The sequence below is a fragment of the Bidens hawaiensis genome, unplaced genomic scaffold (assembly GCF_021521415.1).
Source record: "Bidens hawaiensis isolate Kalapana, Puna unplaced genomic scaffold, B.hawaiensis_p1.1 tig00031215_1, whole genome shotgun sequence".
NCBI classification, from domain to species: Eukaryota; Viridiplantae; Streptophyta; class Magnoliopsida; order Asterales; family Asteraceae; genus Bidens; species Bidens hawaiensis.
The window spans coordinates 105611-177699 of NW_027495264.1; the positions used below are offsets into that span (position 1 = coordinate 105611).

The 72089-nt window shown below is 38.4% G+C and overlaps 2 protein-coding genes and 1 long non-coding RNA gene across 7 annotated transcripts; all 3 read left to right on the forward strand.

The window, feature by feature from the left end:
• The first annotated feature begins 5074 nt into the window (after nucleotides 1-5074).
• Nucleotides 5075-6127, forward strand: LOC143581892 (uncharacterized). The gene has a single exon (XM_077064574.1). The coding sequence runs from the start codon at nucleotides 5075-5077 to the stop codon at nucleotides 6125-6127; it is 1053 nt and encodes a 350-aa protein (XP_076920689.1).
• A 2584-nt stretch (nucleotides 6128-8711) lies between these two features.
• LOC143581878 (uncharacterized) lies at nucleotides 8712-59663 on the forward strand. 5 transcript variants are annotated; one of them, XM_077064565.1, is made up of 9 exons: nucleotides 8712-9085; nucleotides 11551-11602; nucleotides 11774-11847; nucleotides 58549-58650; nucleotides 58724-58864; nucleotides 58948-59002; nucleotides 59101-59174; nucleotides 59297-59386; nucleotides 59485-59663. In XM_077064565.1, exons 1-9 carry the CDS (start codon nucleotides 8964-8966, stop codon nucleotides 59531-59533), a joined length of 759 nt encoding a protein of 252 aa, XP_076920680.1. In that variant the 5' UTR covers nucleotides 8712-8963; the 3' UTR covers nucleotides 59534-59663. The 5 variants fall into 5 exon arrangements, with proteins under 5 accessions (XP_076920680.1, XP_076920679.1, XP_076920678.1 ...); XM_077064564.1 differs by lacking the exons at nucleotides 58549-58650; nucleotides 58724-58864; nucleotides 58948-59002; nucleotides 59101-59174; nucleotides 59297-59386 and adding exons at nucleotides 12277-12378; nucleotides 12454-12594; nucleotides 12680-12734; nucleotides 21416-21489; nucleotides 21633-21722 and having other exon boundaries at nucleotides 8716-9085; XM_077064563.1 differs by lacking the exons at nucleotides 58549-58650; nucleotides 58724-58864; nucleotides 58948-59002; ... (1 more) ...; nucleotides 59297-59386; nucleotides 59485-59663 and adding exons at nucleotides 12277-12378; nucleotides 12454-12594; nucleotides 12680-12734; ... (1 more) ...; nucleotides 21633-21722; nucleotides 21821-22065 and having other exon boundaries at nucleotides 8716-9085.
• On the forward strand, nucleotides 16641-21264 carry LOC143581880 (uncharacterized). The gene is made up of 4 exons (XR_013143891.1): nucleotides 16641-16777; nucleotides 20255-20529; nucleotides 20879-20980; nucleotides 21055-21264. It is a non-coding gene; the product is annotated as an uncharacterized LOC143581880 (long non-coding RNA).
• Nucleotides 59664-72089: the final 12426 nt, after the last annotated feature.

The window sequence follows — 72089 nt, forward strand, 5'->3', positions numbered from 1 at the left end:
TAAACTTTTAGCTTATAAGATTCTTTTTCTTTCAATATTTAACCACCCAATGTTTAATTGTTTATAACCACCGATTTATAAAAAAAAAACTTATTTATCACGTGTATATATTTCTTTATCAAGTCAGTCGTGTTTACCACTCGTAGACACCTTAAGCAAATAACATAATAAGTGCATATAATTTTGCCTCGTATAAGTGTTCGAACACATGATTCCAAAAAACTAGCTCATGTGGCAAGACGAGATACATTCATGAGCACAAGTTAAGATAATATTATATGTATATATATGCATGATATATACAAATAATATTATCCATGCTCAGGATTGATACATATATTGTTTTGTTAAATTATAACTGTGCAGCCCTTTTTTTCTGTAGAGATTTGCACTCCAGTGATCCACCGTTGATGGCTCATTCCAATATTTAACTGCAAGATGTTGTGGTGTTGGAGTACCGGTAGACTTAAATGCTGTAACATGTTGTTTTCGTTTTATTACTTGTGATGTTTGGACTCATGGACCCATCTAGACATCAAGTATAATGCTTGTATGATAAAGAAAAGAGTAGTGAATGTTCAATAATTTACTTTCTTCTGTGCATGTATACTGGTGTGGATGTTAATTTATTTCTTCTCTACATGTAATTTAAATGTCTTATGTATCAATATTTTCTTTGTTTCGTTTACAAAGGGGACTCGCATTATATAGGGAGATAGTTTACAATCACACCTTACAATTATGTAACGTTACATAAACGTAGTTTGAGGGGTTGTGGAGCGAACGGTCAAACTGGTCCTGTCGTCCTGAAGTCTTAGAAAAGCTGCCAAGGAAGGCTCTTGATGGATATATCCGCGTACTAGAAAACAAGGAGCATGGAGAACATGACCAATCCGATGAACTTTTTGTTTTTCGAACAAAGTGAGTGTATTTTTAAGTGTCTGCAGCTGGTATGCTGATGTTTATCAAGTTTCTCTCAGTGATAAACAACGAAAACATTATCACAGTAGACAGTGACAAATCCAAGATTTCTTCTTTTTTTCCCAATGGATTCACTATTTTTAGATGTTTCATTTTCATAAGAAACGGCATAAACATTTTTGGGTTGGTTCAAAGGTTCGGGCCGGGCAATGTTGCAAAATTATCTTACTAAAACAAAATTATTTTTGGCAAAATCAAGATGAATAATCCACCTGTGTCAAGGGAATGTGATTTGGTGCCAAATTAACACAGACACAATTTGAATACAAATATAAGAATATGCAATTTTATCAAGTTAACCAATCAAATGTCCACTAAAAATGGTAAAAATGGAAATAAAAACTTTGTTTACTTGTTATTCAGCTATACATTGTGTTTCTTTTTTTTTTAGTTCTCAAAGTTCTCACAATTTTTAGTGATTTTAAAAAGAACTTTATACTAAATTATAAGTCAGTTTGGTGAAAGATGTGAGTTACAAACAAGTAGAAGTCCAAGTAAAGGGTAATTAAGATTAGTTGCAAAACATAAATTGAGGGGTTGCCGTCTATTATAGTAAAACATCCGAAGAATACGATAATTGAGGGGTTGCCGTCTATTATAGTAAAACATCCGAAGAATACGATAAGTTTTTTCTCGACTTTGTGTAAGGTTTATATTTTATTTATTAAGTAAAACTTTAATCTTTTATTTCGTTGTAGGGTGTTGAGTAAGAATGTGAGCCAAGGAGTAATGAGTGTTTTATAAGGCACTTCAAAAGGGGGCCTCAAGAGGTCTCGATTGTATTAAAGTACGTTTATCCAAGGGCATGTCACGTGATGGTAAGTTTTTTACTAATCCAAATACAAGAACTCATTATTTTTGTTACCGTGTTGTCATTCTTTATCGAACCTTAGGATTTCTACTCCTTTACACAATCCGATATTTATCGGTAGTTTGTTAACACAATTGGATTTATGCTAGTTATGTCTACTAGTTGGCATCTTGGTGTGTTAACTTTGACTAGCTAGTTCGTTAATTAGTTACTGATAGCTATGTGCCAATGTTGCCTATCATTAACTTTTGTTGCACGTTGAATGTTATTCTACCCCTACTAACTCCTATATTGCACTCAGTACTAGAAAAATAGCTTTTAATGACTAACAATTTATGATTTGCGGCTATTTATGACTCGCAAATGCGTGTGTCATAATAAAAAAGTCATGTTTTCTAAAGATTAGAACATTTATGACTCACTTTTTTGCAAGTCATTAACCAGCAGTCATAAAATGAAAAAAAACGAAGATTTATGACTCTCTTTTTTGCGAGTCATTAAACATTGGTCATAAGGTGCACGAAGTTTAAAGTTGGTAGTTGAAACTTGAAACAGAAAGAAATCCCTTTTTTTTCTTTCTTGTCTACAGCTCCACCCCTAAAACAATTACCAAAACCCTAGAACTCAGTCCAATCTCATTTATGCAATGAAATCATGAGTGATCCAGTAAAGGATTACAGTCCCCAAGATCAGCAGCACTACGGTACGTTCCAAGGCGTACGCACCTAAACAACGGCGCCTCTGTAGCCGGTTCTACCCCTGACGGGTCCGGTATTCCGTCATTCGTCGTTCAGGTATCATATAATTACCGTTGATTACGTGAGATTACGATGTTAATTTGTATTATTACTTGATTAGAGTGTTAAATTGAACCGGTGGACAGGTGGATTTTTATATTGTCTCATCTAGGGTTTATTATGTTGGATTTTATCTTCATATAGGTGTATACTGTTATGAGATCTATGCATCTTTCCTTTTCTTGATATAAATCATTGATGTCCCTTGAATTGGAAAATTAGGTTTTTTGAATTGGGGGTGAACATCCTTAGGCAATTACTGGTTGTGGTTTTAAGTTAAGAGCTTTAGTATACTAACTACATAGTAGTTAGATTGATCATTAAGAACAAAAAATAGTTTCTTTTTTCCATTTTTTTTAATTCAGTGTCGTTTTTAATTGTAACCGATCATTGAGACCGACCTGTAACAACACGGGCCAAACTCGGTTACCGAGGCCATTCGGAACTTATGTAACCAATCCTGACCTGAACCACCTCAAAGCCCTACTAAACAACGACCAAACCCGAACCACCAAAACAGTTTAATGATGGCAATTTTGAGAGACAATCCATATAATACAACATTATATATATATATATGTATGTATGGGGGATGGTTCAAGAGAGAAATGATATTATTGCAAGAAATGTAAGAAATAAATATGGACCACTAGTTTTGTTTTATGTTTTAAATGCTTATGCTAAATAAACTATTAATTATTCTTTTTCTTCAATTAATATAACTAATAAACCATAATACTTATTTATTTAATTAATATAACTAATTAAATTATTATAATTAGAAAATATTAAGAACTCATTTATTTTTATAACTTACTTTTTGTTTCTTAAATTTTTATCCTACACAAGTATAATTTATTCATACATTAGAATTTCTTTCTATCCACAACTAATTTCTTCCAACTCAATATATTAATATCCATCAACACATACTTACATTATGATGAATAATACCAAAAAACAATTTTACATGTGTTTGCATTAGATATCAACAAAAATATATAACCTACATAAAAGCGTATAATCTACACTTGTACTAAGAATAAGACAACATATAACCTACACACAAAAAACATTTAACCTACACACAAAATTCATCATCAATAAAATAAACACGCACACGAAAACATATAACCTACACACAAAAAACATATAACCTACACACGAAAATTTTATCTTACACAAATACAATTTATTTATACATTAATTTCTTTACAAAACCAATTTCTTCAAATTCAACATATCAATATCCATCAAAAACGTAGTTACATTGTGATGAATAATACAAAATTATCTTACACATGGTTGCATTAAATGTCAATAAAAAATATACAACCTAAACAAAAACATATAACCTACACTTGTTCTAAGAATAAGAAAACATATGGCTTACATACGAAAAACATATGACATACGCATATGTAGGGTATGGGTATCTTTGTGTAGTTTATATAATTGTTGATGTTGAATTACATAGGTAAGTTATATGCTTTTTGTATGTTGTACATTTTTATTGGTCAAAACAAGTGTAGGTTATATAACTTTATGTAAGTTGTATATTTATTGAGCTTGAATACGTTGATATATGCTAATATATTGAGTGAAAATTATTTTTTTAATATAAAAAATAGTATTATATGAATAAATTGTATTTATGTTGAATAAAATGAAGAATGTGTAAATACAAATAAAACTAAAGTAGTGTTTTTATCTTTTTAATTATTATAGTTAAATTAGTTAAATGTATTAATTAGAGATATTTATTATAGTTATATTAGTTGTATTAATTGGAGAGAGAGAGAGTTCATTTATTGTTACATTTACATCTTTTTTATTTATTTTTAAATATTTAAAACCTAAAATAAAATTAGTGGCTCATATTCATTTATCTCATTTCTTGCAATAATTAACTTAAACCCAGTGGCGGACATAAGGTTTGGGCAGGGGTAACCCGGGTTACCCCTCAACTTCCATTCCGTAGTGTAAAAAAAATTTTATTTTCGTCGTTTTATATATCGGGTTACCCCTAAACGAAAACTGGGTTACCCCTCAAAGATTTTGATAAGCCCACACATTGACTAAAAGCCCACACATTAGATAAAAGCCCACACAACTTAAATAAAATAAAACCAAAAAAATAATATAATAAATTTATAAAACACTGTGATCTGCTCCCAGCCTCCCACCATATCCAGCGACGACCAGACCAAACAATTACCAGCCACCACCGCCGTCCGCCGGCCCTTTCTCCAGTCACCACAGCTGTTCGCCACTTCGCCGACCCCTTCTTCAAAGGTATTGTTCTTGTTTGTTTTCTATTTTATTTTAGGGTTTATATAGTTATATTTAAAGAGATGAAATTGGACTTTAGATTAGGGTTTGGTTGTTAGTTTTAGTTATTGTCTTTGTTTATAATTAAGATTTTAACTTTTACTTTCTTATATAATTACTTAATTAGGCCATTAGGGTATTTGGAACTTTGAAGATGAAACCACATCCTAAGCAAGCTCTTATTGGCAAATTTTTTAAAAGAAAATTTGATGACGTTGATGGAAGTCCAAATATTGGTAATGATGTGCAAGAACAAGATGATGATGATAATATTGGTCTAAACATTCCTTCGACTTCAAGTCCTTCAATTCCACATACAATTGATTTGAATGATATTCATTCTGATCCCTTTGATAGGCCACCTATTGCTAGTTATCACCCTAATCAAAGAGATAACATAAGACGACATTATCTTGTTAAAAAGGCTTTTCAACCACGAAATCATAACTTTCCATTCAAAGCCTATAATGGTAAGCCGAGACGTTTTAATGTAGAATGGTTTGATAAATATCCGTGGTTAGAGTATAGCATAAAAGTAGACAAAGCACATTGCTTATGTTGCTACTTGTTTAAAGAAACTTTTGGTAATCAAGGTGGAAGAGATACTTTTTCAACTGAAGGCTTTTGTAATTGGAGTAAACCAGGTGCTTTAAAAGAACATGTTGGGAAGGTTGACAGCTATCATAATAAGGCGATGCAAAAATCTGACAATCATTTGAACCAAAAACAATCCATTAATGAGAAATTCAACAAGCAAAGTAAAGAAGAAAGGATTGGAAATCGGTTTCGATTAATGGGTTCGGTTCGTAGTACCAGATTCTTGTTAGAAAATTCTTTATCATTCCGTGGTCATGATGAATCGGAGGACTCTTTTTCTAAAGGTCTTTTTCTTGCAGTTTTAAAGTTGATTAGTGAAAATAACCCGGATATTGGTAAGTACACATTAGGGAATGCAAAAAAGAATAACAAGTTGACATCTCCATTGATACAAAAAGAGATTATCGAATGCTTTGCAAAAGAAGTATCCAAGATGATTTGTGAAGAAATTAAAGACAATGTTTTTGGGTTGTTAGTAGATGAGTCTAGTGACGTATCTTTAAAGGAACAAATGGCTGTAGTCGTGAGGTATGTTGATAAACTTGGAGTTGTTAAAGAGAGTTTTATTGGAGTTGCTCAATGTGAAATACACATGTTCCTCAACTCTTAAACAAGCCATTGTTTCTTTATTAGCAAGTAACCAATTGAGCATGGATCAAGTAAGTAATAAGTTTCATACTTTAATTACAAAAACTTTAACAAAGATTATTCAAAAAGGTGAAATTAAGACCGGAAAAGGATTAAACCAAGAGGTTTCCCTTGTACGAGCTGGAGATACACGATGGGGTTCTCATCATAGAACAATCATAAGTTTGCTTAGATTATTTCCGGAAGTTGTTGACGTGCTTCGTTATATTCAAAAAGAAGGAGATGCCACTGAACAACGAACCCATGCAAAAGGTATTTTATCATATTTCAAAAAACTTGACTTTGTTTTTTATGCGCACTTGATGGAAGATGTTTTAGGCCACACAAATGTACTTTCAAAACATCTTCAAAAAAAAGTCAAAATTTATTAGAAGCGGCTAAGTTGATAAATGGAACAAAACGAGCATTGAATGATTTAAGGCAAAACGGGTTTGCTTCAATGTTGGAAAAAGTAACATCTTTTTGTGTAAAAAACATCAAGATGTTAGATATGACGGAAACGTATGGTAAGGCTAGAAACCAAAAGAATGTCATTACTAATCGACATAATTTTGAAGTTGACATTTTTAATACGGTTTTGGATATGCAAATCCAAGAATTTGGAAATCGATTCAATGAGGTAACAACTACTTTGCTAGAAAACATGTCGGGTTTAAATCCTTGTGACCGGTTTTCTTAGTTTGACACGTCTAAGATAATTGCATTTTCTGAGATGTATGAGAAAGATTTTACTACAAAAGAAAGAGGGTGTCTTTTGGGTGAGCTTAATGTCTTCTATCACTCTGTAAAAGAAGATGAAAGATTTGCAAAACTGGATGGAATAAGTGATCTTGCTCGTCTAATGGTGGAAACCGGAAAACATCTTTCTTTTCCTTTGGTATATCGGATATTGAAGCTAGCGTTGGTTTTACCGGTTGCAACCGCAACCGTTGAAAGATGTTTTTCTAAATTGAAGCTTATCAAGACGGATTTACGCAATCGAATGGGTGACGATTATTTGAACAATGCTCTAATTTGTGCGGTCGAAAGAGAAACATTTAATAAAGTAACGGAAGACGATGTAATGGTCCGATTTCAAGCTATTAAATGCCGAAGAGGAGAGATCATCTATTAGGTAGGTGTGTTAACTTTATTTGTTATCGTCTTTTTTTACATGAATGTATGATGAAAACAAAAAATTTTAGGTTACCCCTAGAATTTATTTCTAGATCCGTCACTGCTTTTAATAAGCATTGAGTACCAAAGGTTTCATCTAAGGAGCTCTATGATGTGGAGGATTCTAAGTCTTATTGAGATGTATGTGTATAATTTATGGTGTGTATGGGTTTGTTGTTATTGCATAACTAAAGTGCTAACCTTTTTAGAAAAAAAGAGTTCCTGGGCATCAAACATAGAAATCTTCTTAGTTATTATGTCCATGGATATAAGGACCTAAATAAAAGGTTTGTTCTTTATGATGAATTATATGCTTAAAATGTTAGCTCAAAACATTTGTTTGGCTATTAACAAAAACCAAGTTAATTAAGCCTATAAGAAGAACCTAACTCTAACCGAAACCTAGCCAAAATTTTGGTATTGGTTCAATGGTGTGTGTTACCGTATCCGAGGTAGCAGTAGACAAGGTGACATATGTGACGACGGTGAGTGGTTAGAGATTCCTTTACATTTACTTTGGTTGAATTCCTTCGTATTTTGAAACGATTGTTGAATTGCTTTACATGAAAGAAGTTGGAGGAATTATGCTGATGCGGGAACGGAAGCATTCAAATGGCTCATGACACTTTAGTTAATCAAAGACCGATAAACTGAACCATAGGTTCCAAGAACAATGTTCTTTTATATAAACTTAAACAAAAATTATCAAAAACTATTTAAACAATAAACTAATAGCCGTATTTATACTTAATAGATTATAGATAAACTAGGAAACATGATAAACAAAAAATACTAAAAGATAATAAAAATCATAATTAAATTAAGAGATGCTCCTGCATCATATGCTCTCTAGGGATGAGCACCGTACCGGTACCGAAATTACCGATCCTGAAAATCTCAAAATCTTGGTACTGGTGTCCCGGTACCGAGGGTAAAAAATCGGGAAATATCGGTACCGTACCGATTCCAAAACTTAAAACTTTGGTAGCGATTCGGTACCGACGGTACCAAATCGGTACCAATTTCGGTACCGGTACCAATCGGTACCGGTATCGATTTTGCTCATCCCTAATGCTCTCTTTATATGGTATTATGATTAGCTAAGTGTTCTTTCCACTTTGATTTATTAATTTAGCGATACTGTTTTGGGTGCTCACAAATTTATCTTTTGGATTTAGTGTTATTATCGTTGCGAACTTAAATGAAACCGACCAAGTTCGCAGAATTGCACCTTCACCGTAGCGCGCCGGATTTTGTTACCGGTCTATAAATTATTTTTTTAATTTTAGTGTTGGTATCGTAATGAACTTAACCCAATAGCAACCAAACGCACGTTAATGCACCGTTGCATATTTTCTAGAGGATGAGTTGGCATGTGAAGAGGCTAGCTACACAAGTATCGTAAAATCCAAACGACGTACAATCGATAAAAACAAAAATAATAATAACTTAAACGCTACAGAAATTTTAGATTATTTATTTCTGATTCATTAAGATAATATTAATGTTAGCTCCTTAGTTTTGATTTATGAAAATTAATTAAATGGAAGTGTGCTGTAAAAAGGATTAGTTTAATGTAAATATGTCTATAAAAAGGATAAAAATCATCCAGATAACAATCAGTACACACACAGCAAAAAATAATGGCGATGCTAACAGTAGCACTCAAGACTTTGTTCAGCTTATTGGCTTGTGTCATGGCAGTTTCACTTGTTTATGCATTTTCCACCGATTACTTCGTTTCTTGTTTCGACCCGAAAGCAAGGTAAAAGTTTGGATTATATATTTTGCAAAGCATTTGGCACTGAATGTTTTTAAAAAGAATTAGAAACGGAATTGGAATACGAAGGAATTGAAATTTCAGTCAAAAAGTTAAAACGTGTTTGGTTAGTAAATTAGATACAAGATTTGAAACAAGAAGCGAGTTGCATCATATATATCTTCTTTCATCCATTGCCAGTTACTTTCAATCATTTAATTCAGAAAATCTTTGCAAGCTCCTTATTAGTCCAATTTTTTTGGACATAAGACCACTCCTATTAGCAAACCACACATGATTTGTCTTACTATTTGAAACTAAAAAAAAAATAAAAAATCAAAGAAATAGGCCAAAGCGATTCACCACAACAAACTAATTTGCAAACCCACTCACCGCCACATGTTACTATTTTATTGGACTTCTATTTAATTTGTCTTACTATTTGAAATTAAAAAAAAATAAAAAATCAAAGAAATGGGCCAAAGCGATTCACCACAACAAACTAATTTGCAAACCCACTCACCGCCACATGTCACTATTTTATTGGACTTTCATTTAATTTGTTTTTCATTTTCTTTATACACTAATTAGTTTTAACTATAATATTGATTTTTTTATAATAAATTTTAATAATTAAGTTTTTTAAAAAATCTAGAAACACAGTCTTGTTCAGTTTATTTTTGTGAACATACCGGTATAAATTTTATTAAAAACAAAGTTTATAAAAAAATGTATATTTTTTAATACAAAGTAAATATTGACCGGCAACAAGAAGCTAAAGTGAATATGATGAAAAACTTTTCAATATTCTATGCAATGAATTGAAAATTTTCCGGTTATATGACCAATAGAGAAGCTCACATCGCTTTAAAAGACGATTTGGTTGAGCACATATAATTTTTAAGTTTTTTTATAAATATTTTAAATTAAATATATTGTATATTTATTAAGAATTTATTTTTATATTTATAGTCATGTTCAATAAAAAACAGCAATTATAAATTGTATTTATTTAATAAAAAATAATTAAGGTTGAGTTGCTAATGAGTGTGAAAAGTTGGGTTTGGTTTGGTAGGGTATATTGAAGAGAGATAAATTAGTTTTATAATAAAGATTGAGTTGAGTTAGAGGGGGTTTGGAGTAGCTTTTTAAATTGATTTTATGCTTATTTGCTTTTTGAAAAGTAAAAGCAACTTTTGAAAAGTTTCATTTTGAAACCTTTAGATTTGCTTTACCAAACATTTTTTTGTTTTTTAACAAACAAATAACAAATAAGCAGGTTTTAAAAGCTCACCTAAAGACCTCCTTAGTTTGTGAATGAAGATAATCTAAGCTTTGGGTTTGACTTTTTTCTTCTTTCTTTAATTATTTCCTGAATAGAAGCTTTTGAGGTGAATTATGGCTTCTTGTTCAGCATGGAAATCAAATGAAATGTTTTAAAAGATGCCACCTGACGGTTCTTGTGTCGTTATAAGAGTGAGACTCTCTAATGTAACACGTGTTGGGACGAAAACCCGGGTGATCTTAGGATTTGAACTGACAACCTTACACAAGGCCTAAATCTAATCATTTTTTAATCCAACAAAAGTGACACTAGTTAGAGTCAGACTTAGATTTCTACCGGAGAACCTAAACCTCTTACCACTAGACCACATATGATGGATTCTAGTTAAATTTAGTTAGTAGAGCTAATATTAGTATTATTACATTATAATAGAGAGGAGTATTTAAGTATGATTAGTATAGTTTTTAACTTTTTACAGTATGAATAAATGATGTACGGTAATCGGACCTACTTGAAAAATGAGTGGTTGAACTATTTTTGTTATTTATTATAAACTAGAAAAAGTTAAAAGAGTTCTCACAAAATATCACATATGACATGGTTTACATAATATATTAAACTTTTCACGTTGACAGATGAAAATTCCTTCAGCAAAAAGTTGAAATCTTTTCTTTGATGGAATTTAATGGAAAAAATTTCAATTTCAAATCATCCATGACTAGGCAAATGTACTTTTGATTAAAAGTTTAGTAATTTAAAATTTCCTTTCCATCATATTTAGTGAGCGTTTTTAAAAGTAATAGAAAGAAGAAAAATTAAAGAGGTCTTTTCTGGAAAAAGTCATACTTATTGACCTATTGACTTTATTTCAAATAAATAAATTAAATGTTTGATTTTATGATATAATAATAAAAATTCTCATATAAAATGTATCGTTTAAAAAGTCATACTTATATTTCAAAATAAAAAAGTGATGAAAAATTGAGAAAAGTTAAAAAAAAGGGTATACTTTTTTAATGGCAGCTCACAAACACCCTTTTTATTTCTAAGATGCATTTGTTTATCGAGCATGAACCCGTAACCCTTAGAAAACAAACTCATATTCAGTTCTTTGATATTAATAGTTAAAAACCATCAAATAGTAAACATTACTTAAGCATGTTGATGACACTAAAATTTATTGCAGGTGGATGCAAGTGGGATTGCTGGAATTTTGCATAGATGTTTCTCTTATAGTCGTATGAATTTTCATTTTATTTATAACCCAATCTTTTAAAGTTGCTTAGTGTTCTTTGGTTTCACTTTATTTATAAACCAATATTTGTATGTCGTTTAAAAGTCAGGTATATGCTTCTTCTTTTCTTTTTACCAGTTGAACTCATATATGGTTGTTTACTTGTAAATTTTAGGCTTGGTTTTTCTACAAAGAATCAAGATGGATCCTACGAGTTTTTTTTATGTTTATATTATTTTGGCTCGGAAGGTAATTTTGTCTTCTTATTACATATTTATCAGCATTCTAATATGTTTTTAATCGTTCCAGCATTCAATTAAGAACAACCGTTGGTTTTGGGTCGGTGCATGATTTAAAGGTTTTATGCCATTTTTTTAAATAAATCATCACATCATTTTATCCATTGCCGAAATTAAACCCTCACTATTTGGGAGGGAATAATATATGTTAGCAAACACATTGATACCATTGCACTGTAAGACTGTAGACCCGTTGATAGGTTTTATATCAATTACTAAGTTATATGACATATACAACATGAAAATGAGATGTTATTCTTATTTGTTTTTGTTGTCTTTGTAGCACATACTTATAAGTTTCTTAGATTCATGTAAACTATATAAATAATTAATTTGCACCGAATGAGTATGTGTTAAGTCAATTATTTTTCTTATACAGTTTTACTACATGTGGATACATAGTTTTACAGCTCTTCAAGTTATCAACCGAGGAATCTTCAAAAGATCCTATTTATTTTGTGTTGGTGAGACGTCGAAAAAGGTAAGAACAAAGGTCATATATATGCTTATCCTAGGCCATAGTCGTTGTAGTTTTTTATATTTGTAATTTTGTTAGCGATGTCATCGGACACACGTGGCGAGTTTCTGTTGTTACAACAAGAACAATCTTTATTTTTCTTGGCTGCTTGATGCTGGGATCATTAGTTTTTGTCTTTGCCATAGACGGATCTCCATTTCGTGCAGAAGTATTCTCACCGTATGTATATGAATTCCCTTCTTCTATTATCTATTTTGCATTTCATTTCTTTTAAGTAAAATGAAACTTCAAATAATTTTCGCAGGTGCATAGTACCATTGCTAACTGACTTCCTAATCATGCGTGTCGTGATTTTCTCGGTATTTAGTTATATTTATATACTAGTTTAAGGCCCGTGTACTACACGGGTAATATTTAAAAATACAATATTTAATAAATATAAACAGGATACAATAAACTCGTTAAATACTATTAATACAGTCGTTGTACAATAGTCTTTATAACAATTTTAAAATAAAAGATAATTATAAATATCAAATGTTTGAAAATAAATAAGAAGTAAATATTAAATTAACAAATTTTGAACCATAAATTTTAAAAATAGTAACTATTATTTTACTATTATAAATTTGTTAAAAAAAGATGGTGTTTAATGTAAGAGTGACAAGTGACAAAACTTATATTCTTTTATTAGAGAGTATAGATATGTCAAAACTTATTTATACTTACCACTATAACAACAATATTACACATATAATTATTGTTTTCAGGTGTGGGTAGCATATAAGGAATCAAGTTGGATAAATGCTTTTGCATGGATTCTTTTAATCATATGTTTTGGGAGGTACGTAACATGTATAAAAGTACATTGTTTTTATTTTATTTAAGGATTTTTGCATTTGCCTTTGATTTATCGTACCATAATTTGCATATATGCAATAGCATGACAGATTTGCTGATATTTATTGTTTTTTTTATAGTATGGCTTTGTGTGCATATGTAGTGCGAGAGTTGTTCTACCTCTCACCTGAACAACCTGTTTTTCTTATACTATTCAACAAAAGTGGCAGGTAATTAAGTATGACACATAAGTTGAATTTTGGTTAGATTGTTTTAACTTTCATGTTAAATATTGGTAAAATCTTAATACGTTTCTTATAAATTTTGTAGAGAATTAATGTTGACTGATCCTTTACTAATGGAGAATGACAATGTGTAGGTAGGATATGCAACATTTATTTTCAATAAATGATGGGTTAATCTTAATAAGTGTTATTGTTGTTTTGCGTATTGATTATCCATAAACCTTAATATCACAAATGTACTGGTATTGCTACTTTCTTTTTCTCGTACGGGAGAAAGTTATATTTTTGGTCTATTTGGTTTGTCAAATATATGGTTTATCTCATAGCACTTTTTGGCAACATTAGCACTAATAATTAGGGTACTAATAAGAGGCGTGAATTGTTAAGAGACTTTATGCTAGTACTGAGTACACCAATTTGGTGGTGAACCGGTGCTCGGTCGAGAAGGTTGTGTGTGAGTGGGAGACCAATGGTTATCAACACATGTGAAATGACAAAGGTGTAAAATTTATATTCATCATCATTTTGAAACTTAATTGGTAAGAGGTTTATTGACGGGTTCGGAGGTGTAATTCTGATGAACCAAACACATTTAATGATTACTGATTCAAAGGCAGCATATTACTTGAACCATTAAGAAGCTACCAAACATCCGCTAAAACTATTTAGACCTTTTGCATATGTGTAACACCACGATTCAACTAGGTCGAAATGTGGTTGTTGGATATCAACTTAAATAGTTGAAACATTAATAAATTATACAACCTCAATTCTACATCAACATGTGATCACAACGACACGAATTTGGTCGCTATCGTGTAATTTAAGATTTATTAATACTTTTTTTACTAATTTATTTTTCGGGTTTAGTGTCAGTACTATAGAGACCTAGCCAATACCAACCAAATTCGTGTTACAATATGAGGGGAGTAATTACTCACCTTGAGGATTAAGCGAATAAACCGAGAGATGAAATAAACGAGCAAAGTTAATGTGATGAGTGTTCTGATCCAAACAGACCTGAGACTTATTAAAACTAAAATAGAGTCAAAACCAAGAACATAGCCGCTGGAATAAATCTAAACGAATGTATAGAACTCCGGTTATGAGATTTTCAGTAAATAAGCGAGTTGGTACTGACTAGAATCCGAACAGCGAGTCGGGAGTCGGGTTTTGGTCAATAAATTCAAAATCTCAAAATAAACATAAAAGTCTTCTTGCCCCAAAGCTAGTTTTGACCAGAAGATAGAGTAATCGAATAATCAAATATTTTAACTATTATGCCCTAAAACGAACCGGGATCAAACTGACCACCAAGACTCCCTCAATCCTAGAAACTGATTGAGGTACTTTTTTTATTTGAATGAAAATAAATGAAATCATAGAATACATCTTACACGAAAGATGAATGGAACAATGAGAAAACACGAGTCAAAGCGTCTTAAAGCACCAAAGTCAACCGAATATTTAAAATCTTGAAAGAAATCATCTATGGAGGCACCAAGTCACGAAATTGGTGATGGTGATGAGGTTTGAAGATGTATTTAGGGTTTTGGTGAGTAGGGTTTTATAAAAAATAGTTTAAAATTTGTTTATTAATAGTATAATAAGTAAATAGACTCGTTTAGGAAGTAAATCGAGCAATAAATGACTAAATCGAGCCTTTTAACAACCAAAATTCATTTTTAATATTAGAGGTCTGGATATGGATATGGACATGTTATAATATCATATGACTCATCTTGGGGCTTATTTTTCGTTAATTAGGTTGGTTTATGGCGGATTTCGATTTAACAAACGAATAAACGAGTAAAACGAAACGAATCTGCTGCATGTACTCCCCCGCACTACGGGGCCACAAAAAGGAAGGTCTACGCACGTGACGCGGCGTGGATGATTTTCAACATAGTTCAAAATTGATAAGTCTGGTCCCTGAAGTTTATAAAATACCATTTTTAGCCTTTTTAAGCGATTTTAAGAGTTTCTAAGGGTGTTTGACAAGTATGAAATTGAAAATATAAAATAAGTTAATCCAAGTTAAATACTAATAACTACCAAATTTTATTAATACAAAAAAAGTCGGAATATATTTCTGAGTCGGATAAACGAATACAAATTCAGATAAGAAAAAATTTGAGATGTTACGGTTTAATGGCGTGTGTTACCGTATCCGAGGTAGCAGTAAATGATTGTTGAATTGCTTTACATGAAAGAACTTGAAGGAATTATGCTCCGTGTATGATATTATGATTAGCTAAGTGTTCTTTCCACTTTGATTTATCAATTTAGCGATATTGTTTTGGGCACTCAAAAATTTATCTTTTGGATTTAGTGTTATTGTCGTTGCGAACTTAAATGATACCGACCGAATTCGCAGAATTGCACCTTCACCGTAGCGTGGCAGGATTTGTTACATGGCTATTAATTTTTTTTTAATTTTAGTGTCGATATCGTAATAAACTTAACTCATAGCAACCAAACACACGCTAATACATCGCCGCAACGCTTATGGTACAAAACTAGTTTTATATATGGTACAAAACTAGTTTTATAAATCGGATGTGGCTCAAAGGTAGAGCACTCGCTTTACTAGTGAGAGGTAGGGGGTTCGAACCTCACTATCACCATTTTATATGGGAGATATGAGGGATGACTTTGGCTTGCCAGGGTTCGAGTCCTGATCTCACCCGGTTTTACCGGTTCCTCGTTGTCGTGCCGTTTGGCGGGCGTGAGAGTCGGGTTTTATCCGAGGAATCCCTCAATAGATGGACCGCTAGAGGCTCCATCCGTTAGTCCGGACTCGTGGCCAGCTCAAGCTACCTTTAACCAATGGAGGTCACGTACAGAGTATTAGTTTTTCGTTCCAAAAAAAAGCATGTGAAAAGGCTACACAAGTATCGTAAAATTCCATACAGCTTTCGATAAAAACAAATATATATATTAATAACTTAAACGCTACAGAATTTTTAAATTATTTATCTGATTCATTATGATAATTAATATTTATTAACGCTCCTTTGTTTTGATTTCTGGCTGTAACAAGGATTAGTTTAATTTAATGCACGTGGGTTTTGTGAAAAATAGTTTGAATTTGATTTCTGAAAATTAGTTTAATGTAAATATGTCTATAAAAAGGACAAGGCTACATCATCCAGATCGCAATCACTCTATCCTCACACACACAGCAGCAAAATAATGGCGATGTTAACAGTAGCACTCAAGACTTTGTTCATCTTATTGGCTTGTTTCATGACAGTTGCACTTGTTTATGCATTTACGAGCGATTTCTTCGCTTCTTGTTTCGACCCGAAAGCCAGGTAAAAGTTTGGATTATATATTTTTCAAAGCATTTGGCATGGAATGTTATTGAAAAGAAAATATCGAAGTTAGAATGTGTTTGGTTCCTAAATTAGATACAAGATTTGAAATGGAAAAGGAGATCTAAGCAAAGCAATTTCCCCAACATTTGCAATTTACATCATATATTATATCTTCTTTCATATTCCTTTACCATTGACTTCAAATATTCAATCATTTAATTCAGAAAACCATTGCAGTTGCCAAGCTCCTTATCAGTCCAAATTTTTTGGACATAAGCTTTGGGTTTGACTTTTTTTCTTATTTTTCTTATTTATAGCTTCTTGTTCCGTGTGGAAAACTGGAAATCAAATGAAATGTTTTAAAATAAGTTAAATGTAAGGGGGTGTTTGAGTGTTTCATGTTTGGGATTGCTTATTTTCACCAACTTATAACTTATAAATATTTTGAAAAGTAATAAGGTGTTTGGGATTGCTTATATTGTGAGAGGAAAAGTTATATAACTTATACTCTCTGAAGCACCGAAACGCGACGGAAGGACGAGTCCCCGTATCGGGACGACATGGGATGGGAACGCCTTGGAGACAGCCGGAGACGTTCTGGCGGCCGCTTCGTTTGATCGGAGACGTTTGACGCGGTGTTTCAGAGACGTTTGCAATATTAGGGTTTATATTATTTTTTTAAATTCCAAACATAACTTATTATATTATAAACAACTGATGGGCTTGACGGGCTACATAGGCTGACGGCAGCAACATGAAAGTATGAAACCTTTATTAGTTATTATTATGCGACCTTACGAGTTATGACGGCAAAAGTTGATAGTTATTTCGTAATACGACATATTTCCCTCCTGTTATTAGTAAATATCAATCTTCTTCATCAATAATAATTGATTATTGATGGCTTCCCAAAACACAACATAAGGAGCATCATCTACTACTGTTCCCGTAGATGAACCGTGGGTTTTTGGAGGTTGTCGATCTCTCGCTAGATGAACCGGAGTTTGAAAACGATTTGATTATTGATAAATGATAAGTAATACAAACCTATGTTTGAGATAGTTTTTTTTTTTGAGTTTGAACTTTATATTAATATAAATATATTTTGGACTTTGTTTAATATATTTATATATTTTTTATTTTATCGAAATACCCTTCCCGTACCCGTATCTTGAATTTTTGATTTTTGCCGTTTCCCATACCCGTAACGTCCCCGTTTCCTGGTCTCGTACCCGTTCCCGTGCTACATAGCTTATACTTTTATAACTTATTAACTTAATTAAAAGTTATAAGGAAACAAAATAAGGAATCCCGAACACCCCCTAAGTGGGGATCGGACTTAGATCACCACTGAATCACTGGAGAACCCCCAAATCTTCTACTACTAGACCGCATACAATGGATTCTAGTTTACCTCCTACTACTAGACCGCATACAATGGATTCTAGTTTGATTTCCTTGGTAGATCTAATATTAGTATTAGATTATATTTGAGTATGAATAGTATAGTTTTTCTAGTATGAAGAGATGAATATCTAGGGTAATTGCACCGACTAATGAGTGGTTGAATTGTTTTTTTTTATTAAAAAAAAGATTCCTTAGGAGTTTTCAAAAAATATCACATGTTTTCATATAAATTACATCGGCTTGGTTAGTTGGTTAGATCTAGTTTGGTCACTTTGGTGAAGGGAAGAAAGAATTGTGTGGGGTTTTCATTAAATATTAAACTTTTCACGTTGAAAGTTGAAAAATCCTGAAAGAAAAGGTTGAAATCTTCTCTTTAATGGAAGAAAATTTTCAATTCCAAATTCATCCGTGACTAGCTAAACGTATTTTTGATTAAAAGTTAGTAATTCAAAATTCCCTTTCCATTATATTCGGTGAGCGTTTTTAAAAGTATTAAAAAGAAAGAAAAAGTTAAAGAGGTCTTTCCAGGAAAAAAAGTCACACTTACTTTATTTCAAATAACTAAATTAAATGTTTAATTTTATTTTATAATAAAAAAAATTTCGTATAAAATTTATTTACGTTTTAAAAGTGAAGAAAATTTGAGAAAGGTAAAAGAATGTATACTTAGAGCATTCCCATCTCATCACCCATAATTATGTGAGGTGGATTGGTAAATTATAGAGTGGAGTTTTAAATGATTGTGAATGTAAATTATAGGGTGGAGAGAGAAATTTAGTGATTTTTTGTAAACTTAGGAAAATATTTGTATATATAGTTTGCCCCTATATATTTTTTAATATTTGTTGGATTGGTTGTAAGTAGAGGAGAGAGAAAACTGTAATGATAAAAGTATAGTTTAATTAAACAGGAAAGAGAAATGTAGTGTTTTGTAGTGTAATTTTTATAGATGGGGATGGGGGGATGGGATGTGAATGCTCTTATTTAATGGCAACTCACAAACACCCTATCCATTTGTAAAGCCAATTGTAAAATTCATTTATTTATCGAGACATCATGAATTTTACCAAAATAGGGTGGTGTGAAAAAGTATTTACTAAAATAAGGGATTTTAAAACTATTTATCAAAATAAGTTTTTTATTTTTCTTTTAAATTTTTTAACATCTTTTTACCCTTTCTTATCATTACTCAACACCTCACACTCACACCCCACCGGCCACCCAACCCCCTTCACAATCAAGCGGTATTTTTTTAAGTTTTTCGATCAACAACCGCAACTACAATAAACACAAATTTCTTGTCGACTTCGGTTTTGAGTGGAGAGAGAGAGAGAGAGAGAGACTATTTTGGCCTAAAGTTGCAGGTTTGTCCGGCGATGAAGTCGTTTTCCGGCACGGGGAGGGAGGGAGTCAGACACCTTGGGTGCGGCGGTGGTAACCGGCTAGGATGGCAAGGTTGCAAGGTGGTGTTGGGGGGATTAGTTCAAAGGATGATGTTGGTTGCCGGAAAAACGTGGCTTGGGTTTCGACCATAAACGATTGCTGGAATATCTACAAAATCTCGCGAGTGGCTTGTGTGCTAGGTTGTAAAATGATGGAAGAGAAAGATGATGCGGCTGAATGAGTGTTGTCGGATGGATGAGGATGCCGCCCGAAAAAAAAAGTGGGTAACCAACAACAATGGATTGTTTTCATCTTTCCCCAACCTAACAATAATGGCCAACATCATCCTTTATTCAAATAAACCTCTTATTTCTTAATTTTTTTCTCTCCATCATTTTGGTAAAAGATGATGTAAAAAAATTAATGAGAAGAAAAGGTAAAAAGATGTTAAAAAAATTAAAAAGAAAAAAAAAACCTATTTTGGTAAATAGTTTTAAAATCCCCCATTTTAGTAAATGCTTTTCTCCACCACCCTATTTTAGTAAAAAACTCATGAACTCGTAACCCTTAAAAAAACAAACTCATATCCAGTTCTTTGATATCGATGGTTAAAAACCATCTTATAGTAAAAATTACTTAAGCATGTTGATGTTGTCATGTTGATGACACTAAAATTTATTGCAGGTGGATGCAAGTGGGATTGCTGGATTTTTGCATTGATATTTCTTTTATAGCCTTATGAATTTTCATTTGTATTCCTTGTTTTCACTTTATTTATAAACCATTATTTGTATGTTGTTTAAAATTCAGGTATTTGCTTCTTCTTCTTCTTCTTTTTTTTTAACTAGTTGAACTCATATGTGGTTGTTTACTTGTAAATTTTAGGCTTGGTTTTTCTACAAAGAATCACGATGGATCCTGCGAGTTTGTTTTCTATTTATATTATTTTGGCTTGGAAGGTAATTTTTTTTTCTTTTATACATATTAATATGTTTTTAATCATTCTAGTATTCAATTAAGAACAACAGTTGGTTTTGGGTCAATGCACGATTTAAAGGTTTTATGCCATTTTTTAACAAGTTATCACATCATTTTTGTTCATTACCGGATTTAAACCCTCACAATTTAGTAGGGAATAATATACCTAGCTTAACAAACACCTTGATACCAATTACTAAAGTTATATATACAACATGAAAATAAGATTTTATTCTTATTAGTTTTTGTTGTTTTTGCAACAAATATTTATAATTATAAGTTTCTCTATAACCGAATAAGTAGGTGTTAAGTCAATTTTTTTTTGTACAGTTGGACTACATGTGTATACATAATTTTACAGCTCTTCAAGTTAACACCCGAAGAATCTTCCAAAGATCCTATTTATTTTGTGTTGGTGAGACGTCAAAAAAGGTAAAAACAAAGTTCATATATATGCCTCTCCTAGGCCAAGTTCTTTGTAGATTTCATATTTGTAATTTTGTTAGGGATGCTATTGATCGCACGTGGCGAGTTTCTGTTGTTACAACAATAACAATCTATATTTTACTTGGCTGCTTGATGTTGGGATCATTAGTTTTTGTCTTTGCCATTGATGGATCTCCATTTCGTGCAGAAGTATTCTCACCGTATGTATTGCAATTTCCTTCTTTTGTTATCTATTTTGCATTTCAATTTTTTAAGTAAAATGAAATTTTAAAAAATTTACACAGGTGCATAGTACCATTGCTAAATGACTTCCTAATCATGCGTGTCGCGGTTTTCTCGGTATTTATTTGTATTTATGTCTGTACTTATTTATATTTACCGTTATAACAACAATATTACACATGTAATTAATGTTTTAAGGTGTGGGTAGCATATAAGGAATCAAGTTGGATAAATGTTTTTGCTTGGATTCCTTTAAGCATATGTTTCGGGAGGTAACATTATCAAAAGTACATTGTTTTCAATTTATTTCTGGAATTTTTAAATTTGTCTTTGATTTATCGTACCGTAATTTGTGAATTTGCACATACGCAATGGCGTAATAGATATGTTGCTGATATTTATTGTTTTTTTACAGTGTGACTTTGTGTGCATATGTGGCGCGAGAATTGTTCTACCTCTCACCTGAACAATCTGTTTTTCTTATACTTTTCAACAAAAGTGGCAGGTAATTAAGTTCGACAGAGAAGTTGAATTTTTGGTTAGGTTGTTTTCACTTTCATGCTAAATATTGGTAATTTTTTTTATAAACTTTGAATTTTGCAGAGAATTGGTGCTGAGTGATCCTTTACTAATGGAGAATGACAATGCATAAGTTGGGATATGCAACATTTCTGTTCAATAAATGATGAATATCTTAAATAATTGTTATTGTTATTGCCTATCGATTATCCATACACACTAATATTACAAATGTAGCGGTATTGTTGCTTTTTTTTCTCATATGGGAGTAAGTTATATATTTGGTCTACATGGTTTGTAAAATATATGGCACATTAGGGTGTTTGGTAACCAGTATTTTAGAGACTGAATCAATAAGACACGTGAATGGTTAAGAGACTCTATGTCAGTACTGAGTACACCGGTGTGATGGTGATTAGTGGTCAGGTGGTGGTGGTGGGTCGAGAAGGTTGTGCGTGAATGGCGAACTGAGGGTTATGACACATGTGAAAGGACATAGAGGTAAATTTAAAGATGACCGATAAGAGGTTTGTTGACTGGTTCAGAGACGTCATTATGATACACATTTAATGATGACCGATTCAAAGGTAACATGTTAACAGAATTACTAATTAAGAAGCTACCAAACATCCACTAAAACTATTTAGACCTTCTACCAATGTGTAACACCCCGATTCAACTGGGTCAAAACGTGGTTGTTGATATCAACTTAAATAGCTGAAACGCTAATAAATTATACAACCTCAATTCTACATCAACATACGATCACAAAGACACGAATTTGGTCGGTATCGTGTAATTTAAGATTTATTAATACTTTTTTTACTAACTTATTTTTCGGGTTTAGTGTCAGTATTGTAACGTACCTAACTAATACCGACCAAATTCGTGGCGTTGTGATCATATGTTGTACGAGTGTCAATACCAACCAAATTCGCGTGGTCGAGCCGTCGCAATGTGACGGCTTTGTCACCTACTTTTTATCAATATCAATACGTTAAAGCCTCTATGCACACAAGTTGCATAACACCAAACGTAAATTCTATCACTATATATGTTCTCTTAGAAAAAGTTTTTCCTTTTGTTAATTTTGACTATAAATAATAAACCTATTCATTTCAACCAAATTTAAAGCCCTAAACCCCAATCTCAAAACCCTCTAAAAAACACCAACCAAACCATGGTTACTCCAACCAGTTCCATCGACGACGACATTTTGACCGTCCTATGGTCGCCGGAGCAACTCCTGAGAAAGTCCAAGACTTGGCTTCCAAAATCACCCACGACTTCTCTTCGCCGGACTCTTCTGCTCTGATCATCGTCGGCGTTGCCACCGGCGCAAACAACTAGCACGGCCTCGGCTCGTTTAACTTACCCAGAGCTCGAGCTCGGCTTGCTTCCACCTCTATTTTCAAAGCTTGAGTTTGGCTGTGAGTAGTTTTTCAAGCTCGAGCTCGGCTTTTTTGCTATCAACTTAAATGACACCGTCTGAATTCGAAGAATTGCACTCGCGCAGGCTTTGTTACATGGCTATTAATTTTTTTAATTTTATATAGTGTCGGTATTGTAATGAACTTAACCCATAGCAACCAAACACACGCTAATACATAACCAGTTTTATAAATTTTCTAGAGGTGGAGTTTGTTAGCCATAATTTGGTTTGGTCCGTTCCATCGAGCCTATGGTGGATCGGTATCTTGGAGACTAAGTCGAGCACATGATTTGGGCTACAAGTTATTTATTAATTATTATTTAGATTTGTTTTTACCAATTAGTATTTGAATATGATTATGGTATATGTATTCTAGTCTAGTTGGGTTTTGAAATCTAAATTAGTATATATACCCGAGCTTGTGGGTTATACCATTATGCATTGTAATTTTTCGAGCTAATGTAAGTTACAAGGATCGAGCTTATGATCTAAATACATTTTGTGTTTTCGATTCTAGTTACCAAACTTCAATTGGTATCAGAGATTCGGTTTAAACACGAGTTCGTTATATAATCTCAAATTCTTCGACAAGGTTTTGGATTTGTTTTGGTTCGGTGAATGTGGAGGTTTTCATTATTAAAATTCTTTTGTTGATTACTTCCCAGATTGTGTTCACCAACTCCCAACATAAGTCATTCTTACTTTGTCTTCTTGTGACCTTATCCACAAAGAATTTGAGATATTATCTTATATCTCGAAAACCTTTTAAGAGGAAGAGAAGTCCCTGATTTCTTATAATAACAACAATTGTTATGTTCAAGACCAGAGGCTCCAACGAAAATTTTTTTCTTTAATTAATCAATCATAGTAGGTTCTTCTTCTTTTACTTTTAAAAGACCAGCGCAATCTTCAAAGGCTTTTGATCGTTCTTTCTGTTTCACGATCGGTTCAAGATTTTTGAAAACCTACAGTCGGCAAAGAAGAGGAGCTATGGGTGATACTTCAAACCGAACGGGTGGTTCTTCTGTTCCTTTACTCTGTCCGATGCTCACGAAGAACAACTACACCACGTGGGCGCTTCGAATCAAAGCCGTGTTTCGAAGCCATGATTTGTGGGATGTTGTTGAGCCGAGATCGGTAGCTGCAGTAGATGAAAAGAAGAACAGTGTTGCGATTGCATATTTGTTTCAATCCATACCGGAAGAACAAATCCAACAAGTTGGCCAATACGAGTTCGCTTAGGAAATTTGGAATGCAATCAAGATCCGCTATGTTGGCGAAGAGAGGGTTAAGGAGGCTCGTCTAAATACCTTAATTACTGAATTTGAAACCATGAGGATGAAAGACACCGATACTATTGATGATTTTTCCGGGAGACTATCCGGTATAGCCTCAAAGTTCGCCTCGCTTGGTTCGGCACTCGATAAACAAAGGCTAGTAAGAAAGTTTTTTACAAGCATGCCTAAGCGTTTTATAAGCGTTGTTGCCTCATTAGAACAAGTTATTGACTTAAAAACCATAAAGTATGAAGAAGCGGTAGGTAGACTAAAAGCCTACGAGGACCGTGTGAAAAGTGTCGAGGATATGGATGATAATCATGGTAAGCTCTTGTTTAATAAATCTTCCTCTCCGAGCAACTCCAATAGTGGGAAAAAAGGGAAAGGAAAACGACATCAAGAGCAATCCCGAGGCAAAACGAAAGGAAAATACAACCGGAATAAAGAAGGTGATTCGGGTATGAAAAAGGATTATTCGGGCGTTCAATGTTTTCGGTGTGACGAGATGGGTCACTTCGCTTCGGCATGCCCGGAACAAAGAGGAAAACGAGTCGGAGGAAAACGACCCGAATTAAACCTAACCGAAGCAAACGGACAAGCAACTAAGGAAGTTTTGATGAAGATAAGTATTAATGAAGAAGTTTTCTTGAACGAAGAAAACATGCATCTGAAGCGGTACTAGTCGGAACCGAAGGAGGATGGCGTTTGGTACCTCGATAATGGGGCGAGCAATCATATGATGGGTATAAAATCTTACTTTTCTGATTTAGATGAAACGGTTGCTGGGCAGGTTCGTTTCGGTGATAGTTCGTGTGTAGACATAAAGGGAAAAGGGTCGATAACTACTATTTGTGATGATGGTGTTGAGAGGGTAATCACTAACATTTATTTTATTCCAAGTTTAACTAGCAATATTTTAAGCTTGGGACAAGCAACCGAAAACGGGTGCAAGGTGATTATGGAAGATGACCAACTTTTAGTGCTTGATAAATCAAGAAAGGTAATAATGAAGTCGGTTAGATCAAGGAATCGGTTGTATAAGGTGCGACTTCGGGTTGGAACACCGGTATGTTTGTTATCAAACATTGAAGATCCGGGTTGGTTATGGCATGCGCGTTTAGGCCATTTGAATTTCGAGTCAATGAAACTTCTAACAACCAAGGATATGGTACGTGGTGTTTCTTCGTTTATTGCTTATACTAATCCGTGTGATAGTTGTTTAGTAGGTAAGCAAACCCAAAAACCGTTTCCCGATCAAACACGTTTTTGAGCCAAGAAACCACTTGATTTGATTCATGGCGATTTATGTGGTCCGATTTCACCGAGTACACCGTCGAGTAAGAAATTTATTTTTCTTATTGTTGATGATCACACGAGGTTCATGTGGGGATTTTTGTTAAAATCAAAAGACGAAGCTTTTGATTATTTCAAAAAATATAAAAAGTTTGGTTGAAGGAGAAAGTGGGTACAAAATTGGAGTTTTTCGGACCGACAACGGAGGAGAATTCACGTCTTGTGAGTTCTCAAAATTTTGCACAAATGAAGGAATCACACGACATTATTCCGCCCCATACACACCCCAACAAAATGGTGTGGTGGAGCGGAGAAATCGAACCGTGATTGACACAATTAGAAGCATGCTCCATGTCACAAATGTTCCAAAACAGTTTTGGGGAGAAGCGGCGAGACATGCTATTTATATCCTAAACCAAGTACCGACGAAATCACTACCGGAGAAGACTCCCTATGAAGCCTATAAAGGTGTAAAACCAAATCTTGATCATTTGCGGGTTTTCGGGTGTGTCAGTTATGTGAAAACACCTCCAACTACTTCGGTTAAAAAGCTTGACGACCGAAGTACCCCTATGGTTTATCTCGGTACCGAACCCGGGACAAAGGCATACCGGATGTACGATCCGGTTAGATATCAAATTCATGTTTCTCGAGATGTTATTTTTAATGAGAAACAAGGTTGGAATTGGTCTAAAAGTGGTGAAAACACGGCTGAAAATTTGGTAGTTAATCTGGAACAAGTTGGTAACGTTATAAACTTGTTTGACCAAAATACCCCTAGCCAAAACAGCCCGAACAGCACCGATTTCAGCCCAAACAACAGCCAAAACAGCCCAAACAGCACTGATTTCAGCCCAAACAGCACTCAAAACACCCAAAACAGCACCGAAAGCAGCCTGAACAGGACCAGTTCAGCAAACTGTTCAGATCAGCAGCCCGTTTCAGCAGTTTCAGCAACTGCGCGCATCAGCAGCCCGTTTCGACTAATTTACATGCTGACCCAGGTCCATCTACCCCAAGACGGTCGAACCGAACCTCAAATTTACCTAAAAAGTTTAATGATTATGTGTTAAATGTTGAGTTTCTATACGGGGAAGAAAGGGATGAAGGGTTTGATGATGATGAATTATTTTTCACTCAAGATGGTGAACCGACGTGTTATGCCAAGGCATCCGGAGTAAAAGAATGGGATAATGCAATGAACGAGGAGATTGCATCTATTGAACGAAACAAGACGTGGGTACTTGTTGACAAGCCAAACGGGTTCAAAGCGATCGGGTTGAAGTGAGTTTATAAAATTAAAAATGATGCTATGGGTAGAATAGTAAAATACAAAGCACGGCTTGTGGCGAAGGGTTATGTTCAGAAATTTGGTGTGGATTTTAATGAAGTGTTTGCTACTGTTGCTCGAATTGAAACGGTTAGATTATTACTCGCCTTAGCCGCCCGAGAGGGGTGGGAAGTACATCACTTGGATGTGAAGTCGGCGTTCTTACATGGTGAGCTTGACGAGACCGTGTATGTTAGTCAACCGGAAGGTTTCGAGAAGAAAGGAATTGAAAATAAAGTTTATTTATTAAAGAAGGCCCTTTACGAGTTAAAGCAAGCACCGCGAGCTTGGAATGTGAAACTCGACAAAGTGTTGCAATCGCTTGGTTTTTACCAGTGTCAACGAGAAACGGCGGTGTATCAAAAATATATAGAGAATGACGTATTAATAATATGTGTTTATGTTGACGATTTACTTGTCACAGGTTCAAGTACGGATGAAATTCTTAAGTTCAAGAAACAAATGGAGGAACAATTCGAGATGAGCAATTTGGGTTTATTGTCATTCTATCTCGGAATAGAAGTCTCACAATCCGAAACCGGGATCGAGATCAAGCAAGAAGCCTATGCCAAGAAGATCTTGAAAGAAACAAATATGGAGATTTGTAATCCTACCAAGTGTCCACTTGAACCGAGCACAAGGCTTTCAAAAGACGAGAAAGGGAAACCCGTTGATGCTACCGTCTACCGAAGAATAATCGGGTGTTTAAGGTATTTGTTACATACGAGACCGAATTTGAGTTTTTCTGTTGGAATAGCGAGTCAGTATATGCAAGAGCCAAAGGAATCTCACATGGATGCGATTAAGCATATTCTTCGGTATGTTAAAAAGACCGTGTCTTACGGTTTAAAATATTCGAGGGGTGGAAGTCGTCACCTTTACGGGTATTCCGATAGTAGCCACGGAGTTGATGATGACGATGGCAAAAGTACTACCGGATATGTTTTCTACTTTAATGATGCCCCGGTTACTTGGTGTACTCAAAAACAGCCAACGGTAGCTTTACCTTCGTGCGAGGTGGAGTTTATGGCAGCAACCGCGGCTGCGGGTCAAGCCATTTGGCTCCAAGAATTACTTAGTGAAGTAACGGGATGGCCGATGGAAACCGTAGTATTATATGTTGATAATACATCTTCCATTGCACTTATGAAGAACCCGGTGTGGCATGGTCGAAGTAAACATATAAAAACAAAGTATCACTTCATACGAGATTGTATCAAGAACGGGGATTTTAGAGTGGAACATATTCCCTGAAGCGAACAACGAGCTAACACGTTGACAAAGGCTCTAGCTCGTATAAAGTTTGCGGAGATGCAAAAGCTACTTTGATGGATGATCTCTCGAAGGCCAAACCGAAATTAGAGGGGTGATTGTTAGCCATAATTTGGTTTGGTCCGGTCCATCGAGCCTATGGTGGATCGGTATCTTGGAGACCAAGTCGAGCACATGATTTGGGCTACAAGTTATTTATTAATTATTATTTAGATTTGTTTTTACCAATTAGTATTTGAATATGATTATGGTATATGTATTCTAGTCTAGTTGGGTTTTGAAATCTAAATTAGTATATATACCCGAGCTTGTGGGTTATATCATTATGCATTGTAATTTTTCGAGCTAATGAAAGTTACAAGGATCGAGCTTATGATCTAAATGCGTTTTGTGTTTTCGATTCTGGTTACCAAACTTCAGAGTTAGCATGTGAAGAGGCTACACAAGTATCGTATATTCCATACAACTTTCGATAAAAACAAATATATATACTAATAACTTAAACGCTACAGAATTTTTTACTATTTATATTCGATTCATTATGATAATATTTATTAACGCTCCTTGTTTTGATTCTGAAAATTATTTTAATGCGAGTGTGGCTGTAACAAGGATTAGTTTAATGTGAATATGTCTATAAAAAGGATAAGGCTACATCATCCGGATCACAATCGATCAGTCTATCCTCACACACACACACACAGCAAAATAATGGCGATGTTAACAGTAGCACTCAAGACTTTGTTCAGCTTATTGGCTTGTGTCATGGCAGTTTCACTTGTTTATGCATTTACGAGCGATTTCTTTGCTTCTTGTTTCGACCCGAAAGCCAGGTAAAAGTTTGGATTATATATTTTGCAAAGCATTTGGCATGGAATGTTATTGAAAATAAAATATCGAAGTTAAAATGTGTTTGGTTCCTAAATTAGATACAAGATTTGAAATGGAAAAGGAGATCTAAGCAAAGCAATTTTCCCCAACATTTGCAATTTACATCATATAATATATCTTCTTTCATATTCCTTTACCATTGACTTCAAATATTCAATCATTTAATTCAGAAAACGTACCATTGCAAGCCGCCAAGATCCTTTTCAGTCCAACCTTTTTGGACATAAGCTTTGGGTTTGACTTTTTTCTTCTTTATTTCCTTGAATCGAAGCTTTTGAGGTGAATCATGGCTTGAGGTTCAGTGTGGAAATGAAATGAAATGTTTTAAAAGATGTTAAACGTATATAACTGGGGATCAGACTTAGATCTGGACCACTAGAGAACCCCAAACCTCATACTAATAGATCACAAGTCGTGGATTCTAGTTTAATTTGGTTAGTAGAGCTAATATTAGTATTAGATTATAATTGAAAAAAGTATTTGAGTATGATTAGTATAGTTTTTCTAGTATGGATAGATGATGATCTCGTAATTGCACCGACTACTGAGTGGTTGAATTGTTTTTTTTATTTATAAAATAGAAAAGTTTTGTAATGAGTTTTCAGATATATCACATATTTTCATATAAAATACATCGGCTTGGTTAGATCTGGTTTGGTCACTTTGGTGACCGGAAGAAAGCATTGTGTGGGTTTCCCTTTAAATATTAAACTTTCCATGTTGAAAGTTGAAAATTCTTGAAAAAAAAAAATTGAAATCTTTTCTTTGATGATATTTAATGGAAAACTTTTCAATTCCAAATTCATCCGTGACTAGCCAAACGTATTTTTGATTAAAAGTTTTAGTAATTCAGAATTCTCTTCCCATCATATTAAGTGAGAAGCGATTTTGAAAGTATTAGAAAGAATAAAAAAGTTAAAGATAAAATGACAAAAGACGTTCTTTATATTTGCATGGTTATTCAATGGACGTCCTTTGTCAAACTTAATGACATAAAACATCCTTTATATTTGAAAAATATATAACATTTTGTCCTTTGACCCTAACCCAGTTAAGTATTTTCGATAAATTTGGTCATTTGCAATGCACATAAGGGTATATTTGTAAATTTATAAATATAATTTACTTACTAATTAAAACTACAAATAAAAGAAAATTCAAAACTCTCTCTCTCCCTCTCCTGGAAACTTTTTTTCTCTCTCTCTCTCTCTCTCTACACCATATAACCCACCGGACCACCACTACCGCAGTGCCGCACCAGAGATCCAAAACCTGATGCCAGGTTCCGGCACAAGCTAGAGTTCCGGCACCAGAGATCCAAAACCCGGTTAAGATTTTCTGGCGATGCAAGGGTTCCTGCACAAGGGCAGCGCCGCCGGTGAACGAGAAGCACATATCCACCTTAACCTCTACACAGATCCTCCTTATTATCCCTATCAATCGGTTCTCGGCCTTTTAATTTTGGATGCAACTCTGCCATTTTTGCCCTTGTTCCATATCCAATTACCTTCCCGGGTTCAGTTTGGCCGGCTCAACATCAATTTAGTGATTGCCAGACATAAAACGAGAATAATAAAAGGGTTATGGTGAGAAATTGGGTGTATAAATGGGGGCAACATCCAATCCAGTTAATTTAAATGGTGGTGGGGGCGATGGTGGTTAACCGGTGGTGGTTGGACAGTGCTGGTGTCGAAATGGATGATTGAGAGAGAGAGAGAGTTTATTTTACATATATATCAATGTTTTATTTTTAGTTATTTAATATATTTATAAATTTACAAATATACCCTCACATGCACTGCACATGACCAAATTTAACGACAATACTTAGCTGGGTTAGGGTCAAAGGACAAAACATGATAGAGTTTTCAAATATAAATGATATTTTCTGTTATTAAGTTTGTTAAATGACGTTCATTGAAAAATCGTGCAAATATAAAGGACGTTTTTTTGACAATTTGTCTTAAAAGAGGTCTTTTTTTTTTGTAAAAAGTCATATTGACTTTATTTCAAATAGAGTTAAGTGTCATTTTAGTACCTGTGGTTTGGCCGACTACGCAACTTTAGTACATATTCTTTATTTTGTGTAAATGACTACCTCAGTTTAAAAAAACTTGCATTTGTAGTACTTTTCTTAACCCCGTTAATTTTCATCCGTTAAGTCTAGGGTATTTGCGTAATTTCATTATTTAAATTAGGGGTATTTGGGTAATTTCACTATTATATATTTTGTTTTTCTTTCTCTTTTTCTTCCTCGTTTTCTCTCTCCCCGTCTTTAAACCCCTTATTCTTCTTCTCCTTCTTCACAAAACACCATCATTCCTCCATGTTTCAATACTTTAATCACCCGTCTCTTCAACAACGACACCGGCACACCCAGCCTCGGCATCTCACCGTACCAATGGTGGTCGGACTTCCTCCACGGCATCATCGTCAACGGCCCAACGTCACTTTCTCCGGCGGATCCATCTTCGCCACCGCCGGATACCCACAAGATGATGATGAGGGAAGGGTATTTTGGTCAGGGTATTTGCCTTCTCCGGCGAGATGAGGTTGAAGTGGGTGTTGTTCATTACAGAGGAATGAAGATGATGATGATGAAGGAAAGGGTTCCGGAACACCAAGAACACACACACACTGTGTGTAAGAGAATACACCTTAGATCTATGTTATTTTTTAAATTCTAGTACAAAACTTGTATGTATGAAATATGGAGACGAGGAGATGAGGATGAATCTGTAGATGGCTATAATGATTGTTATTTGTCGAAGCATGAAATGAATCTGACCTGATCCATGACGATGTTTCCACGGATTTTGAGATGAACGAACCACGCCTTTATCTTCTTCTCCGGTTGCTTGAGATCTGCAATGGCTTTTTGGGGGTGTGGAGGTGACTGCTAAGAAATCTCAAGAATCTCTTGTTTACAGACACAAAAATATATGATGGCAGCTCTTACTGAGCCTCCATTTAATAAGGAGGTGAAGACCTCCTTATATAGAGAGCCTCATGGCCACCATCATGGTACCCTAATGGGCCTAGCCCAGTTAGGGTTACCTCCACAAAACCCCCTCTGCCCAATAACATTGTATTAGTCCGTATAATAAAATAAGCCAAACATAATAAATTTAGGGTCGTAAAACCGGGTTTAGTACCATACCCCTACAAGCCCCCCAAGTCCAGTGTTGCTCCTGGCGTGCAAGCGTTTAGGTGGAGCGCTGGACTTTATAAGGTGTGTTAGGACGTGAGGCGGTTTTTTCCCTTTTCTTCGGCCTTGTCTTTATTGTCTTTGAGTTTTGGGAGGTTTTCTCCATGATGGTGACATGTTGTGGTCCTTATGATAATGATGGTGCACTAGCATGAATAAGATATAGCACGCATCATAACATTAGTGGCGCGGGGCCGGATAAAAGATAGAGTGCTCGTCTCGATAATAATGTAATGTAACTTGCGCGCGAGGCAGCTTACGAGTTATAAAAATAATTAAGCTTGCGCGTGAGGCGATTTACGAGCTATAAAATAATAAAGCTTGCGCGCGAGGCGACTTACGAGCTATAAGAATAATTAAGCTGGCGCGTGAAGCGACTTACGAGCTATAAAAAAATAAAGCTTGCGCGCGAGGCGACTTACGAGCTATAAGAATAATTAGGCTTGACCGTGAGGCGACTTACGAGCTATAAAATAATAAAGCTTGCGCGCGAGGCGACTTACGAGCTATAAGAATAATTAAGCTGGCGCGTGAGGCGACTTACGAGCTATAAAATAATAAAGCTTGCGCGCGAGGCGACTTACGAGCTATAAGAATAATTAAGCTGGCGCGTGAGGCGACTTACGAGCTATAAGAATAATTAAGCTTGCGCGCGAGGCGACTTACGAGCTATAAGAATAATTAAGCTGGCGCGTGAGGCGACTTACGAGCTATAAAATAATAAAGCTTGCGCGCGAGGCGACTTACGAGCTATAAGAATAATTAAGCTTGCGCGTGAGGCGACTTACGAGCTATAAAATAATAAAGCTTGCGCGCAAGGCGACTTACGAGCTATAAGAATAATTAAGCTGGCGCGCGAGGCGACTTACGAGCTATAAGAATAATTAAGCTGGCGCGTGAGGCGACTTACGAGCTATAAAAATAATTAAGCTGGCGCGTGAGGCGACTTACGAGCTATAAAATAATAAAGCTTGCGCGCGAGGCGACTTACGAGCTATAAGAATAATTAAGCTGGCGCGTGAGGCGACTTACGAGCTATAAAATAATAAAGCTTGCGCGCGAGGCGACTTACGAGCTATAAGAATAATTAAGCCGGCGCGTGAGGCGACTTACGAGCTATAAAATAATAAAGCTTGCGCGCGAGGCGACTTACGAGCTATAAGAATAATTAAGCTGGCGCGTGAGGCGACTTACAAGCTATAAAATAATAAAGCTTGCGCGCGAGGCGACTTACGAGCTATAAGAATAATTAAGCTGGCACGTGAGGCGACTTACAAGCTATAAAATAATAAAGCTTGCGCGCGAGGCGACTTACGAGCTATAAGAATAATTAAGCTGGCGCGTGAGGCGACTTACGAGCTATAAAATAATAAAGCTTGCGCGCGAGGCGACTTACGAGCTATAAGAATAAATAAGCTGGCGCGTGAGACGACTTACGAGCTATAAAATAATAAAGCTTGCGCGCGAGGCGACTTACGAGCTATAAGAATAATTAAGCTGGCGCGGGAGGCGACTTACGAGCTATAAGAATAATTAAGCTTGCGCGCGAGGCGACTTACGAGCTATAAGAATAATTAAGCTGGCGCGTGAGGCGACTTACGAGCTATAAGAATAATTAAGCTGGCGCGTGAGGCGACTTACGAGCTATAAAATAATAAAGCTTGCGCGCGAGGCGACTTACGAGCTATAAGAATAATTAAGCTGGCGCGTGAGGCGACTTACGAGCTATAAAATAATAAAGCTTGCGCGCGAGGCGACTTACGAGCTATAAGAATAATTAAGCTGGCGCGTGAGGCGACTTACGAGCTATAAAATAATAAAGCTTGCGCGCGAGGCGACTTACGAGCTATAAGAATAATTAAGCTGGCGCGTGAGGCGACTTACAAGCTATAAAATAATAAAGCTTGCGCGCGAGGCGACTTACGAGCTATAAGAATAATTAAGCTGGCGCGTGAGGCGACTTACGAGCTATAAAATAATAAAGCTTGCGCGCGAGGCGACTTACGAGCTATAAGAATAAATAAGCTGGCGCGTGAGACGACTTACGAGCTATAAAATAATAAATCTTGCGCGCGAGGCGACTTACGAGCTATAAGAATAATTAAGCTGGCGCGGGAGGCGACTTACGAGCTATAAGAATAATTAAGCTTGCGCGCGTGGCGACTTACGAGCTATAAGAATAATTAAGCTGGCGCGTGAGGCGACTTACGTGCTATAAGAATAATTAAGCTGGCGCGTGAGGCGACTTACGAGCTATAAAATAATAAAGCTTGCGCGCGAGGCGACTTACGAGCTATAAGAATAATTAAGCTTGCGCGTGAGGCGACTTACGAGCTATAAAATAATAAGGCTTGCGCTCAAGGCGACTTACGAGCTATAAGAATAATTAAGCTGGCGCGCGAGGCGACTTACGAGCTATAAGAATAATTAAGCTGGTGATTGTGAGGCGACTTACGAGCTATAAAAATAATTAAGCTGGCGCGTGAGGCGACTTACGAGCTATAAAATAATAAAGCTTGCGCGCGAGGCGACTTACGAGCTATAAGAATAATTAAGCTGGCGCGTGAGGCGACTTACGAGCTATAAAATAATAAAGCTTGCGCGCGAGGCGACTTACGAGCTATAAGAATAATTAAGCTGGCGCGTGAGGCGACTTACGAGCTATAAAATAATAAAGCTTGCGCGCGAGGCGACTTACGAGCTATAAGAATAATTAAGCTGGCGCGTGAGGCGACTTACAAGCTATAAAATAATAAAGCATGCGCGCGAGGCGACTTACGAGCTATAAGAATAATTAAGCTGGCACGTGAGGCGACTTACAAGCTATAAAATAATAAAGCTTGCGCGCGAGGCGACTTACGAGCTATAAGAATAATTAAGCTGGCGCGTGAGGCGACTTACGAGCTATAAAATAATAAAGCTTGCGCGCGAGGCGACTTACGAGCTATAAGAATAATTAAGCTGGCGCGTGAGGCGACTTACGAGCTATAAAATAATAAAGCTTGCGCGCGAGGCGACTTACGAGCTATAAGAATAATTAAGCTGGCGCGTGAGGCGACTTACAAGCTATAAAATAATAAAGCTTGCGCGCGAGGCGACTTACGAGCTATAAGAATAATTAAGCTGGCACGTGAGGCGACTTACAAGCTATAAAATAATAAAGCTTGCGCGCGAGGCGACTTACGAGCTATAAGAATAATTAAGCTGGCGCGTGAGGCGACTTACGAGCTATAAAATAATAAAGCTTGCGCGCGAGGCGACTTACGAGCTATAAGAATAAATAAGCTGGCGCGTGAGACGACTTACGAGTTATAAAATAATAAAGCTTGCGCGCGAGGCGACTTACGAGCTATAAGAATAATTAAGCTGGCGCGGGAGGCGACTTACGAGCTATAAGAATAATTAAGCTTGCGCGCGAGGCGACTTACGAGCTATAAGAATAATTAAGCTGGCGCGTGAGGCAACTTACGAGCTATAAGAATAATTAAGCTGGCGCGTGAGGCGACTTACGAGCTATAAAATAATAAAGCTTGCGCGCGAGGCGACTTACGAGCTATAAGAATAATTAAGCTGGCGCGTGAGGCGACTTACGAGCTATAAAATAATAAAGCTTGCGCGCGAGGCGACTTACGAGCTATAAGAATAATTAAGCTGGCGCGTGAGGCGACTTACGAGCTATAAAATAATAAAGCTTGCGCGCGAGGCGACTTACGAGCTATAAGAATAATTAAGCTGGCGCGTGAGGCGACTTACAAGCTATAAAATAATAAAGCTTGCGCGCGAGGCGACTTACGAGCTATAAGAATAATTAAGCTGGCGCGTGAGGCGACTTACGAGCTATAAAATAATAAAGCTTGCGCGCGAGGCGACTTACGAGCTATAAGAATAAATAAGCTGGCGCGTGAGACGACTTACTAGCTATAAAATAATAAAGCTTGCGCGCGAGGCGACTTACGAGCTATAAGAATAATTAAGCTGGCGCGGGAGGCGACTTACGAGCTATAAGAATAATTAAGCTTGCGCGCGTGGCGACTTACGAGCTATAAGAATAATTAAGCTGGCGCGTGAGGCGACTTACGAGCTATAAGAATAATTAAGCTGGCGCGTGAGGCGACTTACGAGCTATAAAATAATAAAGCTTGCGCGCGAGGCGACTTACGAGCTATAAGAATAATTAAGCTGGCGCATGAGGCGACTTACGAGATATAAAATAATAAAGCTTGCGCGCGAGGCGACTTACGAGCTATAAGAATAATTAAGCTGGCGCGTGAGGCGACTTACAAGCTATAAAATAATAAAGCTTGCGCGCGAGGCGACTTACGAGCTATAAGAATAATTAAGCTGGCGCGTGAGGCGACTTACGAGCTATAAAATAATAAAGCTTGCGCGCGAGGCGACTTACGAGCTATAAGAATAAATAAGCTGGCGCGTGAGACGACTTACGAGCTATAAAATAATAAAGCTTGCGCGCTAGGCGACTTACGAGCTATAAGAATAATTAAGCTGGCGCGGGAGGCGACTTACGAGCTATAAGAGTAATTAAGCTTGCGCGCGAGGCGACTTACGAGCTATAAGAATAATTAAGCTGGCGCGTGAGGCGACTTACGAGCTATAAGAATAATTAAGCTGGCGCGTGAGGCGACTTACGAGCTATAAAATAATAAAGCTTGCGCGCGAGGCGACTTACGAGCTATAAGAATAATTAAGCTGGCGCGTGAGGCGACTTACGAGCTATAAAATAATAAAGCTTGAGCGCGATGCGACTTACGAGCTATAAGAATAATTAAGCTGGCGCGTGAGGCGACTTACGAGAATACCCTCACATGCACTGCACATGACCAAATTTAACGAAAATACTTAGCTGGGTTAGGGTCAAAGGACAAAACATGATAGAGTTTTCAAATATAAATGATATTTTTTGTTATTAAGTTTGTTAAATGACGTTCATTGAAAAATCGTGCAAATATAAAGGACGTTTTTTTGACATTTTGTCTTAAAAGAGGTCTTTTTTTTTTGTAAAAAGTCATATTGACTTTATTTCAAATAGAGTTAAGTGTCATTTTAGTACCTGTGGTTTGGCCGACTACGCAACTTTAGTACCTATTCTTTATTTTGTGCAAATGACTACCTCAGTTTAAAAAAACTTGCATTTGTAGTACTTTTCTTAACCCCGTTAATTTTCATCCGTTAAGTCTAGGGTATTTGCGTAATTTCATTATTTAAATTAGGGGTATTTGGGTAATTTCACTATTATATATTTTGTTTTTCTTTCTCTTTTTCTTCCTCGTTTTCTCTCTCCCCGTCTTTAAACCCCTTATTCTTCTTCTCCTTCTTCACAAAACACCATCATTCCTCCATGTTTCAATACTTTAATCACCCGTCTCTTCAACAACGACACCGGCACACCCAGCCTCGGCATCTCACCGTACCAATGGTGGTCGGACTTCCTCCACGGCATCATCGTCAACGGCCCAACGTCACTTTCTCCGGCGGATCCATCTTCGCCACCGCCGGATACCCACAAGATGATGATGAGGGAAGGGTATTTTGGTCAGGGTATTTGCCTTCTCCGGCGAGATGAGGTTGAAGTGGGTGTTGTTCATTACAGAGGAATGAAGATGATGATGATGAAGGAAAGGGTTCCGGAACACCAAGAACACACACACACTGTGTGTAAGAGAATACACCTTAGATCTATGTTATTTTTTAAATTCTAGTACAAAACTTGTATGTATGAAATATGGAGACGAGGAGATGAGGATGAATCTGTAGATGGCTATAATGATTGTTATTTGTCGAAGCATGAAATGAATCTGACCTGATCCATGACGATGTTTCCACGGATTTTGAGATGAACGAACCACGCCTTTATCTTCTTCTCCGGTTGCTTGAGATCTGCAATGGCTTTTTGGGGGTGTGGAGGTGACTGCTAAGAAATCTCAAGAATCTCTTGTTTACAGACACAAAAATATATGATGGCAGCTCTTACTGAGCCTCCATTTAATAAGGAGGTGAAGACCTCCTTATATAGAGAGCCTCATGGCCACCATCATGGTACCCTAATGGGCCTAGCCCAGTTAGGGTTACCTCCACAAAACCCCCTCTGCCCAATAACATTGTATTAGTCCGTATAATAAAATAAGCCAAACATAATAAATTTAGGGTCGTAAAACCGGGTTTAGTACCATACCCCTACAAGCCCCCCAAGTCCAGTGTTGCTCCTGGCGTGCAAGCGTTTAGGTGGAGCGCTGGACTTTATAAGGTGTGTTAGGACGTGAGGCGGTTTTTTCCCTTTTCTTCGGCCTTGTCTTTATTGTCTTTGAGTTTTGGGAGGTTTTCTCCATGATGGTGACATGTTGTGGTCCTTATGATAATGATGGTGCACTAGCATGAATAAGATATAGCACGCATCATAACATTAGTGGCGCGGGGCCGGATAAAAGATAGAGTGCTCGTCTCGATAATAATGTAATGTAACTTGCGCGCGAGGCAGCTTACGAGTTATAAAAATAATTAAGCTTGCGCGTGAGGCGATTTACGAGCTATAAAATAATAAAGCTTGCGCGCGAGGCGACTTACGAGCTATAAGAATAATTAAGCTGGCGCGTGAAGCGACTTACGAGCTATAAAAAAATAAAGCTTGCGCGCGAGGCGACTTACGAGCTATAAGAATAATTAAGCTTGACCGTGAGGCGACTTACGAGCTATAAAATAATAAAGCTTGCGCGCGAGGCGACTTACGAGCTATAAGAATAATTAAGCTGGCGCGTGAGGCGACTTACGAGCTATAAAATAATAAAGCTTGCGCGCGAGGCGACTTACGAGCTATAAGAATAATTAAGCTGGCGCGTGAGGCGACTTACGAGCTATAAGAATAATTAAGCTTGCGCGCGAGGCGACTTACGAGCTATAAGAATAATTAAGCTGGCGCGTGAGGCGACTTACGAGCTATAAAATAATAAAGCTTGCGCGCGAGGCGACTTACGAGCTATAAGAATAATTAAGCTTGCGCGTGAGGCGACTTACGAGCTATAAAATAATAAAGCTTGCGCGCAAGGCGACTTACGAGCTATAAGAATAATTAAGCTGGCGCGCGAGGCGACTTACGAGCTATAAGAATAATTAAGCTGGCGCGTGAGGCGACTTACGAGCTACAAAAATAATTAAGCTGGCGCGTGAGGCGACTTACGAGCTATAAAATAATAAAGCTTGCGCGCGAGGCGACTTACGAGCTATAAGAATAATTAAGCTGGCGCGTGAGGCGACTTACGAGCTATAAAATAATAAAGCTTGCGCGCGAGGCGACTTACGAGCTATAAGAATAATTAAGCTGGCGCGTGAGGCGACTTACGAGCTATAAAATAATAAAGCTTGCGCGCGAGGCGACTTACGAGCTATAAGAATAATTAAGCTGGCGCGTGAGGCGACTTACAAGCTATAAAATAATAAAGCTTGCGCGCGAGGCGACTTACGAGCTATAAGAATAATTAAGCTGGCACGTGAGGCGACTTACAAGCTATAAAATAATAAAGCTTGCGCGCGAGGCGACTTACGAGCTATAAGAATAATTAAGCTGGCGCGTGAGGCGACTTACGAGCTATAAAATAATAAAGCTTGCGCGCGAGGCGACTTACGAGCTATAAGAATAAATAAGCTGGCGCGTGAGACGACTTACGAGCTATAAAATAATAAAGCTTGCGCGCGAGGCGACTTACGAGCTATAAGAATAATTAAGCTGGCGCGGGAGGCGACTTACGAGCTATAAGAATAATTAAGCTTGCGCGCGAGGCGACTTACGAGCTATAAGAATAATTAAGCTGGCGCGTGAGGCGACTTACGAGCTATAAGAATAATTAAGCTGGCGCGTGAGGCGACTTACGAGCTATAAAATAATAAAGCTTGCGCGCGAGGCGACTTACGAGCTATAAGAATAATTAAGCTGGCGCGTGAGGCGACTTACGAGCTATAAAATAATAAAGCTTGCGCGCGAGGCGACTTACGAGCTATAAGAATAATTAAGCTGGCGCGTGAGGCGACTTACGAGCTATAAAATAATAAAGCTTGCGCGCGAGGCGACTTACGAGCTATAAGAATAATTAAGCTGGCGCGTGAGGCGACTTACAAGCTATAAAATAATAAAGCTTGCGCGCGAGGCGACTTACGAGCTATAAGAATAATTAAGCTGGCGCGTGAGGCGACTTACGAGCTATAAAATAATAAAGCTTGCGCGCGAGGCGACTTACGAGCTATAAGAATAAATAAGCTGGCGCGTGAGACGACTTACGAGCTATAAAATAATAAATCTTGCGCGCGAGGCGACTTACGAGCTATAAGAATAATTAAGCTGGCGCGGGAGGCGACTTACGAGCTATAAGAATAATTAAGCTTGCGCGCGTGGCGACTTACGAGCTATAAGAATAATTAAGCTGGCGCGTGAGGCGACTTACGTGCTATAAGAATAATTAAGCTGGCGCGTGAGGCGACTTACGAGCTATAAAATAATAAAGCTTGCGCGCGAGGCGACTTACGAGCTATAAGAATAATTAAGCTTGCGCGTGAGGCGACTTACGAGCTATAAAATAATAAGGCTTGCGCTCAAGGCGACTTACGAGCTATAAGAATAATTAAGCTGGCGCGCGAGGCGACTTACGAGCTATAAGAATAATTAAGCTGGTGATTGTGAGGCGACTTACGAGCTATAAAAATAATTAAGCTGGCGCGTGAGGCGACTTACGAGCTATAAAATAATAAAGCTTGCGCGCGAGGCGACTTACGAGCTATAAGAATAATTAAGCTGGCGCGTGAGGCGACTTACGAGCTATAAAATAATAAAGCTTGCGCGCGAGGCGACTTACGAGCTATAAGAATAATTAAGCTGGCGCGTGAGGCGACTTACGAGCTATAAAATAATAAAGCTTGCGCGCGAGGCGACTTACGAGCTATAAGAATAATTAAGCTGGCGCGTGAGGCGACTTACAAGCTATAAAATAATAAAGCATGCGCGCGAGGCGACTTACGAGCTATAAGAATAATTAAGCTGGCACGTGAGGCGACTTACAAGCTATAAAATAATAAAGCTTGCGCGCGAGGCGACTTACGAGCTATAAGAATAATTAAGCTGGCGCGTGAGGCGACTTACGAGCTATAAAATAATAAAGCTTGCGCGCGAGGCGACTTACGAGCTATAAGAATAATTAAGCTGGCGCGTGAGGCGACTTACGAGCTATAAAATAATAAAGCTTGCGCGCGAGGCGACTTACGAGCTATAAGAATAATTAAGCTGGCGCGTGAGGCGACTTACAAGCTATAAAATAATAAAGCTTGCGCGCGAGGCGACTTACGAGCTATAAGAATAATTAAGCTGGCACGTGAGGCGACTTACAAGCTATAAAATAATAAAGCTTGCGCGCGAGGCGACTTACGAGCTATAAGAATAATTAAGCTGGCGCGTGAGGCGACTTACGAGCTATAAAATAATAAAGCTTGCGCGCGAGGCGACTTACGAGCTATAAGAATAAATAAGCTGGCGCGTGAGACGACTTACGAGTTATAAAATAATAAAGCTTGCGCGCGAGGCGACTTACGAGCTATAAGAATAATTAAGCTGGCGCGGGAGGCGACTTACGAGCTATAAGAATAATTAAGCTTGCGCGCGAGGCGACTTACGAGCTATAAGAATAATTAAGCTGGCGCGTGAGGCAACTTACGAGCTATAAGAATAATTAAGCTGGCGCGTGAGGCGACTTACGAGCTATAAAATAATAAAGCTTGCGCGCGAGGCGACTTACGAGCTATAAGAATAATTAAGCTGGCGCGTGAGGCGACTTACGAGCTATAAAATAATAAAGCTTGCGCGCGAGGCGACTTACGAGCTATAAGAATAATTAAGCTGGCGCGTGAGGCGACTTACGAGCTATAAAATAATAAAGCTTGCGCGCGAGGCGACTTACGAGCTATAAGAATAATTAAGCTGGCGCGTGAGGCGACTTACAAGCTATAAAATAATAAAGCTTGCGCGCGAGGCGACTTACGAGCTATAAGAATAATTAAGCTGGCGCGTGAGGCGACTTACGAGCTATAAAATAATAAAGCTTGCGCGCGAGGCGACTTACGAGCTATAAGAATAAATAAGCTGGCGCGTGAGACGACTTACTAGCTATAAAATAATAAAGCTTGCGCGCGAGGCGACTTACGAGCTATAAGAATAATTAAGCTGGCGCGGGAGGCGACTTACGAGCTATAAGAATAATTAAGCTTGCGCGCGTGGCGACTTACGAGCTATAAGAATAATTAAGCTGGCGCGTGAGGCGACTTACGAGCTATAAGAATAATTAAGCTGGCGCGTGAGGCGACTTACGAGCTATAAAATAATAAAGCTTGCGCGCGAGGCGACTTACGAGCTATAAGAATAATTAAGCTGGCGCATGAGGCGACTTACGAGATATAAAATAATAAAGCTTGCGCGCGAGGCGACTTACGAGCTATAAGAATAATTAAGCTGGCGCGTGAGGCGACTTACAAGCTATAAAATAATAAAGCTTGCGCGCGAGGCGACTTACGAGCTATAAGAATAATTAAGCTGGCGCGTGAGGCGACTTACGAGCTATAAAATAATAAAGCTTGCGCGCGAGGCGACTTACGAGCTATAAGAATAAATAAGCTGGCGCGTGAGACGACTTACGAGCTATAAAATAATAAAGCTTGCGCGCTAGGCGACTTACGAGCTATAAGAATAATTAAGCTGGCGCGGGAGGCGACTTACGAGCTATAAGAGTAATTAAGCTTGCGCGCGAGGCGACTTACGAGCTATAAGAATAATTAAGCTGGCGCGTGAGGCGACTTACGAGCTATAAGAATAATTAAGCTGGCGCGTGAGGCGACTTACGAGCTATAAAATAATAAAGCTTGCGCGCGAGGCGACTTACGAGCTATAAGAATAATTAAGCTGGCGCGTGAGGCGACTTACGAGCTATAAAATAATAAAGCTTGAGCGCGATGCGACTTACGAGCTATAAGAATAATTAAGCTGGCGCGTGAGGCGACTTACGAGCTATAAAATAATAAAGCTTGCGCGCGAGGCGACTTACGAGCTATAAGAATAATTAAGCTGGCGCGTGAGGCGACTTACAAGCTATAAAATAATAAAGCTTGCGCTTGAGGCGACTTACGAGCTATAAGAATAATTAAGCTGGCGCGTGAGGCGACTTACGAGCTATAAGAATAATTAAGCTGGCGCGTAGCCATGTGGGATATTATTAGGCTCCCGGCCTTTAAGTTTGGCGCGTGGCCATATGGGTTTATAAGGATTCCCAACCTTTGAATATGGCGTGTAGCCGTATGGGTTTGGGGATTCCCAACCTTTTGGTTTGGCGCGCGGCCTATGGGTTTATGAGGATTCCCAACCTTTAAGTTTGGCGCGTGGCCTATGGGTTTATGAGGATTCCAAACCTTTAAGTTTGGCGCGTATGTGATAAGCGCCATGCGCAGATGTTTCACGCGCGGATGTGATATGCGTGAGCATATGTGTGAGCATACGTGATGCGTGAGCATATGCGTGAGCATACGTGATGCGTGAGCATGTGCGTGAGCATACGTGATGCGTGAGCATATGCGTGACCATACGTGATGCGTGAGCATATGCGTGAGCATACGTGTAGGTTTTGGCTTTGTGTCTTCATGACATCCTGATTTTAAGCCTCGTCTATATTTTGTGGGTTGACCCGCCTCGCTCGATGTAGGGCGGGTGCATACCCTCTTCAAGCCCCCCAGTCTAATGTGTCTTGTCTCGCGCGAGCGAGATAAGATAGATATTAGACAAGTTTGCTTTTTCAATAGGGCCTGTTTTTTCTTTTTCTTTTCTTGCACGCGCGTTGCGCGTGATTCCATCCCTCTGGTGAAAACGAATCGTCAATGCACGTGGTTGGTTGGTGTTGGATCGCGGTGGTGCGGTGCTCGGCGCTAGCGCGCATGAGTGACGGCGCGCTGCTGCTTCATGGCGATGTATTGAATCGTGGTGGCGCATGCGTGGTGGCGATGTATTGAATCGCGGCGGCGCATGCGTGATGGCGGTACATCGAACCATGGTGGCGCATGCACGATGGCGCGCGCGTGTGCTTGTTGAATATAAGGTATGCTTACACGTTGAAATTTGAACAAGGTTGTAAGGAATTTATTAAGTACTCCTTAATAGTTGTCATATTTCAGGCTATTTTGCGATATTTTGAATATGCTGACACGTGTCTTGGCATTTCGTTATTCCTCTTTTGCGCGACGTTATCGTGCATTTATTACAGGGAATTATGAATGAGTTCTTTAGCCTTTGCGCGTCTATATTTGGCGCATCCATTATAATCCCATGTGCGGCCCCGACCTGAAACCTCAACAACTGTGTTTTGGCATGTGCTTTGCCTTAGTTGTGCTTAGGTATGTTATGGTCGAGCCGCGCAATACGCGGGATGGATGCTATGAGTAATTTGAGCTAAGGCTCATATTATTGGGCTAAGGCCCTGACGTTTTAGAGTCAAAACTCGTCAACGCGTTTGAGCTTGAAGCTCGCGCATGTATATTTTACTTCGTTTTATTTTTAGTTTGATGTCAATATAATGTTGTCATATTGCTCAAATTAATAAAAGAAAGTGTGAAACATGTATGCAAAGATCAAAATCAGGCTTGCACATGCATGGCGGCGGAGTCGTGACTCGCGGGCGAGCATGCATGGTGGCGAAGCTTGCTCCTTGGCAGTGCGCATGCATGGCGGCGGAGCGGTGACTTGCGGGCGCGCATGTATGGCGGCGAGTCTTTTGCGCAAAACCCACATGGTGGTTTCCGCGGAGTGAGAATTCGCTGGCGCGCGTGCATGGCGGCGGGAGTCTCCGTAATCTAGATTGTAATTTTAAACCTAAAATCCAGGTCTGTAATCCAGATCTAGATCTGTAAATCAGATCTAGATAGATCTGAAGCTCGGAGCGGAGATAATTTAAAACCATCACAGATCTGGAGGTTTGATCATCCGAATCAGGTAGTTTCTTTTTTGGATCTACAAATCCTTTTCAGCTTCATTTTTGCACAGATCTGGAAGCCTCTTTTAGATCTATGGATCTTTTTGAGCTTTAATAGAACAAGTCTTGAAGCCTCTTTCTGTAAACTTCCAGATCTGGGTTTTTCTTGGGAGAGATCTGAGGACCGAGACGAAAATCGAAGGGTAGTTCGTTGCCGTCCCACGGATGGCGCCAATGTCGAAGCATGAAATGAATCTGACCTGATCCATGACGATGTTTCCACGGATTTCGAGATGAACGAACCACGCCTTTATCTTCTTCTCCGGTTGCTTGAGATCTGCAATGGCTTTTTGGGGGTGTGGAGGTGACTGCTAAGAAATCTCAAGAATCTCTTGTTTACAGACACAAAAATATATGATGGCAGCTCTTACTGAGCCTCCATTTAATAAGGAGGTGAAGACCTCCTTATATAGAGAGCCTCATGGCCACCATCATGGTACCCTAATGGGCCTAGCCCAGTTAGGGTTACCTCCACAAAACCCCCTCAGCCCAATAACATTGTATTAGTCCGTATAATAAAATAAGCCAAACATAATAAATTTAGGGTCGTAAAACCGGGTTTAGTACCATACCCCTACATTATTATTTGTGTGGCTATAATCATTTGTGTGGTTGAGTGCTTGAATATGAAGATGAGGATGAATTTGGTTGAGGATGATGATGAAGATCTGTAGATGGCTATAATGATTATTATTCTTCTTATTCTCATAGTTTTCTCAATATAAAAAGGAGAGAAAAAATAAAAGAAAAAAACAAATAATAATGAAATTACATAAATACCCCGGATTTAACGGATGAAAATTGACGGGGTTAAAAAAGGTACTAAAAATCAAGGTTTTTTGAAACTGAGGTAGTCATTTGCACAAAATAAAGAATAGGTACTAAAGTTGCGTAGTTAGCCAAACCACAGATACTAAAACAGCACTTAACTCTTTCAAATAAATAAATTTAATGTTTGATTTTATGCTATTATAAGAAAAATTCTGGTATAAAATTTGTTTACGCTTTAAAAATGAAGAAAAATTGAGAAAGGTAAAAAAAAGTATACTTATTTAGTTGCAACTCACAAACACCCAAAATGATTTCAAAAATTCGTTTATTTATCAAGACATAAACATGTAACTCTTAGAAAAACAAACTCATATCGAATTATTTAGGGATATTGGTTTTTAATACTCCTAACTTTCACTCTCTAGTAGATAACACCCTCAACTAAGGATTTTTCACTTGCCACTCCGAACTTGTAACTTGTTTTCTTCTATCACTCCTGAACTTAATAAACCCTAACTTAGTTTTTTTATGACATGGCATGTTTTTACTAATGTGGCATGTGATGTGGCAGATCACTTTATTAAAGTAATTCCTAATCATTATTCTTTAAGCGCTTTTTACTTTTATTCTTTAGTTCAGGCTTCATATCAAGGATATCGTCACTAGCATCAATATCGTCACTAGTGTGATATCTGCCCCGATCCGACCCGACCCAGGTACCCGTTTCTCCGATCCGATCTCTTTCTTTTATGATTTAATATTTATTTATACTTATACTTTACTTTTAATAATAATAATATATTTTCCTTCCCGCCTCTTTCTCTCTTTTTTTTTTCCGCCGTCCCGTCCCTCTTCTTCTCTCTTTCCGCCTTCTTTTCCCTCTTGTCGCCGTCCCGCCCTTAAGCCTTGAACCCCTAACTGTCCTTTGTTCCTTCCCGCCTAAGGTTGTCTGCGCAGCTCCACGCGCCAGACTCCTTACAAGGAAGCCTGCGTAAAGACCACCTGTTACTGCGATACGCGAGACGAACTGTCCCCGCAGCGCGCTAAGGATTTTAGTTCTTCCCGCGGCGCGCTATGGATACCGTTCTTCCCGCAACGCGCTAAGGAATATAGTTCTTCTCGCGACGCGCTTAGAATTGAAGTTCTTCCCGCGGCGCGCATAGAAATGTAGTTCTTCCCGCGACGCGTTAAGGTTGGGTCTGTCTGCCTTCGCGCTCGCGCACTCTTGACCTTCTGTGTCTGCCTTCGCGCTCAAGCTTTCTCGCGCTATGTCTTGAGTCTTTTCTTCTGTTTAATCCAGCCGTTTACTTTTGTGTTGTCTTATCTTCTGTGCTGTTGACCTGACCTATCTTATGTCTGAAAAGCCACTTTTGGCGCAGCATGCGCACCAACCCCATTGGTTGACGGAAAAAGTGACTGACATTATCTTTTGAGATCTGCTTTTCCCATGCTTGACCAGTACCTTTATCTGACCCGCCCATGCCTGTTTACTGTTACCTGTCAGCTTTTCCTTTGCCCCCTACAGCTGCCATATCTTTTGATATCTTTTGCTTTTGGAATCTTTTACTTTTTGGAGATCTTTTCCCCTTTTCTAGGGATCGTGTTCCCTAGGGTTTCCCTATAAATAATAATGTTAATTTCCTAACACTACACACACAAAGCACTTAAACTCTCATGTTCTCTCTTACTCCTTGCCGTTGTTCTTCCTCTGCCGTCTCCTCTCTCTTTGCCTTCGTCTTCTATCCTGTTCTGCCCTGCTTTTCCGGTAATATATATATTATATATAATAATTTACTTATTAATTATGCTAACTTATAATCAAGACTTAAATCAAATCATTAAAACAATAATCCTATTTATAGGTTAACTTGTGCTTGTTTAAAGTTGGTTCTTGCTTTATCTTACACCGCATCGTTTATCAAGTGAGTAATCTCGTACCTAATCCCTTTTTATTTTAATGTTTTGGGATGTTCATGTGTTCGTACAAACTTAGAGTCTTAAACTGTTTATGAACTTTAGTCGCGCAGTATCCCATGTGTTGAGGACGTAGACTTGGCTGTTTATTTGTATGTGTGGATCATTAACCGTCTTGTCGGTCTATTCCGCAGTTCTCATGGTACCATTAGATGAACACGGGAGAACTATCGTTTATGATTTTCTCTTTTGTTTACACTTGCACAGTCTTTCTTGTTTGTGAGCTCAATTGTGAGCACTGGCAGTCTATGAGTATGAATCTTAGAGTTGGTCCCGATCGGATTACACCCTTGTTGAAAACCAGACATACACATGTTGTGCGCAGATTTATTGTTATCTATGTATTGTATTAAACTTGATTTCTCACCAACACGCAAGTGTTTGACGTTTATTTTAACACATGTTCAGGTTTGCTGTAGCTACATTTGGAGCTTGTGGACACGTAGGACGTTTTTACTTTTGGACCTAGATTAAAATGTATCAAGACAAGTTATTGTTGTTCGAATATTTTGCCTTATAATATATTGATTTATGTTGATTTATGTTATCTTGTGTTTACGTTGCGCGTGCGTGAATGAATATATTTATTAAATATTGACACCCAATAGTGTCACGAGTAATGAAACAATATGTGGCGCCCCGATGTATAATCCGCCTTTGGTCGGGGTGTTACAGATTGGTATCAGAGCTCGTTGACTTTAGGATAGGTGGTTAGACGTAACGGCCTAGAATACCTAAGAGTCCCTTCACGCGCATGAGAGAAATCTCATGTTTGCTCGCTTATTGTTAATTACTCGTTATTTATAAATATGCTTGCGCAGACGCAGCGTATGGTTTTATGTTTTATTTCGCGATATTTCGATTTTTGCTGAATTTCGATTTTTATTGATTTTACTTACATATTCGTTTGTTGGGATTGAAAATCCGAAAAGTCATGGTGATACATGAATAGTTGATTTTCAAATTCCATTTACGATTATGTTCTGAGGTTGGAGACTTGAAAGTCATGGTGATACATGAATTGTCAACCTCCAATACTCATTTTCTTGTATATTTTATAGAGGATTGAAAAGTCATGGTGATACATGAATCGTCAATCTCCAATACTCGTTTACTAGTCATTTTAAATTGAGAATTCGGAAAGTCATGGTGATACATGAATTGTCGATTCTCGATTCGAATTTGTTATCTGTATTAAGTTTGCATTCAAATTCATGTTTTACTTTAACTGTTGATGGTATCTAACCCCGCGAAACCAAGCTTTATAAGATTATACTTTGCGCCAAGACATTAACCAAAATTAAAACTTTTATAGAATGCCTCCGCTATCTCGCCGATTTCAGAGAAGAGAAGCCTCGCGCAGGCGTAGACAGCAACGTTCCCAGGAAATGGCCGCCGCGATAGCCCAAGCTTTGAGCCAAAACAATACCTCCGGTTATAACATTAAGTCCTTTAACGCGGGTAACCCTCCAAAGTTCACAGGTCTTGAAGAAGCCACCGTGATGCTCCAGTGGCTTGAGAAAATAGAAAACACCTTCCTCCACACCCAATGCCCCTCAGACAGACGAACCCTATATGCCTCCAGTGTCCTGGAAGCAAGGGCGCTTACATGGTGGAATGGAGTAGCTCATGCGCGTGGCGCAGAAGCTGCTTCTAGCATGACATGGGAGGAATTCAAGGAAATTCTGACGCGAGAATTCTGTCCTCCCAACGAAGTAAAGCGCCTGGAGGAGGAATTTTGGAATCTTAAGCAATAGAGCGGTGAAGCGCGCGAGTACGCGACGCGCTTCCATGAACTAAGCCTGCTTGTCCCTCACCTTGTTACCCCTTCCCGCCGAGCCATAGAGAAATTCCTTGGGGGTCTCCCCATGGAAATTCAAGATTCTGTATGGGCCAGAAACCCAGCAACCCTCTCTGACGCCATCGAGTTGGCCGCTGTGCTCAGCGACAACCATGTCAGAGCAGGAACTCTGTTCCTGCGAGGAGCTGAGAAGACCAAACCCACCAAGACTGTCCCTGAACCCGCAGAAACCAAACCAGAACCCTCAAACCATAACCAGAAACGTAGGCGCAGACAAGTCTACGCGCTTACCAGCCCGCCCATAGTCCAGCAACCCGCCTACCAACCTCTAGTATACGCCCCTCAACCCCTGTCAGCCTACCCAACTCCCCCTGTAGTCCACAACTATGCCCTAACCAATCCCGCACTCCCTGCCCCGCCAACTAAGAAACCCTACACAGGAAACCACCCCTTTTGCCCAACCTGTAGACTCCACCACCCACCTCAAGTCCCATGTCGACTTTGTAACCGATGTGGCCGCGCTGGTCACCTTGCAGAAAACTGTAGAGTCCTTCCCGCCAATCCAATTGCGCCAACACCACCAGTCTACCCGCAGAACCCACAACCAACCTACCAAAACCCACGACCCAGATCGTGCTTCAACTGCGGTGATCCCAGTCATTTCCGGAACGCATGCCCGAGGCTACAAGTTCAGATTACACAAGCGAATCCGGTGAACCAAATCTCGAACCAAGTGACGCGCGGACGAGCTTTTAACATAACCGCGCACCAAGCGCAAGCGAATAATGACGTAGTTAATGGTACATTTTTGCTTAACGGACATTATGCTTCCGTACTTTTTGATACTGGCGCCGATAGAAGTTTTATTTCTCGCGCGTTTGAGCAGAAGCTTGCGCGACCGCGCAACGATTTAAAAGAAAATTTTTCAGTTGAATTGGCTAATGGCGAAACTGTTTTAATTAACTCAGTGATTAAAAATTGCACGCTTAACCTTAACGAAAACGATTTTCTGATCGACCTCATCCCCATGCCTCTTGGAAGCTTTGATGTTATTATTGGTATGGACTGGCTCTCGAAGAATCGCGCCGAAGTTATTTGCGCCAAGAAGTTGATTCGCATTCCTCGAGAAAATGGTGATCTTCATATCTACGGCGAGAAACCCTCCCGCGGTCTTAAACTTATGTCTTGCGCCGAAGCCCGAAGGCTCATGCGGAAAAGGTGTATTGCATTCTTAGACCATGTGGTTAAACCTGCTGAAGAAAAGAAGCTTCGCGATATCCCTATTGTGCGTGATTTCCCTGAAGTTTTTCCTGATGATCTTCCTGGTATCCCTCCCGCTCGTGAAGTCGAGTTCCGTATTGATCTTGTCCCTGGTGCTTCCCCCGTAGCTAAATCTCCTTACCGTCTTGCGCCCGCTGAGATGCAAGAATTGGCAAGCCAACTTCAAGAGTTGACCGCTAAAGGATTCATTCGCCCTAGCTCTTCGCCCTGGGGTGCTCCGGTGTTGTTCGTTAAAAAGAAAGATGGTTCGTTTCGCATGTGTATTGATTACCGCGAGTTGAACAAGCTCACCATTAAGAACCGGTATCCCTTACCGCGTATTGACGACCTCTTTGATCAACTCCAAGGTGCCTCTTGTTTCTCCAAGATTGATCTCCGCTCTGGCTATCACCAGTTGCGCATCCGCGATGAAGATGTTCCGAAGACTGCTTTTCGAACTCGTTATGGCCATTTTGAATTCTTGGTCATGTCCTTCGGTTTAACCAACGCACCCGCCGTTTTCATGGATCTAATGAATCGGGTGTGTAGGCATTTCTTGGATAAATTCGTGATTGTGTTTATCGATGACGTTCTGATTTATTCTAAGACCAAGGCCGAGCATGACCAACATCTTCGATTGGTATTGCAAAAGCTTCGAACCGAGCAGCTCTTTGCCAAGCTCTCCAAGTGTGAATTCTGGTCTGATGAAGTACAGTTTCTTGGCCATGTTGTAAACAAGATGGGTATTCATGTCGACCCATCCAAAATTGAAGCAATCAAGAACTGGATTACGCCGACCACTCCTACCGAGATCCGTTCCTTTCTGGGCTTAGCTGGTTATTACCGGCGCTTCATTTCGAACTTCTCGAAGATCGCATTGCCTTTAACAGCTCTAACGCACAAAGGTAAACCGTATATTTGGGGCTCGAAACAAGAAGAAGCCTTTCTGACGCTCAAGCGTTTGTTGTGTGAAGCTCCTGTTCTTGCGCTACCTGAGGGTAATGATGATTTTGTCGTGTATTGCGATGCATCCAACCAAGGTCTCGGTTGTGTTCTTATGCAACGAGGCAAGGTTATCGCTTACGCATCAAGGCAACTCAAGGTTCACGAGAAGAATTATACAACTCACGACCTCGAACTAGGCGCAGTTGTTTTTGCCTTGAAGATCTGGAGACACTACCTTTATGGTACTAAGTGTATCCTCTACACTGACCATAAAAGCCTTCAGCATATCTTTGATCAGAAGGAACTTAACATGAGGCAACGCCGATGGAACGAACTCATCAGCGATTACGATTGTGAGATCCGGTATCATCCTGGTAAGGCTAATGTGGTAGCCGATGCGCTCAGCCGCAAACCCTGCCAGCTTAACTGTATCTTGCCGCGCACGCAGCTTCACTTCGCGCCGATCCAAAGCAACCTTGAATCGTGCATTCGTGACGCGCAGCGCGCATCCATCAGTAATGATAACCTTCGCGCCGAGTTAGCGTGTGGCGCGGAAGCGCACTTTGTCCCTAATCTGAGTGGAATTCTCTGCTATCTCAATCGCATCTGGATTCCCTTTGATGAGAATCTTCGCGCTGATATCCTGAGTGAAGCGCATAAATCTCGGTATTCTATTCATCCCGGCGCTGATAAGATGTACAAGGATTTGCGCATTACTTATTGGTGGCCCGGTATGAAAAAGGATATTGCTGTGTTCGTAGCTAAATGCCTGACTTGTTCTAAGGTAAAAGCTGAACACCAACGCCCATCTGGTTTGCTCGAACAACCAGAAATTCCTACGTGGAAATGGGAAGGTATAGCGATGGATTTCATTACCAAGTTACCTTTGACAGCAAGCAAACATGATAGCATTTGGGTAATAGTGGATCGTTTGACTAAGTCTGCTCACTTTCTGCCCATTCGTGAAAACTACCGTGTTGAGCAACTCGCGCAGCTTTATGTCAAGGAGATTGTTTGCCGTCATGGAACTCCTTTGAGCATCATATCCGATCGCGATGGCCGTTTTATATCTCGCTTTTGGAAATCTCTCCAATCTGCGCTAGGAACTCGCTTGGACATGAGTACTGCATATCATCCTCAGACTGACGGACAGTCTGAGCGAACTATTCAAACTCTTGAGGATATGCTCCGATCTTGTGTTCTTGATTTTGGAGGTAATTGGGATTCACACCTACCTCTGGTCGAGTTCTCTTATAATAACAGCTATCATTCCAGTATTGGTATGGCCCCATTTGAAGCACTTTACGGTCGTAAGTGCCGCTCCCCGATTTGTTGGAGCGAAGTGGGTGAAGCTCAAATCACAGGACCCGAACTTGTTCAAGAGACAACCGATAAAATCGCCAAGATCCGTGATCATCTGCTGACTGCCAGAAGCCGACAGAAGAGTTACGCAGATCGTAGGCGAAAGCCTCTCGAATTTCAAGTTGGTGATCTTGTTCTCCTCAAAGTGTCGCCCTGGAAGGGTGTTGTCCGCTTTGGGAAGAAAGGTAAGCTTGCTCCTCGATATGTTGGACCATTTAAGATTCTCGCGCGTATAGGAAAAGTTGCCTACAGACTTGACCTGCCGCCCGCGCTCAGTAATGTGCATCCAACGTTCCATGTATCCAATCTCAAGAAGTGTTTAGCTGACGAGAACCTTCACATTCCACTTGATGAAGTTCAAGTTGATGAATCTATGCATTTCGTTGAGAAGCCTGTTGAGATTATGGATCGCGAGGTTAAGCAAACCAAGCGCAGTCGCATCCCTATCGTGAAAGTTCGCTGGGAGTCCAAGCGCGGAGCCGAGTTTACATGGGAAAGGGAAGATCAAATGAAGATCAAGTACCCGCACCTGTTCTCTGCGCAACCTACTTCGAGATAAATTTCGGGACGAAATTTCTTAAAGTAGGGGAGACTGTGACATCTGCCCCGATCCGACCCGACCCAGGTACCCGTTTCTCCGATCCGATCTCTTTCTTTTATGATTTAATATTTATTTATACTTATACTTTACTTTTAATAATAATAATATATTTTCCTTCCCGCCTCTTTCTCTCTTTTTTTTTCCGCCGTCCCGTCCCTCTTCTTCTCTCTTTCCGCCTTCTTTTCCCTCTTGTCGCCGTCCCGCCCTTAAGCCTTGAACCCCTAACTGTCCTTTGTTCCTTCCCGCCTAAGGTTGTCTGCGCAGCTCCACGCGCCAGACTCCTTACAAGGAAGCCTGCGTAAAGACCACCTGTTACTGCGATACGCGAGACGAACTGTCCCCGCAGCGCGCTAAGGATTTTAGTTCTTCCCGCGGCGCGCTATGGATACCGTTCTTCCCGCAACGCGCTAAGGAATATAGTTCTTCTCGCGACGCGCTTAGAATTGAAGTTCTTCCCGCGGCGCGCATAGAAATGTAGTTCTTCCCGCGACGCGTTAAGGTTGGTTCTGTCTGCCTTCGCGCTCGCGCACTCTTGACCTTCTGTGTCTGCCTTCGCGCTCAAGCTTTCTCGCGCTATGTCTTGAGTCTTTTCTTCTGTTTAATCCAGCCGTTTACTTTTGTGTTGTCTTATCTTCTGTGCTGTTGACCTGACCTATCTTATGTCTGAAAAGCCACTTTTGGCGCAGCATGCGCACCAACCCCATTGGTTGACGGAAAAAGTGACTGACATTATCTTTTGAGATCTGCTTTTCCCATGCTTGACCAGTACCTTTATCTGACCCGCCCATGCCTGTTTACTGTTACCTGTCAGCTTTTCCTTTGCCCCCTACAGCTGCCATATCTTTTGATATCTTTTGCTTTTGGAATCTTTTACTTTTTGGAGATCTTTTCCCCTTTTCTAGGGATCGTGTTCCCTAGGGTTTCCCTATAAATAATAATGTTAATTTCCTAACACTACACACACAAAGCACTTAAACTCTCCTGTTCTCTCTTACTCCTTGCCGTTGTTCTTCCTCTGCCGTCTCCTCTCTCTTTGCCTTCGTCTTCTATCCTGTTCTGCCCTGCTTTTCCGGTAATATATATATTATATATAATAATTTACTTATTAATTATGCTAACTTATAATCAAGACTTAAATCAAATCATTAAAACAATAATCCTATTTATAGGTTAACTTGTGCTTGTTTAAAGTTGGTTCTTGCTTTATCTTACACCGCATCGTTTATCAAGTGAGTAATCTCGTACCTAATCCCTTTTTATTTTAATGTTTTGGGATGTTCATGTGTTCGTACAAACTTAGAGTCTTAAACTGTTTATGAACTTTAGTCGCGCAGTATCCCATGTGTTGAGGACGTAGACTTGGCTGTTTATTTGTATGTGTGGATCATTAACCGTCTTGTCGGTCTATTCCGCAGTTCTCATGGTACCATTAGATGAACACGGGAGAACTATCGTTTATGATTTTCTCTTTTGTTTACACTTGCACAGTCTTTCTTGTTTGTGAGCTCAATTGTGAGCACTGGCAGTCTATGAGTATGAATCTTAGAGTTGGTCCCGATCGGATTACACCCTTGTTGAAAACCAGACATACACATGTTGTGCGCAGATTTATTGTTATCTATGTATTGTATTAAACTTGATTTCTCACCAACACGCAAGTGTTTGACGTTTATTTTAACACATGTTCAGGTTTGCTGTAGCTACATTTGGAGCTTGTGGACACGTAGGACGTTTTTACTTTTGGACCTAGATTAAAATGTATCAAGACAAGTTATTGTTGTTCGAATATTTTGCCTTATAATATATTGATTTATGTTGATTTATGTTATCTTGTGTTTACGTTGCGCGTGCGTGAATGAATATATTTATTAAATATTGACACCCAATAGTGTCACGAGTAATGAAACAATATGTGGCGCCCCGATGTATAATCCGCCTTTGGTCGGGGTGTTACAACTAGCATCAATATCGTCAGAACCTTGAAACTTTTTATCCAGGAACTTGTTCAGAAATACCGTAATGAAAGGAAGATATGAGTTTTTCGCTAGGTATTTGATCAAATAAGATCGTCCAGTTCCTATAGAACCTATCACTAAAATACCCCTAGAGAAAGATAATGCCAAGCAGAGCGAAAAGGGTTTTTCATGAGATGGTAAATGAAAACTATTAGCCCCACACGAAGTTTGTGAATAAGTGATTATCTGATAATGAGCAAGGAATATAACCATTGGATTGGCAAATCACTTGAACCACCACCACACCATTGGCCACCACGACACCACTACACCATTGTCCACCACGACTAGCCACTGCATCTACTCCAACCACCTCCATTGCCACCACCCACCTCTACTTCACATAACAAGATCATCGGATCTAGAAAACTCCATCTTCACCACACCAAACGGCCTCCTCACGCCTCGCCACAACCGCTCCGCCGTTCACGACTCAATTTCCGGCCAAAAGAACCCTCAAATTTGGTTCAAATCCAGTGAAACACACTTCCCCGGTATACAAGAACACCACAAAAAATGGCGGATAAGGTTTTGATGGCGAATCAAAATCTAAAATCTGGTTCCGGTCTTGCGGTGGTTGTTGTCAATTTTATAGAGGGAGAAAAAGATGAAGGTGGTTGTTTACTGGTTGTGGTGGGGTTTCAGTTGACCGGAAAAATGGCGGTGGTGGTTCAGACACAGTTTTGTTTGGGTCCAAAAGTTTTTGATTCGATCAAGGGACTAGATGGCCACAAGTGTATGTTCTTGGCGTTGGAAGTAAGAGAAGACGGCGAACGGAAATCTTGTCGAAGAAGACGACAGGAGATGGTGGTGGCCGGCCATAGGTGGTGGTATATATATGGAATTAGTTTCTTTTTAAAGATGTAATTAATTTTCACATAAGCATGCCACGTGTGTTAAAAAGCCATGTCGGCAAGAAAACTAACGGAGTTAGGGTCCCTTAAGGTCGAATGTGCCAGAAATAAATGTGGTCAAAGTTGAGAGTGGTGGGTACCAAAGTGAAAGTTGAGAGTGTTAGCATCCAACGGGTGAAATTTGAGAGTATTAAAAACCAATATCCCAATTATTTAATATTGCTAGTTAAAAACCATCTGATAGGAAAAGTTCCTTAAACACTAAATTTGATTGCAGGTGGATGCAAGTGGGATTGTTGGAATTTTGCATAGATGTTTCTCTTATAGCGGTATGAATTTTCATTTTATTTATAAGCCAAACTTTTAAAGTTGCTTAGTGTTCCTCGGATTCACTTTATTTATAAACCAATATTTGTATCATTGTATGTGGTTTAAAATTCAGGTATTTTTTCATATTTATATTATTTTGGTGTGGAAGGTATTTTTTTTTTCTTTTTTCCACATTTATTAGCATTATAACCCATATCTATCTATATTTATGTTTATCTATACTATATATAATGGATGAGTAAAAAACCTTTTAAATTTTAAGAGATATAATCACTATTGCATAATAAATGCAAGCAATTTTAAAAATCTAGGGGTAATATAGTTTTTGCACTATGATTATGTACGGTTAAAATTTTAACGATTTAGTTTGAAAAATACTTACAAGTAATGATCCTTAAACTTAAGGGTAAGTTTTGTTAACTTATTAAACAGTTACACATTTACTCCCTTATTTTAAACCAACTACCCCACAAAGTTTTAACGACCATCACTTTTTTACATGTTGATACTTTTTTAAAAAAAAATACATCATAAAAACGAGCATTTTATTCTCTTTAATTTGAGAATGACATTGCTATACTTCTTAAAATCTTAAATCAACATGTTATTTGACAACTAATTAGGACCGCAACGGGTCGGGTGGGGTTGGGTCATGTGTTAGACCGAGTTACATGTTCACCGTCAATGGTTACTCGCATACTATAGTCGGGCTACATATGTGCTATAGTGAGGTCATTGTTTACGCATTCGATGTTATGTTTGCTCGTGTACCACGTTGCATCGCGCGGGTATGCAACTAGTATGTTCTAGTATTCAATTAAGAACAATAGTTGGTTTTGGGTCAATGCATGATTTAAAGGTTTTATGCCATTTTTTAACAAATTATCACATCATCTTTGTTTATTACCGGATTTTAAATGCTCACAATGTAGGATGGAATAATATACCTAACTTAACAAACACCTTGATACAAATTACAAAAGTTATATATACAACATGAAAATAAGATATTATTCTTATTCATTTTTGTTGTCTTTGCAAAACATACTTATAAGTTTCTTAGATACCTGTAAACCATATAAATAATTAATTTGAATCGAATAAGTAGGTACTAAGTCAATTATTTTTTCTTCTACAGTTTTACTATATGTGGATACATAGTTTTACAGCTCTTCAAGTTATCACCCGAGGAATCTTCAAAAGATCCTATTTATTTTGTATTGGTGAGACATCAAAAAAGGTAAGAACAAAGTTCATATATAGCTTCTCCTAGGCCAAATTCTTTGTAGATGTTATATTTGTAATTTTGTTAGGGATGCTATTGGTCACACGTGGCGAGTTTCTCTTGTTACAACAAGAACAATCTATATTTTACTTGGCTGCTTGATGCTGGGATCATTAGTTTTTGTCTTTATCATAGATGGATCTCCATTTCGTGCAGAAGTATTCTCACCGTATGTACATGAATTTCCTTCTTGTATTATCTATTTTGCATTTCCTTTTTTAAGTAATATGAAACTTCAAATAATTTTCACAGGTGCATAGTACCATTGCTAACGGACTTCCTAATCATGCGTGTCGTGGTTTTCTCGGTATTTATTTATTATTTATTTATATTTATATATATGTATGTACTTATTTATACTTACCACTATAACAACAATATTGCACATATAATTATTGTTTTCAGGTGTGGATAGCATATAAGGAATCAAGTTGGATAAATGCTTTTGCTTGGATTCTTTTAATCATATGTTTCGGGAGGTAACATACTTTATTTAAGGAGTTTTACATTTACCTTTGATTTATCGTAACGTGATTTGTGAACTTGCATATATGCAATGGCGTAATAGATATGTTGTTGATATTTATTGTGTTTTTTACAGTATGGCTTTGTGTGCATACATAGTGCGAGAGTTGTTCTACCTCTCACCTAGACAACCTGTTTTTCTTATATTATTCAACAAAAGTGGCAGGTAATTAAGTCCAACACAGAAGTTGAATTTTGGTTCGATTTTTAACTTTCATGTTAAATGTTGGTAAAATCTTACTACGTTTCTTATAAATTTTGTAGGGAATTAATGTTGACCGATCCTTTACTAATGGAGAATGACAATGTGTAAGTAGGATTTGCAACATTACTTTTCAAGAAATGATGGGTTAATCTTAATAAGTGTTATCGTTGTTTTGCGTATTGATTATCCATAGACACTAATATCACAAATGTACTGGTATTGCTACTTTCTTTTTGTCGTACGGGAGAAATTTATAATTTTTGTCTATATGGTTTTGCCAAATATATGGGTTTATCTCATAGGGCTTTTTAGCAACGTATGCACATTAATTACTTAACCAATATGATGCGTGAATGGTTAAGAAACTCTGTGTTAGTACTGAGTACACAGATGTGGTGATGATTGGTGGTGGACCGATGGTTGGTCGAGAAGGCTGTGCATGAGTGGGAGACCAAGGATTATGAACATATGTGAAATGATAAGGGGGTAAAATTTATATTCATCATCATTTTGAAACTTAATGGGTAAGAAGTTTGTTGACCAGTTCGAAAGTGTAATTCTGATGAACCAAACACATTTAGTGATTACTGATTCAAAGGCAACATATTAATAGAATCATTAAAAAGCTACCAAACATCCGCTAAAACTATTAGACCTTCTGCCTATGTGTCACACCCCAATTCAACTAGGTCGAAACGTGGCTGTTTGATACCAACTTAAATAGCTGAAACATTAATAAATTATACAACCTGAGTTCTACATCAACATATGATCACAACGACACAAAAATTTGGTTGGTATTGTGTAATTTAAGATTTATTAATACTTTTTTACTAATTTATTTTTCGGGTTTAGTGTCAGTATTGTAACGAACTTAACCAATACCGACCAAATTCGTGTCGTTCTGATCATATGTTATACGAGTGTCGATACTGTTTTAGGCGTTACGGGATTATTTTGTGGGCGTTACCAAATTCATGTCGTTGTGATAATATGTTGTACGGGTGTCACTACCGATCAAATTCGTGTGGTCGGGCCGCCACAATGTGACGGGTTTTGTCACCTACTTTTTATCAATATTCATGAGTATAAAGCGCAATTTTAAAAGTATAAAGAATAAAACTGAGATTTTCAATACGTTAAAGCATCTATGCACACAAGTTGTAGAACACCAAACGTAAATTAAATTAATAAAGCTAATCTTCAAAATTTATGTTTCCAGTTTCTTTTGATGATAAAGCCATACAAATATTTAAAGAAAAAAAAAACTCTTAAATTTAGAAAAAATCATAACAAGTAATTTTTAATAAACTTGTCATATAAAAAAGTAAAAAGACAATTTTGTAAATATGAAACTGAGATTATAAATACGTTTAAAACTCGTCCCATACAAGTTGTATAACGCTTAACACCAAACGTAAATTATATGTATGTTCTCTTTTTGTTAATTTAAAAGTTTTTTCTTTTGTTATAAATAGGATAAAGATCAAATACAAATAAAAAATCTGTGCTAAACATGCAAAGTGAACAATCTCTCTTCTTCTCCAACAACACTAATCACCAACCACTGACATCATCTCCATCTTCTTCATCATCCACCACCAAACCATCGGACTCCGATCACTCCACCGCCAATAGGGGTGTAAACGAGCCGAGCCGAGCCCGAGCTTTACACTACTCGAGCTCGGCTCGAATGATATAACTTGGGCTCGAGCTCGAGCTCGGGCTCGTTCAAGCCTATTTTAATAGGATCGAGCTCGGCTCGAACGGCTTTGTATAAAGATCGAGCTCGGCTCGAATAAGCTCGACTTCGTTTCAGGCTGTACCCAAGCAAAAGCTCATGTTGGGCTGGACTCAACAGATTGCAAAAAACATGTTTCCAAGTAACATAAAATATAAAGTAAACTACAAAACATACAAAAATAATACATAACATTAGATAAATGGATAAAAGTAGGCTTAAACCAAAACGAAGTCACAAGATCGACCAACATAAACTAAGTTAAACCATAGAAAGAACAAAATAACAAGATCAAGTTATAGATTTCTGGATAAATAACATCATATCAAAAATATCTCGTCTTCTCAAAAAAGCCAATTTTCCACAAAAGTTAACAAGTCTTTATACTCCAACGTTCCACAAAAGCCTTCGTACTCCTATGTCTTACACATGAAACAACAAATGAGATCTGTTAAACCACAAACTATACAAACCAAGATGTAACAAATAATCTTGACCTAAGCAATAAAGCAATTTGAGATCATGTGTACCTTTTTTAGCTTTGTTTCCCACTAGGTAGTAAAACCTCATTCGGTACCTCCTCTTTCTACATAAACAAATTCAATATATTAAAACAATAAAATGTCAATTTATAATATTTTTTAAAGGTTTTATAAGAGCAGAACCTTAAGTTTCTTCTTTTTTTCCCAATCTTGCACACCTTAAAAACCTTAAAGACTTCACAAACACTTGCTACATTTTCCCAATCTTGCTCGGTGGGTAAATGTTTGAAATGCGGTTCATAATCTGCATATCTAATAATAACATAATTAAAAGTTAGTAAAAATACGTAAGATATAATTTAACAAAAGCTAACAAAATAAAAAATAAATAATAAAGTAAACTAACATATATGATGTGTTGCAAAACACACCTCTTTTCCTTACGTTTTTATCTTGTTTTTATTAATAAAGTATTACTTTTTTATGTCTTTAAGGGTTTAAATGATAAATATTACAAAGACATGTTAACTTGTGTAGGTGATGCAAAGAAGAAAGAAAGAACAAGAAAAAAAAAGGAACTTGAAGGGTTTAAGTGTCAAGTTTTCAAAGTTTAAGCAAGGCCCGGTCCAAGCCCATGAATTAAAAGCCTTATAATATATTATATTAAGATAATATCACAATTAATCAGCCATTCTTGATCAGCCAAACCCGAAATCAAGTAAGAAAAAAACCTAAAACCCTAGTTCTTCAAGGCTGCCGATCGGAACTCTTAGCCGCCGGCCAAAAAGAAAGAAAAAAAGGAAGCTGTTTGGCGGCTGGTGGTTCTTGGACGGCTGAGGAAGAAGAGGAGACTTGTGGGCAGCTGCTAGGAACGTAAAACATCCAAAGATCTCAGCCATATTGTTTAGTATACATCTCTAAACTTTGTTTATCTTTCAAAACCCTAACTATCTTGATTTGATCTTTGTTATTGAATTGTTTTGCAAGTAACTAGTGGTTTGGTTTATTATTGATTGATCTTGAATCTTGGTTGAGTTTTATGATGTTTATGTTGGTTAATATGATGTTTTTATTAAGTGTTCATGGCTGTCCAAATTTGATTATGAGCTAAACTCGTTGTTCTACCTAGGAATGATGTAGTGTTGACATGTAATTGACATAATAAACGGATTGGTAATGTTTAAGTTGTAAAATTGATTATGTAAAGTTTGATTAGACCATATAATTAGGTTGTATGTTGGCTGTGATTTTTGATGTGTTACTTAATTCCCACTTGCTTGCTTTAATTGAATCGGTTTTGATTATCGTTTGCATAGTTTAGCCTATTACTTGGTGTTTTGGGTTTTATTGCGGGTTGATCACCGTAGGGATATGTTGGGTAACTAATCATATAAAATCAGTTAATATACCTTCCTTGAGACCGAAAGGTGATAAGAAGTAAAGTTGTCACATATCTTTTATTTGCTAGAATTAGGACCGCGCGAAAGCGGGTTTTGCTCTTGTTGAATTTAAGTGTTATGTGCAATGAGTTGGCTTAATTGGGCTTTGGTTAAATTGTTCCTCTGTTCTTGGTTACATAACTGGGTGTTCCATGGGATGGTGTGTCGATGAGACCGAAAGGTAATTCGTCATTAGAACACGTAATTAATTAATTATCCGGTAATGTTTTAATAATCAATTAAAATGAACTAGAGATTAGTTGATGAGACTGAAAAGTAATTTGACTGTCTTAAAGGATTTTTAATTGTGTCATCTTTTGAAACCGGTATCTTAAACGTTTTTCCAATCCGTTGTCATTTTCATTAAACACGAGTCAGTCCTAGGTAGACGTTTTTACATATTGAATTTAATCCGAAAGTTTTCTTAAAGTATTTTGTTAACAATTTTCTTTTAATTAAGTTAAGTTTTTGGCGCCGTTGCCGGGGACACGTTTTGAAGCGTTTTAAGAACGACTCGAGTCAAGATTTTCCTTGTTTACTGCTTGTCTTTCTTATTTGTTTTGTTTATTAGTTTAAAATAGTTTAGATAATTATAATTTCTTTTAATTATTTTAAATAGTTGTATGCGACGTACTCGATCTCTAGGACCACCAGAAGTTGAAGGATTTCCCGAACCAGAGAGAGAGCTTCTTGAGAGACGTCGTACAAAACCGTCCTCCAGTTCATCTACATCCGTCGGTAATACGTTCTCTTCTCCTACTTTTTCTGAACCCGTCATTAGGGATAGGATTATGGGCGACGCGAATCCACTACCGAGGAGGACAGTTGCAGACCGGGCCCGTCCGGTCGATGCTGGCGCGAGATCCAGCATTGCTCCACCAGCTATAGGAGTTCAAACGACCTGGCAGATTCCATCGAACGTTCTAAACACCATTTCCCATTCTGCTCAATTTCACGGGTTGCTCCACGAAAACCCGCATTCACATCTCACTCGCATCGCACGTATTTGCGACACGTTTCACCTTGCCAACGTATCCGAAGACGCCATCAAACTCCGCATCTTTCCGTTGTCACTCGTTGATCAGGCGAGTCTGTGGCTTGAGTCCCTCCCACAGGGATCCATTTCTACTTGGGCCGCCATGCAGACCCAGTTCCTGGAAAAATACGATCCTCCGGCTAAGGCCGCTCGTTTGCGTAACCAGATTCATTCTTTCCAGATGGAGGACACTGAGAGTTTCTACGAGGCGTGGGAGAGATTCAAAAACCTACTCGCTTTATGTCCGAACCACGGCTTGCAGGACTGGGCGGTTGTTGAAAAGTTCTATAACGGAGTGACGTACGCGACTCAGAATATGCTTGACACTGCTGCAGGAGGCAACTTATTGACGACAAAGGATACCGATGAGTGCATTGCCTTATTTAACGGTTTAGCCATGAGTGGATACCAGCGAGCACCTTCTATGAGTACCAAAACCGTTGATTCCCTATCACGCGGCATGCACTCGGTCGACACGAATACCGCACTGGCGGCACAAGTTGAAGCGTTAGCAAAGATCGTGAAGGACCTGCAGGTGAAAAGTAAGTTATGCGAGATCTGCAGAGGGGGACACGATACCGTTCAGTGTCCCGTAGGTTTCCAGGAGGAGGCAGTCGACTACGTTAATAATCCAATCCGAAACCCTAATTCTTTTAATTCTTATAATTCGGGTTGGAGAGGTAACCAAAATCCTAACTGGAGGAACGGAAATCATTCCGGCTTCCAGCCGCGTCAGAGTCTATTCCAGGATTCCGGTGAAGGAGCGAGTGGTGGGGAGAAGAAGCCCACGCTGGAGGAGATGATGGCACAGCAGACTCAGATGCTGTCGCAGCTGATGGCTCGAGAGGATTCCCGTCACAAAGAGACTCAAGAGAAATTTCGGGAACACGAGTCATTCATGAGAAATCAGGGGGCGTCAATTCAAAATCTTAAGAGGCAGATGGGAGAGATAGCGAATCGTCTGAATGAGAGGCCGCCAGGTACACTTCCGAGTAACACTGAGCAGAATCCGAAGGCTTTCGCGAAGGCGGTAACGACGAGGAGCGGTGCAGGGGCACATAGTAAGCCAGTGAATCAGGGGCCTGCGGTAGATGTAGAAGAGCAGGTAAACGATGAGATTCAGATGGAGTCTCCACCGGCCAAGGTGCATCAAAGGCGAAGCCCAGGAAGTACAGCACAGGCCGAGGACCAGCCATTACCTAGCACACCACCGAGAGTCTACAAACCTAGACTCCCATTTCCCGGGAGAGTCCGCAGGGATAGAGACGAGGAGCAGAACACTAAATTTCTTGATCTCCTGAAGCAACTTCATCTTAACATCCCATTCCTTGAGGCACTAACTCAAATGCCGAAATATGCAAAGTTCCTTAAGGATATTCTTTCTAATAAGGAGAAGTTAGCTAAGGTCTCTTCCATCCCGCTGAGTGCTGGTTGCTCTGCAGTTTTGCAGAGAAAATTACCGGAAAAGATGTCCGATCCTGGGAGTTTCACGATTCCCTGCATCTTGAGCGATAATACGGTTGTTCACGCACTGGCAGATCTTTGTGCCAGTATTAATCTCATGCCGTATTTCATGTATCGCAAGTTGGGACTAGGCGAACCGAGGCTTACCCGTATGAGTATACAGCTTGCTGATCGTTCTGTGAAATACCCCCGAGGGGTGGTCGAGAACATGCTAGTTCGTGTCGACAAGTTCATCTTCCCGGTGGACTTTGTCATCCTGGACATGAACGATGATGATAGTGTCCCACTTATCTTAGGACGACCATTCCTTGCCACTGCACAGGTGTTGATCGACGTCTGCGAGGTTAAGTTGATTCTGAGAGTTGGGGATGAGAACGTCACCTTCGACGTTCGACAGTCACTGAAACACCCCAAGTCTGCTGATGACTCCTTATACTTCATTGATACCATCATGGAGCATGTCGGGGAGTTTCTCAGCGAAATTTGTGGAGGATCTGCCTCCGACACCCAGATTCTCGATAGGGAGATTCCGGAGATTGAAATGGTTGCCGTAACCAATCAGTCCTTAGATGACGACACCGAGTCGCATACCCCTGAATCTGGCGTGTCTGCTGAGATCGTACGAGACGATCCTATGGACCGACCTTCGGTCGAGAGTCCTCCTTCTTCCTTAGAGCTTAGGGATCTGCCTGCCCATCTTGAGTACGCATTTTTAGATGAAGAGAGGAAGCTTCCAGTTATCATTGCATCTGCTTTGACGGAGGTCGAGAAGGAGAAGTTGTTGAGGGTGCTACGAGAGCACAAAGAGGCGATTGCATGGAAGATTATCGACATCAAGGGTATCAACCCTTCGATTTGCACTCATAAAATCCTCATGGAGGAAAATTTCAAAACTGTCGTCCAGCCGCAACGGCGGCTCAATCCGAAAATGCAAGAAGTCGTGAAGAAGGAGATTATCAAACTCCTTGATGCGGGGATCATTTTCCCCATTTCTGATAGCGCTTGGGTGAGTCCAGTCCAAGTGGTTCCTAAAAAGGGTGGCATGACTGTCGTCACCAACGAGCGAAACGAGCTTATTCCCACGAGGACTGTGACGGGATGGCGAGTCTGCATCGACTATCGCAGACTGAATGATGCCACCAGGAAAGACCACTTTCCTTTACCTTTCATTGATCAAATGTTGGAGCGTTTAGCGGGTCAGCAGTACTACTGCTTCTTGGATGGTTTCTTCGGGTATTTTCAGATTCCCATAGCTCCCGATGACCAGGAGAAAACCACTTTCACCTGCCCTTATGGTACGTTTGCCTACAAACGTATGCCATTCGGACTGTGTAACGCTCCGGCCACATTCCAGAGGTGTATGGTGGCCATTTTCCATGATATGATCGAGGACTCCATGGAGGTGTTCATGGACGATTTTTCCGTATTTGGGAGTTCCTTCGATCATTGTTTATCTAATCTTGAGGATGATGTCCCGCTGTGTTGACACCAACCTAGTCCTTAACTGGGAAAAATGTCATTTCATGGTTCGCGAGGGCATTGTTCTAGGACATCGGATCTCGGGTGCGGGGATAGAGGTTGATAAAGCGAAGGTCGAGACCATTTCTAATCTTCCCCCGCCTACTTCTGTGAGATCCATTCGTAGTTTTCTAGGTCATGCCGGGTTCTACCGCCGGTTCATTAAAGATTTCTCAAAAATCGCGAGACCCATGACCAAACTTTTGGAGAAGGATGCTCCATTTGTTTTTTCCGAGCAGTGTATCGAGGCGTTTGATCTTCTAAAAGACAAACTAGTTAACGCCCCGATCATGGTTGCTCCCGACTGGTCGTCACCATTCGAGTTAATGTGTGACGCGAGCGACTTCGCAGTCGGAGCGGTTCTTGGACAACGGAAGGATAAACATTTCCATCCGATCTATTATGCGAGCCGAACCTTAAATGGCGCACAGGAAAGCTATACCACCACCGAAAAAGAGCTTTTAGCTGTGGTGTTCGCTTTCGACAAATTTAGGTCCTATCTGGTTTTGTCCAAAACGATTGTTTATACGGATCATGCTGCTATTCGTTATCTCTTCAGCAAGCAGGATGCCAAACCTCGTCTTATCCGTTGGATCCTGTTGCTTCAAGAGTTTGATATTGAGATCCATGATAAAAAGGGGGCCGAGAATGTTGCGGCCGATCATCTTTCACGTCTAGAAAGTGCTGAGTCAGGAGTTAGGATCGACGACCGTTTTCCGACGGAAAGTCTCATGTTCATTAAGGCACAGGAGGAGGGTTTTCCATGGTTCGCTGACTTCGCAAACTATCTTGCTGATGGATACCTCCCGAAGATGTCTTACCAGCAAAAGAAGAAATTCTTTGCTGATGTTAAGTTCTACCTATGGGACGACCCGTATCTCTTCCGTGTTGGTGCTGATCAGTTAATTAGGAGATGTGTAGATGAAAAGGAGGGATGGCAGATTTTGAGCCATTGTCATGTGGGACCGACAGGAGGTCACCACGGTGCGAGTTCGACAGCGAAGAAGGTATTTGATTCTGGATTCTATTGGCCTTCTATTTTCAAAGACGCACATGAGTTTGTTAAAAGTTGTGACCGATGTCAACGTGTTGGTAATATCTCATCCCGGAATGAGATGCCCCAAAATGCGATTCAGGTATGCGAGGTTTTTGATATTTGGGGTATCGATTTTATGGGCCCGTTCCCGTCGTCTAGAGGGAACAAGTACATTCTTGTGGCTGTTGATTACGTTTCCAAGTGGGTCGAAGCCAAAGCATTGCCCACTAACGACGCCCGAGTTGTAGTGAGATTCTTAAAAGGTTTGTTTTCCCGTTTTGGAGTCCCGAAGGCCTTGATCAGTGATCGAGGTACTCACTTCTGCAATGCGCTGATGGAGAAGGCGTTGCAACGCTATGGGGTCGCCCACCGGCTTGCGACCGCCTACCACCCACAGACCAGTGGGCAAGTGGAAGTGAGTAATAGTGGAATAAAACGTATTCTTGATAAAACAGTTGGTTCGAATCGTCGGGATTGGTCCGACAAATTAGATGACGCTCTATGGGCCTTCCGTACAGCTTACAAGACTCCGACTGGTTCCACACCATTTCGGATGATCTATGGGAAGGCCTGTCATCTTCCAGTTGAGTTAGAGCATCGTGCTTCATGGGCCCTTCAGAGGGTTAATCTTGATTTATCCGTCGCTGAGAGTACACGTTTCCATCAGTTGCACGAGTTAGAGGAGCTCCGGGATCACGCATATGCACAATCATTTCGGTATAAGGAGCGGACGAAGGAACTGCATGATAGAAAGCTGAAGGGTAATAAGCAGTTCAAGTGTGGGGATAAGGTTTTATTGTATAACTCCTGGTTGAGGTTATTCCCGGGAAAGTTGAAATCCCGATGGTCGGGACCGTTCACGGTCACTGAGGTTTTCCCGTATAGAACCATTGAGATACAAAATCGAAGCGGGAAGTTTAAGGTGAACGGCCATAGACTGAAGCACTACATTGGAGAGCAGAATACTGATCAAACAGTCGAGGTGTTCTACCTTGACTCATTCACCGAGGATTAGTCGTGATGGATGCATCACTCGGGAGACAGCCCGAGTTGTAGAGTTTGTATTATGATTCTCTTTACTATCTGTTTTATTTGTTTTATTTTTATTTATAAACACATAAAAATACAAAAAAAAATAAATATATAAAAAAATAAAAAATAAAAAAAAATAAATAAAAATTTAAAAATAAAATTTCAAAAACACAAAAATATGTTTATTTCTTATGTTTTTGTTTTCTGTTTCGTACGCCGATACATGCGAGCGAGTTTGAGTTGTTACAGGTATTATTATGCGCATGGTAGCTCTGATGGCGTTCTGGAACTGGTTCACCCGAGGTTGCGGCCGCGAATGAAATGCTATACGGTCGTTCGTTCGAATCATACACAGCTGATGAAGAATTTGCATCTAAACCAGGGGAGTAACCCGTTCTCTATTTTCATTTCTGTTATTTTAAAGTTTTTATTTTATGCTTTACGTTTTGTTTTTATTTTATTTCTTTTCCTTGTTCTCATCGAGGACGATTTTGTTCTAAGTGTGGGGATGGGAATTTATTTTACTTAGTTGTAGAAAAAAAAAATTAAAACAATTTAAAAATAAAAATTTTTCACTTGTTTTTCGTTTTCGTACGTTGTTCAAGTTTGATAATGTTAAAAAAAATAATAAAAAAAAATAAAAAAAAAAATATATATATATATATATATATATAGAAAAAAATAGAAAAAAAATAATAAAAATGTCCCTCGTTTTTAGTTTCTTTTGCGTTAAAGTGGGAGATGATTTTATTCGGAAATCGGTTTTTCAAACTACTAATAATATGAGATAAATAGAAGAAAACGCACTTAACTTGGGATGTGTCGGTAGGCTCAGCCTTGAAAATGAAAGGGCAAATTTGATAAAATGGCTAAACGGAAATCTTTTGTGGGTAAAGCGTTTTGTCCGTGGAAAATAAGCAATGAAAGGTCGGGCCATACTCAAGCCTCAAATTTTGGTATGAAAAATGGAAATATCATGAGTTTTTAAAAAAATCTGAATACGTTATCATATGATGCTTGGGTAGGTTTAACGTTAGAGTATGCCGTGTAGCCTGTGATATAAATCTTAAAATGATAGTTTAGTGTTTTACACCTCATCGGCGTATGGTTTTATAACCTTAAATCCTGTATTGATGGGATGCTTCGGGTCCGGAGACCATGGGTCTGTATGCAATCTATTTAGCTGGGTATTCACAATTCCTAAGTGGGGTTATGGATATTTAAAATAAAGCCAAAGAGCAAACCCTTTTAAGTCTATAAACATGATCACAACAGAACGAAAGTACAAATACACTACAGACTTGATCATCCACGCTGTTAGTCATGTGGGGTCCCCTTGCTCGCGTCTCATTACCATTAAGAAATGGACCACAAGGGACACGCTACATGTAAGCCCTACAGATAAAATTTTGCATACTCACCTATGGTTATGGATTTGGAGTATTGCTTGATAACGGGGGTATGTCATGTTGTGGGGAGCACTGGCTATAAATAATTGAATCTTAATCATATCTAATGGCTGCTTGGTAGACTTTAATGCTTAAGCTTAGGTGGATAAACAGTACCCTTGATCGTCTTAACTATTCATAAATATTGAGCAACAAAGTTTTAATTCTGCTAATTTTGAGGTTTAAGTCAAGTTGGGATGGTCTGGTCCGGTAAAAGCAGAAAATAAGCGGGTCTTAATTGTGTAAACCACTGAGTAATATTGTCGGATCTTATTTGTCCCGGTAAAGATTAAGGAATGGGTTTAGGTGGACAAAAATATCAATGATCGCGGTTTTTGCGTTTTTCTGAGCTTTAAAATATAACCTATATGTTTGATTTAACTTTGATTTTCCGATTCTGATCCCACTGCATTAGACTTTTTCAGGGACGAAAAAGGTTCAAGTGTGGGGATGTTTGATGTGTTGCAAAACACACCTCTTTTCCTTACGTTTTTATCTTGTTTTTATTAATAAAGTATTACTTTTTTATGTCTTTAAGGGTTTAAATGATAAATATTACAAAGACATGTTAACTTGTGTAGGTGATGCAAAGAAGAAAGAAAGAACAAGAAAAAAAAAGGAACTTGAAGGGTTTAAGTGTCAAGTTTTCAAAGTTTAAGCAAGGCCCGGTCCAAGCCCATGAATTAAAAGCCTTATAATATATTATATTAAGATAATATCACAATTAATCAGCCATTCTTGATCAGCCAAACCCAAAATCAAGTAAGAAAAAAACCTAAAACCCTAGTTCTTCAAGGCTGCCGATCGGAACTCTTAGCCGCCGGCCAAAAAGAAAGAAAAAAAGGAAGCTGTTTGGCGGCTGGTGGTTCTTGGACGGCTGAGGAAGAAGAGGAGACTTGTGGGCAGCTGCTAGGAACGTAAAACATCCAAAGATCTCAGCCATATTGTTTAGTATACATCTCTAAACTTTGTTTATCTTTCAAAACCCTAACTATCTTGATTTGATCTTTGTTATTGAATTGTTTTGCAAGTAACTAGTGGTTTGGTTTATTATTGATTGATCTTGAATCTTGGTTGAGTTTTATGATGTTTATGTTGGTTAATATGATGTTTTTATTAAGTGTTCATGGCTGTCCAAATTTGATTATGAGCTAAACTCGTTGTTCTACCTAGGAATGATGTAGTGTTGACATGTAATTGACATAATAAACGGATTGGTAATGTTTAAGTTGTAAAATTGATTATGTAAAGTTTGATTAGACCATATAATTAGGTTGTATGTTGGCTGTGATTTTTGATGTGTTACTTAATTCCCACTTGCTTGCTTTAATTGAATCGGTTTTGATTATCGTTTGCATAGTTTAGCCTATTACTTGGTGTTTTGGGTTTTATTGCGGGTTGATCACCGTAGGGATATGTTGGGTAACTAATCATATAAAATCAGTTAATATACCTTCCTTGAGACCGA

Coding starts and splice junctions, on each gene's coding strand:
- LOC143581892 (XM_077064574.1), top strand. CDS start 5,075: ATGAAACCACATCCTAAGCAAGCTCTTATTGGCAAATTTTTTAAAAGA.
- LOC143581878 (XM_077064565.1), top strand. CDS start 8,964: ATGGCGATGCTAACAGTAGCACTCAAGACTTTGTTCAGCTTATTGGCT. Junction 58,651..58,723: donor TTGGTGAGACATCAAAAAAG/GTAAGAACAAAG, acceptor TAATTTTGTTAG/GGATGCTATTGGTCACACGT. Junction 59,003..59,100: donor TGCGTGTCGTGGTTTTCTCG/GTATTTATTTAT, acceptor TATTGTTTTCAG/GTGTGGATAGCATATAAGGA.